At 36.8% G+C, this 72,089-nt stretch overlaps 1 protein-coding gene and 1 pseudogene across 3 annotated transcripts in view; both read left to right on the top strand.

Moving 5' to 3' along the window:
* The window catches only part of LOC128105739 (pancreatic alpha-amylase-like), a 7,751-nt gene extending 7,610 nt beyond the window's left edge, over window positions 1–141 (top strand). For all 3 annotated transcript variants that reach the window (XM_052731039.1, XM_052731038.1, XM_052731037.1), the window contains one exon: window positions 1–141. This exon is cut by the window's left edge and continues 49 nt beyond it. In XM_052731039.1, the coding sequence (XP_052586999.1) occupies window positions 1–141 (141 nt within the window).
* A 25,935-nt stretch (window positions 142–26,076) lies between these two features.
* Window positions 26,077–60,727, top strand: LOC128106674 (nuclear pore complex protein Nup54-like; annotated as a pseudogene).
* Window positions 60,728–72,089: the final 11,362 nt, after the last annotated feature.

The raw sequence follows: 72,089 nt of genomic DNA, 5'->3' as shown, positions 1-72,089 counted from the left end.
GATGTCATTTCTGGAGACAAAATTGATGGCAACTGCACCGGAATTAAAGTCACTGTTGGCAGTGATGGCAATGCTCACTTTTCTATTAGTAACTCTGCTGAAGACCCATTTATTGCAATCCATGCTGAATCAAAACTGTAAGAATCAAATTAAATAATATAGCAAAAGCATCAATTGAGTGTGTTTCTTCTTCATATGTGCCTTATGATTTTTCATTTTTTCTCTTCTTTATAATTAGGTGTGCTATGTGTGAGGTGTGGGTATGTGTATTGTGAGCTATGGTATGTATTTGGGATGTTCAAGGACAGACTTTTGTTATGGCTTTTCCTCTCTCTGTTATTCCATATTGTGTGGGAATCATACCTAAGTCATCAGGCTTACCTGGTAAGCCCCTTTCCCTTCTGTGCGATATTGTCAGCACAAATGTACTTTAATTATTAGGGCTTCTTTCCTCTTATTGAAAGCTAGGAACAATAAAGTTGAATAACTGGAAAAAACATAAAACCCATGTGAAGTTATTAGATTAACTACATCCAATTATTACAATGCTTTAGGAGAAAACCTTTAAATTATTTACCAAGAAAATTCACAGAACTCTAAATGGCATCCTGAAAAATATTTTTTAACTCAACATCATTTCCTTCATTCACTCCTATGTTTTAGAGTTAATGATTTGATTAAAAACAATTTTTCATAATTTCATAAAACATGCATATGTATATGTATACTTATAAGTAATGCACATTGACTATACATTATAACCCCATCATCTTTTATCTTCTTCCTTTCATCTTGTCCATTCTCTTTCTTTTTCTCTTTATCCATGCCCCCACACCCATATTTAAGTATTTTAATGAAACATGGTACTTAAGCAGATTGCTTGTATGAATGTGAGTGGGAGGTTATTTGTTAGATGAAGAGCAAGTTACCAGTGGTTAGATCACTTAGGAATATTACCAGTGGAATATTCTTTGTTACCAACTTGAGAATATCTAGAATTAACTTAAACCCAAGAATCTAAGTACTGTAAGGGACTTTTCTTCTTTATTAAGAAATTTTCTATTCATTTTACATATTTACATACCAATCACAGATCCCCTCCCCTGTCTCTTCTGACTCTCTACAAGAGAGCTTGCCTTAGAGGAGGAGGGAGGGTATTTTTCTTAATTCAAATCATTTGAAGTAGGAAGACTCATCTTTAATCTGAATCTTTTGAGGTGGGAAGATTCACTTTAATCTAGGAAGTCTATAAAAAGGTCATGGAAGAGAGAAGCTTTTGCTCTTTACCTGCTTGCCCTTGTTCTTGCTGGCAAGTTAATTTCTTCACTAGAATAAGAGCCTGCAGGATTCTAGCATATACTGAAGACCAGCTGAGACAACCAGTCTCATGGACTGAACAACTATTGCATTCATAAACGTTCCCTTGATAGACAGCCATTATTAGATTAGCTAGATCACAGCCTATAAATCACTCTGATAAATACCTATCCTATATAGATAGACTCATTCTTTCATTTTGGTGCCTGGTGCGAACCCTGAATAATATATACCCAGTAAAAATTAACAGCTAATGGCCCTTCAGGAAGACACAGGGCTTCAGAAGCTCCTTCCTGATCCAGAGTGGAATATTGATGTTCTCAGGGTTTTGCATGACTTTTGGAGGCAACAATAGTGCTGTGAGTGTATGGGTGCAACAACTATATCCTGCCCAGATGACTGGGTTTTAAAAACTCCTTCCCATTCTATGGATTTTTCATTCTTTTCATCACCGCTTCCTTGATCTTCTATAAGACTTGGAAGGGATTATAGAGAAGTTCCTTTCAGGATGAGTACTGAGCAGTCAATCATTTTAGCAGTTGGATCAGTTAATGACTCTGAATTAGCTGTCAACAATGGCCGACACAAGCTTCACTGACCAAGGCTAAGAGTAAAAGAAACTAGGCCTTTTATTTCCCACTTATCAAGTCCACTTGGTACTTCCCATATATTTTTGGCTAGGTGGTCTTGAATAGTACATGAAGAAACTTCCAAAAGGCAATTAAACACTATGTGCATTTGCCAAAACAATAGTAATGCCTCTTTAGCAATAATGCTGACCCATTGGTGAAGTTATTCTTATGCTCTTAACATTCCTTAATTGCCTGAGTTTATTTGTTGAGCTGTGTGTCCCCCTTTATTTTCCTCTTTCATGTTAGAATGTTTATTGCTGTTGTATTTGTTCAAGTCTTATTCAAGAATCCATAATTTTGAATTATCACGAGTCAAGCTTCTCCATAATTTCTATGATACAATCTCACAGCAGATTCTTCAGTTATCTGAATCTAACAAACTTTCCATCCACTCTTCCACAATGTTCTTTGCATCAAGGGCAGAGTTGTGGTATAGAAACATCAGTTAGTGCAGGGCACACCATACATCATTATTCCCTGAATTTTGACCAGTGTGGTTTTTGTAATGGTCTCTTCTGCTGCAAAGATTAATTTCTTTCATGAGGGTTGAAAGCTATATTTATCTGTGGTCATGAGGAGAAATAGTTAGAATGTAGTCAGGAATTGTGCAGCTATAGCAAACTGATGATTGTAGTTCTCCTCTCAGACCCTTGGCCTCATGACACTTGCATAATTGGATAGGATTCCTATACCAGGTGTGATTTTCCTCCTGTTGAGCATCTCTCTCTCTTTTTTTTTTTTTTTTTTTTTTTTTTTTTTTTTTTTTGGTTTTTCGAGACAGGGTTTCTCTGTGTAGCTTTGCGCCTCTCTGGAACTCACTTGGTAGCCCAGGCTGGCCTCGAACTCACAGAGATCCGCCTGGCTCTGCCTCCCAAGTGCTGGGATTAAAGGCGTGTGCCACCACCACCCGGCTCTGTTGAGCATCTCTTAATTTCAACTAGAGAGCTGTTGTGCACCAGGTCAGCTTGCCTTCCATTTTGGTATTGCAGCTTACAGAATTTAAAGCAATGTTAAGATACCTGATTGTTGTTCAGAATCTAATGGCTCCCTCGGGGGAGCGGGCGAGAAGGTGTGGCTTCAACAGCACAGACACTGGGAGTTAGTTGAAGACAAATAACGAATTCCTTTATTCAATAACAGCGAAGGCCTCCTCACAGCAACCAGTCTGCATGGTCATCCCTCATTGGCTGGGCATGATCATGAACTCTGACAACGACTGTTGCTAGGCCCTCAGGCTGACTCTGCATGATCAGGACCTCTGACAGCAACTGTTATTAGGTCTTCAGGCAGACTCTAGGTTGGCTCATAAGGAGGTACATTAATTGCATTTGTCTGAGCCAATTTCCTTGACCCTATAGGCCTGTCCTACTATACCTGATGATATTTTCCCTCTCTCAACCTTCAGGCTGACAAGCACAGTCCAGTACTGCAGATGCTGGTCAACAGTGTGTAGCTAGAGTTTTCCTGCCTTGCCCACAGTCAGGATAAATCTTTGTCACCTGCCAGTCCCACAGCCACTCAGACCCAACCAAGTAAACACAGAGACTTATATTGCTTACAAACTGTATGGCTGTGGCAGGCTTATTGCTAACTGTTCTTATAGCTTAAATTAATCCATTTCCATAAAACTTTACCTTGCCACGTGGCTTGTGGCTTACGGGCATCTTCACATGCTGCTAGTCATGGCAGCAGCTGGCAGTGTCTCTCACTCAGCCTTCCACTTCCCAGAATTCTCTTCTCTGCTTGTCCCGCCTATCCTTCCTTCCTGGCTACTGGACAATCAGTGTTTTATTTACTAACCAATCAGAGCAACATATTTGACATACAGAACATCCCACAGCAGCAGTGAGGAAATTTCAAGCTCTTTTTCAGTTTGATATCTTTGTGTATTATATCTAAACCTTACTGTCTTCGGCAATATTCTGTGGACATCGCTCTGTATGCTGTGAATGTGTTGCTCTGATTGGTTAATAAATAAAGTGCTGATTGGCCAGTAGCCAAGAAGGAAGTATAGGTGGAACAAGCAGAGAAGATAATTCTGGGAAGAGTCAGGAGTCGCCAGTCAGACACAGAGGAAGCAAGATGTGAAGGCAGAACTGAGAAAAGGTACCAAGCCACATGGCTAAACATAAATAAGAATTATGGGTTAATTTAAGTGTAAGAGCTAGTAAATAGATAGCCTGAGCTAATGGCTGAGCAATTTTAATTAATATAAGCCTCTGTGTGTTTAATTGGGTCCAAGTGGCCGCAGGATAACTTCATCTTCAAAAAATGAATTGGGCAATGTTTCTGATATATCTATTTTTGTGGAATTATTTGGGGACTATTGGTATTAACTGTTCTTTGAAAGTCAGGTAGAATTCTGTGATGAAACTTGTGTGGCCCTGGGGTTTTGGGGAGAGATTTTAATGACTGCTTCTAGTTCAATAGGGGTTATAGATCTCTTTAAATTGTTTATATGATTTTGAATTAACTTTGGTAAGTGGTACCTATTGAGAAAATTATCCATTTATTTGTTAGATAACATGTTTTTAAAGTAAGTCATGATAATTCTCTGTATTTTGGCAGTGTCTATTATGTCCCTCTTTTCATTTCTGATTTTGTTAAATTGGATATTCTCTCTGTGTGTTTTAGTTAGTTTGGATAAAATTTGTCTATCTTGTTGATTTTCTCAAAAAACCAACTATTTGTTTCATTGATTCTTTATTTCTTTCTCTCTTTGTTTCTATTTAATTGATTTCAGCTCTCAATTCTTTATTTCTTGCCATCTACTCCTCTTGGTTGTGTTGACTTCTTTTTGTCTAGAACTTTCCAGGTGTGTTGTTTAGCTGCTAGTATGAGATCTCTCTGATTTTTTTTTTTTGTAAACAGTGCTATGAACTTTTGTCTTACACTGCTGCTTTCATTGTGTCCCATATGTCCTGGAATGCTGTATATTCATTTTTGTTGACATCTAGGAAGTCTTGAATTTCTTTCTTTATTTCTGTCCTGACCCATTTTAAATTCAGTAGAGAGTTGTTGCACTTCCATGAGTTTGTAAGCCCTCTGCTGTTTCTGTTGTTGTTGATATCCAGGTTTAATCTGTCATGGTCTGATAGGATACTGGGAGTTATTTCAATTTTCTTGTATCAGTTGAGACTTGCTTTGTATCTGAGTATGTGGTAAACTTTGGAGAACGTTCCTTGAGGTGCTGAGAAGAAGGTATAGTCTTTTGTGTTTGGGTGAAATGTTCTGTAACTATCTGTTAGGTCTATTTGGTTTGTAATGTCTGTTAGCTCCATTATTTCTCTGTTTGAGTTTTGTCTGGATGACCTGTCCATTTGTAAGAGTGCAGCATTCAAGTCTCTCACTATGGATGTGTCAGGTTCAATGTATGATTTAAGCTTTTGTAATGTTTCTTTTACAAATGTGAATGCTCTTTCATTTGGAATATAAATGTTAGGAACTGAAATGTCATCTTGGTGGATTCTTCATTTGATGAGTATGAATTTTCCTTCCTCATCTTTTTTGATTCATTTTCATTTGAAGTCTATTCTGTTAGATATTAGAAGAGCTACACCAGCTTGTTTCTTGGTTCTACTTGCTTTGAAATCTTTTTCCCACTCTTTATTCTGAGGTAATGTCTATCTTTGATGTTGGGGCTTGTTTCTTGTATGCAGCAGATAGAAGTATCCTGCTTTTGCATACATTCTGTTATCCTTTATTTTTTATTGGGAACTACAATCCATTGACATTAAGAGAAAGCTCTTGATGTAGATCTGGGGTATTCCTAGGAAAGACAAGGGAAGAAAAAGGATACTTTAAAAGGAAGAAAGGGTATGGAGTTGCATAAAGAAATGAGAAATTGTCTAGCAATAACTGCACCAACTGATCTCTGAAGCTGGAGTGACACATTTGTGGAAAACTTGTGGAAATATAAATATAAATAAAATAAAAGATAAGATACCAACAGAAAAGTAACCCCCTGTCAAGAACTGGTTATTAGGCTTGTTATGCTCAATGCTATTTCTGCATTTCCAGGATATCTGTAGCCATGCCATCAAACAAACAAACAAACAAACAATCCATCCTTCACCACAGAGACATTCTAGGATTTACCTACTTACTATGGTCTTTGTATTAAAATTATTACAGGATTGATTTATCAATTTTTAGTATATAAGGGTTTTGTAGTTTGCGTCCACCCTCTCTCAACTCATACTTTCCAATTTAAATGAGACTGAATTCTGTTGCTAATGTTTTCCTGCCTGGCCCACAGTCAGGACAAATCTCTCTCACCCGCCAGTCCCATAGCCTCTCAGACCCAACCAAGTAAACACAGAGACTTATATTGGTTTCAAACTGTATGGCTGTGGCAGGCTTCTTGCTAACTGTTCTTACAGCTTAAATTAATCCATTTCTATTAATCTATACCTTGCCACATGGCTCGTGGCTTACTGGCATCTTCACATGCTCTTTCTCATCATGGCAGTGTCTCTCTCACCCAGCTTCCTGTTCTCTCAATTCTCCTCTCTGTTAGTCCCTCCTATACTTCCTGCCTGGCCACTGACCAATCAGTGATTTATTCATTGACCAATCAGCAACACATTTGACATACAGACCATCCCACAGCACTTCCCCTTTTCTTTTCTTAAAAAGGAAGGTTTTAACCTTTACACATCTCCAAAGTCAGCTTGGTATATTTGGGAATTTGGGCGTAGCTTCTCTTACTACTTCCTGCTGGAGGGGGACGCTGTATCTTCTGGGGAAACAAAGAAAATTTTAGGATCATGGAGTAGTCCGTGAGGCTGTATCGCCTGATCCAGTTGCCTTGAAACCATTCTGGATGTTGGATCATCTGAGCCTTGGTGTCACCTTTCAGGGGGTCTTGGCTGGTCAAACCTAATGTATCTTAATCTGGAACAAATCCATAGCCTCTGGCTTTCTGTGGAAACAAAAGCAGAGCCTCCTTTCCAAAGCAAAATATCCTTACATCCAAATTTTGAAGTCAAGGTACCTTTAAAATATACATTTTGGCATAACTCAACAGCTTTTGTAATCAAATGTTTTTCTTTAGTTACGAATATCAAAGAGAACATAATCCAGATTCTCTGTGTGGTAGCCATCTTTATGTGGCTTATTTTTTATATTAGCTTGAGCCTATTGCTTTAAACTGCAGCCTTCTAAGCCTGAAACGGTGCTGGCACTGTGGCTGCTGGCTCCGCCCACTTCAGCTTCCCAACATGGCGGTGGTACGTTTACCACCAGCTCTGGGAGCCATCAACTCTCAGAAATAGTGGGTCTATGCTTTTAGCCAAGCAGCGTGTAGCCCAGAAACCTCTTTTTTGTTTTGTACTAGCAAAGGCTAAATCCACCACTCAGCTTAATGTGCTACTTGCAGAGGCCTCATTCCTGCCATATGGCAGGTCGAGCACACATGCCAGGAACCCGCCATAGTAGATCAAACCGGCAGCTGCCGCTCATTTGAGAGAGACAATTAGGAAGCTGTTTTTAGCTCCGTTTTAGAATCTTTTTTTTCAGTTTTTAGGTGGAAACTCTTGCCACCATGTTGGACACCATTTGTAGCTAGAGTTTTCCTGCCTGGCCCACAGTCAGGACAAATCTCTCTCACCTGCCAGTCCCACAGCCTCTCAGACCCAACCAAGTAAACACAGAGACTTACATTGGTTACAAATTGTATGGTCGTGGCAGGCTTCTTGCTAACTGTTCTTATAGCTTAAATTAATCCATTTCTATAAATCTATACCTTGCCATGTGACTTGTGGCTTACCGGCATCTTCACATGCTGCTTGTCATGGAGGTGGCTGGCAGTGACTCCCTCCACCTTCCTGTTATCTCAGTTCTCCTCTCTGTTAGTCCTGCCTATACTTCCTGCCTGGCCACTGGCCAATCAGTGTTTTATTTATTGACTAATTAGCAACACATTTGTCATACAGAAAATCCCACAGCAAACTAGTTCTTTATTTAACTGTCAGTTGATCGACAATTCGTGTGTATTACAAAATGAAATAAAGACTCTGAAACCTGAAAAAAAAAATTGATGATTCTAGTAATGATGCTCTCTCTAAAGAAAAAAAGTTAAGATATGAAATGTTGTTCTATATCTATATTAAAATTAAAATACAGGATCGAACATCTCAGGATACCCTAATGAGGACCAGGTTATGCCTCTCCAAATTGTGCCATGTTGGGGTAAGGGCCTTTTGAGCGGAAAATGATTAGCTCTCTGAACTTAGTTTCTGAGATTAAGACATACATTTCCATTGCTTAAAAATATTCTCCTTGTCATAAATTCTGAAGAAAATTACTTGAGACAACTACAGAAACTTAATGACTTTGTCCACATAATAAGCCAATATTTACAATAAATTCCCTCTGCTTGTAATACAACTCCTTTGAAATTGGGTGTTTAAAGAATATCTCCCCTCTCCCCCATCTCAGCTTTCTATAGACTGCTCCCATGTCGGTGAACTCATGTCCTGGAACCCTATCAGCTTGAAGTTTAAACAGGACTTGCATTCTGCTACAGTTTAGCCAGCGTCACATATTCTGTAAAGTTCCCCTAGTTTGGATGTTCTATGGCAATTCTCTTAAGAATAATGGAAATTTAGTTTCTAGAATTAAAGTAATATTTCTTTCCTGCCCAAGGAACTGCCTGTCCCTGTCAGCCAGGAAAAAAATGGGTGTTAATCTCCAATCACCTGCCATTTTTTAACTGACTACTTACTGGTTAGCGCTAGGAATGGCCCGCTGTGGGCCAAGAAGGGAAGCTTTCCCACCTCCTCCTATCCCTTCACGCTTCTTCCTTTTTCTGCCCTAAAACTATCCCAGTTTGTGAGCAAACAGTGAGGTCTGTGATTCTTACAGAGACCACCCCTCTGTTGTAAAGGCCCGCACAGTGGACCCATTCATTCCCTTGTCTGTATTCATTTCTTGTTGACTTTTCACTAAGAACATTTTGGAGGTCTTTTGTTCTCCCATAACAGCATAAAATGCATCTTAGAATTCTGGGAGACCAGTTATTGGCAAAGTGATCATCATAGCTTTAGTCAGTTTGTCATTAAGTTAGTTCCTCACTTTATCACCATTTTGTCACCAGTTTGACATTCCGAATCTCCTCAGCTCCCTGCTCCTTGTGGGGCACATAAAGTATAGTGTAGAAGATACGTGGCTTATTGTAAAGTGAAACACACCCTTAACGGGTGAGAGCGGACAGTGATGAAAGAAAACATTATCATCGAGCACTCTCTCAAGGGGTGAGAGTAGAGAATGGCAAAACAACCAATGTTCTCATCTGTATTTTATTCGGGTTGTAGATAATTCCTAAGGACTCAAGAATGCTGAGTTTTTTCATGAGAGGCTTTTAGCTGCCCACATGATAGACAGTCCCATTTGACTCTTGGGGTAGGGGATATGATATATCTTGGTTCTTTATCAGAGTGCCTCCTGTTGGGTAACACTCTTATAAGGATTAAGATTCCAGTGCACGGTTTTAGAAAGTTAGCAATGGCCTTCTGGGCAGTTCAGGATGTTATGTCTTCATCTAGGTCTAGAGATATGGCTCAGGTCCCATATCTATGACTAGTAATTACAGTTGGCAGTTCTTGTCCTTGGAATATAAACTCTTGGCTTATGATAAACTGGGGGTCCTGCCCCACTGTCCTCCCAAGCTTGATAATATCTAAATACCTTACAATTTCTCTCTTTTGTTAGCTGGGCTTTACATAGGCAGCTGACTGAATTCAGTCAGCTGAAGCCCCCCCCCCCCCCCCCCCCCCCCCCGCAGTTAAACATCTGACTAAGGGTCCTCAGGTCCATGATCACTTTCTGATAATTTTTCTCTTTCTGTACAGAAGCCCTATTTAAACATTTTTTTTAAATTTATTTTATGGTGATGTATAGTGTTAACATCTAACTGCATCTCTTAAGTGCAATTCTTTTGAACTTATGCCAAACAACTCAGGCTGTTGCTAAGACAATAAGTTGCTCATTGAAAAATGATGGCAGGGACCCATTGGAAAACAACCACACAATTCATTGAACATGGAGACATCAGGCTGGTGCCTACATGGAGACTTCACCATTATTTCTGGTGTCTTTGGTGCAGGAAGGTACTCTGCAGGCTACCTAAGGAGAGAGGTAAACATCAAACCAGCCACAAAGCTTTTGACCTTCAATCTACCCTGCCTGCAGAACATGCTAAGGCAATGGTGGCACAGAACTTGTAGAAGTAGGCAATCAATGTCTGATTTAACTTAAGGCCCACTCCACAAGACTCAACCTATAATCAACACAGAGTAAGTGACCAAGAACCAGAGACTAGATAACCCAGAGACCTAGGGTAAAACTAAACACTACTGTGCTATGGGATGTTCTGTATGGCAAATGTGTTGCTGATTAGTCATTAAATAAAACACTGATTGGCCATTGGCTAGGCAGGAAGTGTAGGCGGGACAAGGAGGAGAATAAAGCTGGGAAGTGGAAGGCTGAGTCAGAGAGACACTGCCAGCCGCCACGATGACAAACAGCATGTGAAGATATCAGTAAGCCACGAGCCATGTGGCAAGGTATAGATTAATGGAAATGGATTAATTGAAGCTGTAAGAACAGTTAGCAAGAAGCCTGCCACGGCCATACAGTTTGTAAGCAATATAAGTCTCTGTGTTTACTTGGTCGGGTTTGAGCGGCTGTGGGACTGGCGGGTGAGAGAGATTTGTCCTGACTGTGGACCAGGCAGGAAAACTCTGGCTACACTACTGGTCTAAAGAAAACCAATAAAGTGATTCCTAAGGATACTCTGCTATACTCAGATCAATGTCTTATCCAGTCATCATCAGAGTTGATTTCTCTGGCAGCACATGGGAACAGATGCAGAGACACACAGCCAGACATGCAGAGACAGAGTCTAAATGGGGGGAGGGAGAGTTTCCCATCAAGTCAAATCCCTCTCCTCAGAGCTCTGGGAGCCCTGTGAAAGAGAAGGAAGAAAGATTATAAGAATTAAAGGGGACATGCTGTTAATCTTTTTTTTTACTCTTTACTCTTTACTCTTTACTCTTTTGGGGGCCCTCTACCCAGCTCCCAAATTAATACACAGAGACTTAGTTCTTTTTTATGAATGCCTGGCCTTAGTTTGCCTTGTTTCTTGCCAGCTTTTCTTAAATTATCCTGTCTACCTTTTGCCTCTGGGCTTTTTCCTTTTCTTCTGTATATCTTACTTTCATTCTTACTCCATGGCTGGCTGTGTCAGTGAGTGGCTGGCCCCTAGCATCATCCTTTCCTTGTTCTTTTACTCCTTCCTTCTTCTCCTTCCAGATTTCTCCTTCTATTATTCTCTCTGACTGCCAGTCCCACTTATCCTTTCTCCTGCCTTGCTATCAGCCACTCAGCTCTTTATTAGACCATTGGGTGTTTTAGACAGGCAAAGTAACACAGTTTCATAGAGTAAAACAAATGCAACATGAAATAATGCAATACAGTTTGTATCATTAAAACAAATGTTCCACATCATAGACAAATGTAACACATCTTAACCTAATATTCTACAACAAGGATGCAGGACACAGGAGGACAAGGCTCTCTGAATCAACTGAGCAAAGTACATATGAATTCACAGAACCTGAAGCAGCAAGCACAGGGCTGACATGGGTCTGCACATCAGGTCCTCTGCACACATATTACAGCTTTCTGCTTAGTACATTTATGGGACTTCTGAGTGTGTGAACAAGTGGGTCTCTGATTCTTATGCCTGCTATTGGGGCTGCTTTTGTGGCTTCTCTTCGGTTGCCTTGTCCAGTCTTACTATGATGGTTTTTATTTTATCTTACTATATTTTATTTTGTCTTGTTTGGCTACCTCTTAAAAGCCTGTTTGTTTCTAATGAGAGATAGAAAGGGAGTGGATCTGAAGGGGAGGGGATGTGGGAGGAACTGGGAGGAGTAGAGGGAGGGGATATATTGTATGAGAAAAGAACCTGTTTTCAAAAAAATTTAAAAAAATGTTGAAAATAAAAGACAAAACAAAAAATGAATATAATTAAATCTTAAAAAATTGTTAATCTGTTATGTGCCAGCTTACTTTATAGGAGGCTAACTGCATAAATTGAAGACTAGAGAAGTATTTTGCTTCCCTATGCTTTTGGCAATTACAAAGAATTTTCTAGGTACCCTGCTCTCTTCACACACCACAGGTAAGTAATTAGAATATCCAACAAAGCTGATAAATCCAAGAAAATTTACCAAGTCAGCATCCATGAGTTCTACCTACAATAGTTCCCAATAAAATCAACTGTAAAAATGTGGTAGTTTTTTTTCTAATTTAAATTTGCAAGAACAGAATCTGTAGTGATGGTTCAGCAGTTAAAAGAGCTGGCTGCTCTTCCAGAGAACCTGAGATTGAGTTCCAATGCCCAAGTGGTAGGTCACAACTGTCTGTAACTCTGGCCCCATTGGATCTGAAGCTCTCTTCTGGCCTCTGTAGATATTGTATGCATGTGGTGCCCACACATATGCACAAAACAAAAATAAATTCTAAAAGTTTTTGCAAGCATAAATTAGAAGAAAACATCTTAAGACATAGTTCTTTGGATTTCTTAAATGAAATCCTTAAAAATTTCAATGTTTTTGATTGTGATCTAGTCTTTAATGGTTGAGCCATCTCTCTAGCCCTACCTGAGGCCTTGGTGTCTGAGGACCATGCTACTACCCAGGGCCATGCTGTCTTCCAGGCTCAAGATACTGCTAAGGGCTATGTCTGGGTCCATAGTCCAGCTGCTGGGGCCTGTGTTGATGTCTGTGGTCCATGTTACCACAGGAGGCCATAGGAACCAAGCACAATGAAATCCAAGGGCCAGGCTGAGTCAGCCCTGCCCTTTGATGGTCCTGCCATTTGCTGGCCCTGGGAAAACTAGCCTTGCCTCTTCTTGGACACAGCAGCAAGAGAGCTGGACCCAATGACCTGGCTACAGGAAAGCTCACCTCTCCACTTGGGAGAAATGGCCCCACTCCTCACCAAGTGAGTGGGAGAGCTTGCCCTAATGGCATGGGCATAGGAGAGCTAACTCTACCTTATGCATGAGGCAGGCAACCCCAATGACTAGATCTGACTAGCTCAACTACCACTCAGGCCCACATCCAGGGCATTGGGTTGGCCTACTCTAACATCTACCCCATCTATGACCTATAGGAGCATGTGAAGGGACTGCTCCTTATGGAATAATACCCATGGGATATCTGAGAGGAGTTTTGGAGAGGGTCCAGTGATGATAGTATACCAGAAACCAGAGGCCTTGAACCAGATCAATGACTCATTGCAATGAACTTTTGAAAGTAAAGTGAATAAGACAAAAGGGTCTACTGTGTGACACACTATGGCTCTCAACACCACTAAGATGAATGAAGAGGTGTTGGAGAGGCAGAAAAGATGAAGAAATGAAGTGGTTTTTGTTGTTGTTTGTTTTGTTTTTATTTTATTTTATTTTTGTGTGTGTGTGTGGGGGGGTGCTGCAAGGGTGAAGGACAGACATGGAGGGACTGGGAAATGAACGGAATTGGGATGCATGATGTGAAATTCCCAAGGAATCAATGAAGAAATGATGTTTTATGAAAAAGAATTGCAGTTTGTCTTGGTGTGTATTAGTTATAGATCTTTTCTCTCTCAAAGGCAGCCTTTCTTTCCTATTTGTCTAGTTTTTCCTTCTGAGTATTTGGTTTGGAATTCTGCCTGGTAGGTGAAGATACCCTTTGTGCCAGTTGTGTTGGCAGCCAAGTGTTTTCCTCCAGGTCATGAGAATGTGAAGATGGTCAGATGGAAGCATTTGTTGTGCCCCATTATTACTAAAAATCCTTAAAACAGTTGCCTGCTGAGCATTTATCCATGCCTGTCTTCCTATTTCTAGCTATTTTGAAGGGGCTGGCAGAGCGGCAGTTCTGTACCCTTTTTACCTTTGGGGATATATTTCCCATTCCCAGAAACTTACAAAATCAAATCTGTGTGATTTGCTGGTCTTGTTTCTTTGACTTGCATTACTTTGAATCACAGTCCCTAACAACTAAGTGTAGAAAAGTAGAGCACCATTCTGTGCTTTCTACAATGACCAAAGACTCTCTGCCTCCCATCTTGCCACAGAGTGCTGGGATTACATATTTGTAGCCCATTTTTCTTTTATGTGGTTTCTAGATATGTGGTTTCCAGTCCTCACCATTATGGGCCCAGAAATTTGCTTACTGAGCGATTGCCCAGCACAATGCATCCCTTCGTATGCATTTGTCTCTTCTTTAGGCAACCAGGACTAAGAAATTTGCCCCATTAGAAGAAGTAGGTTTTTGGATTCCACTACCTCAAAGTTATAAAAGAAACAAATAAATAGTTATAGTTTTGATTGACCCAGAAAATTTTTAGTTTTTCCAAAAAAAAAAAAATAGTCTATGGAGATGGTATTGGCATCAAGCTGAGAAAGTTACTTTAAAGAGCTGTTGTTAAAAGTAAAATGTCAATCATGATGTACAGTGCCATCTTCCACTTATTTCAATAGACGTTCTAAATGGTAAAAGTTGTCACAGTAATTTTAGCCTTTCTAATATGAAAAGTTTCACGAAGAAATTTTGACTCTTTTACTTCCCAGTAAATACGACCTAGAGGGATAGGCCTTTATGAGAATATGAGCAATATATTTTTTTCTTTCCTCTCTAGATAATGATATTCTTCCCAGTAATGGGAACAGTTTATAATGTCAATTTTTGATACAGGGCACTTTATAGCAAAGTCACAGTCAAAGGGGTAATAGGAGAAAAATCACATAACATTATATCTATAACAAGGTTTATTGTATTTTCTTTACTATATATAACTTAATATAATTGTGTATTTATTAATTGATTATTTATATTTGAGTTTAATGATGATGTCCAAAGAAATTATTAGAGTGAGAATTTCTGTTTGTTTGTTTGTTTTTTGTAGCATTGTGAATCAACTCAAGAATCTCATTGAGCAAGATAGCTGAGTTGCACACAAGCCCCAGTGGAGGAGATGGTAAATTTAAATATAACATAATTTTGTAGTGAAGTAGGTTACAAACATACTGTTTCACTAATGTTTAAGTTAGGATACAAAGAAATAGGCCTCCTTGTAACATTTTTATACTTGCGTGTGTCCTATTCTGTTCTAATTTATTCCTGTCTTCCACACTGTGTCTCCTCTTTCTGTTCCACTCCTTACCCACACCATTCTTTCCTCTGCTTTCATGGCCTACTTATTCTAAGTATCTCTTTCCTCCCACCCTCCTACTTTAAGCTCTCTTCAATTTATTTGTTCCATAGGTAAAGAACTCACTGTCCCCTTGAAAATGAAAATGCTTCATGGAACCCCAATATCAGTGAGATTTCTTTCTTGAAAACTACAGTAAAGGTAGATTGGGGAGTTGAGTTGCAGCCTTACTCTCTCCTTCATCCCTGGTGAAATTGAAAGCATTTACACAACATCCTATTTCACTTTTCTATTTGGGCATAGAAATAAAGAGTGTAAAAGAAGTTATTTTATATTTTTCTTTTCATGTGTTATGTTATATGTTTTTGATAACTTGATAGTTAATTTTTTAGGATTATCCTTTATTTAGAATATAAAGAAATTGATTTCTCTGTGACATATTGAGTCACATAGATCATCATGTTTTGTTTTTGTGGATCCCTTTCCCCTATTGCCCTTAATTATCCCTACTATCCCAATCATGGTGACCTCCTAGCTACCCCTAAGGAGTTCTTTCTTCTGCTTCCATGACACACATTTAATTACTCTTTCATGCTCCTCCTATCCCTTTATCTTCCATTTGGATTTATTCCTCTATTCTCACAGTGCAATTTTAAATTCAGTACAAACAAAACAAAGATGTGTTATTTGTAGTTCAAAGTCTGTCTTATTTCGTTTAACACAATAATATCCAGTACCATTCATTTCATGTTATTATCATCATTTCACGTACTTTTTTAAACAAGTGTACCAAATTCCATTATGCATATCTGCTCCTGTTTGTTTATCCATTCATCTACTGATGAACATCTAGCCTAGTTCTATGTCTTACATATTGTGAATAACACTCACAGAAAGGTGGCTATGCAAGTATCAGTGTGGTGTGCTGACTTAGATTCATTTGAGTATACAACTGTGAGTGTAATGGCCTGGATCACATAGTAGTTCCATTTTCAGCATTTTGAAGTACCTACCTCCAGATTTCCCATGTGTGCACCATTTTATATTCCAGGCAGCAGTGTGTAAATATTCACCTTTTCCCCATCACTGCTAATATATGCTGTTATTTATTTTCTTAATGATGGACATTCTAATGGAGGAATGGAATTTCAAAGAAGATTTAACTTGTTTCAACCTGATGGCTAAGGATGCCAGGCACTTTAAAATATTGTCCATCATGTGCCTTGTTTGAGAACTGCCTGTTCAATTCATTGAACTGTTTCTTGATTGGGATATTTGTATTTTGGAATTTCTTTACAGATTCAGTCTAGATACTTTTTTTCCCATTCTGTCAGTCATATGCAATCTTTTGTCATTTTGACATCATGCTGCTGTCTTATACTTGAGAACTCCCTATAAAGTTTAAAAAAACCCTCATGTTTTAAGTAAGTTCATAATTATGTGTGGGGCCACATTTACAGTCATGTTTGGCCACAAGCATCTCTTGAGCTGCAGGTTGGACACATTTACTCAGCTTTTTATTCATTTTGATTTTCTTCTCTGTTATTAAACCTTTTACATTCATGAAACTTTGAGGTTGGTGGTATTTCCCAAGCTATGGGAGCATCTTTCAGAAAATATCCACCTACACATATATTGTCAAACCTTTAAAAAGTTATTTATTTATGCATAGGAGTGCTTTATTTGTATGTATGCCTGCATGACAGAAGAGGGCATCAGATCCCATTATTAATGGTTGGGCGTTATGATTTCTTTTAGCAGTTTCAAAGCTTTGGGTTTTACATCAAAGTCTCTCAACCATTTTGAACTGAGTTCTGGAATTGGAAGCTTTCCTGTGTCCCACACCCACTCTCAGATAGTAACTCAGAAGCTTCATATAAGTTATAAATTCTCTGCCAATAGCTCAGGATTATTATTAACAAGCTCTTATATTTTAAGTTAACCCATATTTCTTATTTATGCTCTGCCACATGGCGGTACCTTTATTAGCATGGCATGTTCATCTCCTGATCCCTCTGCATTTGGCTGGCAACTTCTGACTCTGCCCTTCTCCTTCCCATGATTCTTAGTTTGGTCACCCCGCCTAGACTTCCTGCCTGGCTACTGGCCAATCAGTGTTTCATTAAACCAATTCATGTGACAAATCTTTACAGTGTACAAGAGGATTACTCCACAGCAGAGTTCTGCACAAGTTCAGTGATATGGATCAAATTTCACTCTTTGTTGGTTCTTGTTTTGTTATGTTTGGCTGTCATCTCTTAGAGGCCTGCTCTTTTCTGAAGAGGAAACAGAGAGGAAGTGGATCTGAGGGTTAGGGGTGGTAGGATGGGGAGCTGTGAGGAGTAGAGGGAGGGGAAACTGTTGTTGGGCTGTACTATATGAGAGGAGAATCTATTTTTAATTAAATATATGTAGGTATTGAATTTTCTCATCACCACATATGGAAAAGACTCATTTTATTCAGTCTGTGTTTTGGACACCTTTGTTAAAGATTACGTGGATTTTTCTATGTGGGTATATTTCCAGGTCCTCTCTCCTGTTTACCTGGTTGTATATATTAATAGCGGTTAACCCCAATATATAAAGTTTTCTTAAAATTGAACAGGGATGTTGGGACTGTGCTAAGGATGATTACTTTTTCTGATACAGTGAGATGTAAAATACAACTTATGTTCCTGGTAGTACATTTAATAAGCATTGGATTGATTCTACTGTAGGAACTATCCATAATTCTATTTTAGGCATTTGTATTCTATGGATGTCAGTTTTCACTGTAATTTAATTTGTTCAAGATATTATAATTCATTTCTTTTCTTTTTGATTTGACACATGAATTTTCTGAAGATTTGTCATTTTTATTTTAAGAGAACGTACATATTTCCTAAAAAGTATATTTATGTCCTTAGAGATAAATTGTATGGTGCAAATAAAAAACAAAGGCCAGTATTTGATTGACACAATGATGAGGAGACAGTAAATAAAAATACATTGCTTAAATATATCTACAACTTTATTGACAAAATAATACATGTACTCAGAAGGTTATATTATAAGATGAGAAGAGAAGTTAGATGTTACCTTCTAGATTGAGAATATATCATTTAATAGAACTTTCCTCACATATATTTGCATCTATTTCTTTATTTAATAAAATAATTCAAAGGATATATCTGAAATACAAACACACACACACACACACACACACACACACACACACACACACACACAGGCATCAATGCACGCACACACACAAATTGGGTTGAATAGTTCTCTTGCATCATTGAATTAAATTCCCAATTATGTTAGTTAAGGTTTGAGACTATCATTGTTTATGTAAAACAAGTAAAGATGGATCTAATGACTAGTTGTTTGTTTTTATTCACCCTAAAACTTGTCTATGTTAATATACTTTCAGAATCCAAATTGGAGTACAAACACTTAATCAACTGATTTTCATGAAAGCTTTTTGCATCTTTTTCAAGTTTATTTAGGGACCTAGTCAAAATTTGCTAGAAAAACAAAGAAATTTCATCTCTAAAATATCTTTTGCAATATGTCTTCTTAGTCAGTACTATTAAATAGTTAATAATATGGAAACTCTTTAAGATATAGCAAATGTCTTATAAATTGCATGATATTCCAAGGTATAAAATGAATGTTTTCAAATCTGAATGATCTCATTGTATGAAGAAATCCTACAAGCCCAATTTAGGTATCAAACAATAGTTACTATCCAGATACACTTATCTAACATAGGAAGGTGCAGGGAGCCTTGCTCCAAATCGGTCCGATGACCTGGGATGGATGTGTGAAGTTGACACAATGAAGGAACTATGACCACCTGTTTCGAACAAGTGGCCCCAGATAGCCTGGACCATTTTTATTTATACAGTTTCAATGCTTTGCATGAACAGTTTTACAATGAAGTTTGTTTCCTTAAGTTCCTAATAATGGTTACAGTAATTGCCAGTTTGTTCCTTTATCTTGTTCCCCTTCTGTCCCCCACCTTTCCTATCAGTAACCATTACCTACTTGATTCATAGGTCTAATGGTAGAAGCATAAGCAGAGTTGCGAGCAACAAAGGAAGTTCTCTAACTAGGCATTCCTACAGGTAGAACAGTGTGCCCAGCTGGCAGCATTTTCTGTTACAGTGTCATGCAAAATGAAAGGTAATTTTGACTCTAGAGGTTAACATTCACTTCTGGTAAGGTCTAAGTTCTCATAATCAACTCAGTAGCCAAAGCTGGATCAATTCATTCTTTATTCTGTACTACTCTATCTCCTATGGGGATATACCTGTTTTTTTCCTGTCATCCTATAAACAATGTAACTTAGAAACCTACTCTTACTAGTTGGCATTGCGTATCCCTTGTTCTTTTGTCTCCTTCCTCTCAACTTCCTACAGTATTGATGCAGCTATTAGAAATGAGGGCATGTGGGTTTATATGATTCTGCTTTATTCCCTATTCTGAGACTGCTCCCATTAACACTTGATATCATTTATTTATTTGTATTTCTCCTGGAATCTTATGGTTAAAATCATTCTCTCCAGAACAGTTATGTAAATTTGTAATGTCATGAACTAGACTTTCAGGCTAGTCACAATGTGTGTTGGAAAGGCAACATCCTGTTCTTAAGAAGCCTGAATTTATGGTCACACATGAAACATCAAAGGCTTTAGGGGCTGAATCAGATCCACTGCATATTTTTAACAACATCACCTTTGGTTCACCCAGTGGAGGGTTATTATGGGCAAGTTTTCCTTTTGTAATAGCTATTTTATCTGTAACTCTGAGAAAGTGAAGCTAGAGGCAGCCAGCAATATGGCTTGTGTATCAAGTGCAAGGAGAGCATACAGCACTCTGACTCTTGTGATCATGCCCAGAATTATGCAGTGAACTGCCCATAGGCCTTGCCCTAATGAGTCAGGTTCTCCATGGCCTTGCCACATGGAAAATTTGTCCGTTCTATTCTCAGGTCTTGTGCTCCAAAGAAGTCACATGGCTCCTGCCAGGATGTCAGAGTCTAGGTCATTGATGTTTAAATCTGTGGCCTGTGTTTGCTTTATCTGAGTCTCTTGATTGGTGTCTTTGAGATTATTAGTAAATACAAAAGTTGCATTCAGATCTCTGGTTTATACATATCTGATGTGAGAACATATTCTGTGAATTACATAATGAAGAAACGTAGTGCAGTCATACAACACAAAAGCAACCCATGACAAAGAAAACTTCATAATAAACTATTCAGACTTTCTATTCATCCAAGAGAAGGATACTAAGGTTGTATATGCAGAGTCCTGAGGAGATAGCTCAGCATGTAAATTACTTGCAATACAAGTGTGAAGACCTAAGTTCAGATAATTATAACACACTCTAAAATGGGAGAGCAAATGTGCATCTGCAACTCCAGTGCTCCTATCCTGAGATGAGAGGTGGTAAAAGGAGAATCCCCAGAAGATGGTGGGCCAGGTAGCCTGGTGTACGAAGTAGAAAATCAGATACCCTGTCTCAAACAAGGTGGAAAGAGAAGACTGACACCCAAGACTGTCCTCACATTCACATATAAACCTGGGCACACATACATGCATATACCACACTCATCCACACACATTCAAAATATTATATATATATATATATATATATATATATATATATATATATATATATATATATCTGCACCCTCACACATAATATTCCCTCAACATATATACTTCCATACTCAAGTGATTATGTCATATAATATATAGAAAATAAATTAATACATATGTTTTATACACACACACACACACACACACACACACACACACACACATATATATGTGTATATATATATTCCCAAATTTGTTCCAACTCACTCTAACTTAATGTTTGTAGCCGAAGTTTTCTCTGGTCCTGCCCAGCCCCATGGACCCCACAGCCACTTATAAAATAATCACTCAGAAGCTTATATTAATTAAAACTGCTCTGCCATTAGCTCAGGCCTACCAATGACTAGCTCTTACATTTAAACTCAGCCCATTTCTGTTAATCTATATGTTGCTACAAGTTCTGTGGCTTTACTTGTGTGCTGTCACACACTGCTCCCTGAACAGTGGGCTGGTGTCTCCTGATTCTGCTCTTCCTCTTCCCAAAATTCTCTTTGTCTGCTGGCCCCACCTATACTACCTGCTTGGCTACTGGCCAATCAGCATTTTATTAAATTAGTGTACAAAAGCATTATCCCATAGTAAATGTTTTAATGTATATACACATAATTTTAGATAGATAAAAGAGATCTACTCATAATAAGAATGATTAGTAATATGAAAGGAAATTATATATCATCTAGGTAAAATAATCATCAAAGAAGGAAAGGAAGATGAATTAACTTCCCAATAGTACAGCATCAACATAATCTAAAGTATAGAAGTAGTTTGAAAGAAGAATTTAACAATTGTGATTTATACCAACAGTGCAGTGACATGGTATAAAACATAAACAAAGTTATAAGTTGATAAGAAAATTCTATAAGTTTTTTAATACATGAAATAAAAATAGTTGGAAATATACTTCATGACTGAGAAACTTGAAATTGAAAATGTTGTAATTGAAGTCAAATTTCAATAGAATGATTGGACTCTAAAATTGAGGGGAAATCTCCAAGATAATTTGCCAAGAAAATAGACTGAAAAAATGAAATAGGTTAATGCAAAATATTGATGCAAGAATTTTAATATTTAACTAAAAAAGATGATAGACTATGAAATATTAATATCATATCTTCTCCCACACCCAACAAAATCAACAATTAAATAACTGTTCATGAGCTCAAGGTGGCTCACAGGACTAATTAAGTACTCACAGGTATATAATAAAGAAAAATAAAGAAATAAAAATAAAGAAACTAAGCATCAAATAGTTTCTGAGAGAATGGCATAGCTGTATCAGATAGATTTATAGAGATGATTAGATGAAAGATAAGGCTAAAATTGATGACTGACACCACGGTCTCTAATTGCCTATTTTTCACATGACACCAACATCTTTGGCCAATGAAACAATGAAGAATGACTGCTTCCCACTAGACAAAGAGGCAATAGCCATTCACTCATCCCCGCTATAGGAAAAGCAAACAAACAAACAAACAAACAAAACACTATTGTTGTTATGTGTTATGGTTTGAAAACATTTTGTTCCTGACAAACTCACATTATAATGTTGGAACTTTGGGAGAGGGTACTGCTTTTCTCAGAAGTGAATTTTTACTCTCATGAGACTGGATAGGTTATTCTGAGAGTAGGTTGATAAAAGAAACTTGATATCCCTACTGTGTCTTTGCATTCACACACTTTGCCATGCCGAGATGCACCTCGAAGCTCTACCAGTTACTAGTGCTGTGTTGTTTGGTCGTTTACAAGAATCATGAACCAAATGAACATCTGTTCATTCTAACATACCCAACTTCAGATATTCTCCAACAAAAAGTAAAAATGGACTAAGGCAAACTACAAAGGAAATCAAACCTCTGTCTCTCAGGTTTATCGTGTGTCCTTCCAAAGATGAGTGAGAAGTAACCTGACACTACTAAAGTACTATTTAGCTTAATCAAGAAGAAATCCCTCCCATTTACAGCAACACATGAAGGTAAACATGAAGACTATAATGCTATGGGGAAAAAGCCAAACATGGAATTAAATATACTATGAGTGTGTTCCTGAAAATTATAGTGATAAGAGAAATAATATCTGGAGACTTAATCCTATACATAATGACTATAGTTAATAAAGGTACATTTGACTTTGTAATAGCTATGACTGATTTTAAATACTTCCATCAAACACAAACAGCCTCCACACTGTATATAGTGCTTCACAGTTGATGGGTGAAATAATGTATATAATATAAAATATATATAATATATACATATATTTCAAAAATGTATTTCATTTACATTGTCCATTCCTAGAATCAAGGATTTTATCAGAACTCTCCTAGAGATTTTGCACAATCTGGTAAATCAGAGAGGTAAATATTGGTTTTCACCTTTTAAACGTCTTCAAATTAGGTGACACTGGTTTAAAACCTGTGCATATCATTTAGATCCTCCTTAATTGAATATTAGAGTCATTGATATTTTAATGAATGGATTTTGAATTTTGAAAATATGGCAGGTTTGGTTTGAGAAAAATGATTTCTTCTGTGAATTATTGCAAGCTCACACAATTAATCATCTGCCTTGTGTGAACGGTATGCATGTGACGAGGTCAGTTGTGCCCGTGTTCTTATTGCTGCCAAGTCCGTCATTACATGTCAACCCCAAAACTGCTGACATATTGCCAATTAGGTTGAGGCGTCCTGTCATCCTGTCCTAGATTTTATTGCTCTGGGATGAATGCTGTGTAAGTACAAGTCAATATGTTAGGGACAGTGAAAAAAAGTTAAGAAAATCTGTTGCATATAATTGGAACAGTAAGTTCATGTACAGTTTCAGCATTCTCACAGTCCAGAGATTTTGTAGATAAATCATTAAATGAGGAACTGGCAACATTTTCAAATGGGGCACACACCTCAAACAGCTGTTTAGAAAAAATTTTTCAAAAATTTACTACTGTACTCCTAATTATATATCATCCTTTAAAAATATGTTAACCTGAAAAAAATATAGTAACTTGGAAGAACATAACTGCTAATAAGAAAGACAAATCTATACACGGCATTAGTGGCACATGTCTTTTAAGCCCAGCACTCCGGAGATGGAGCCAAACAGATCTGAGTTCGAGGACAGCCTGTTCCAGGATGGCCAGAGCCACACAGAGAAACCCTGTCTGGAAAAAAACAAGCAAAACAAAAATGACAAATCTTTGTAATTTTTAAAATATCTATTAAATACCTATTTTATCTGAGAACACATTATAAGACATGGCTATTACACTTTGCAACTCAGTAACTGTGATTACCTGAACATTAAATATGTGAACAACCTGTTATGGATGGGGAAAAGTCTTATGTGACCCCACAACTTGGGGATTTATATACAGTTAATGGTTGATGGGGGAGGGAGACATTTTGTTCAGTAGTGTAATCACTGGCCTGGTGCCTGTACAAACCTTTATCAAACTCAGTGGGTCATGGAACAAAGAATGCAAGACATGAACATGGAAGAGGGAATAATAAGAAAGGGGCAGTGTCAGTAGGAGTCGGGAGAGGGTACGGAAGTAATGGAGGTGAATATGATTGAAATACATCATATAACAAGTTGGTCAAAGGTAAGACAGTTTGTTCATTGCTAAAATTTGCCATTTGATATTGAAATACATTCTTAATAAATATCATTATATTATTTTTGACATGCAGCTTTCTGCTTTTTTACTAATGACTTATTTCATTTTCTATGGAGCACTGAGATAATTTATGGATATTGAAATAATATGAAAAAAAACAAATTTTAATAATTCCTTGAAAAAAATAGTACTGAAGCATCAGAAAATGGTTCTTCTACTTTGAAAATAAATTCTTCTCTCAAATAATATATCCAGACCACACTTTTCCTTCCCTCCACTCCTCCCAGCTCCCTGCATCTCTCCCTCCTCCAGATCGACTCCTCCTCCATTTCCTCTTCAGAAAAGAGCAGGCGACCAAGAGACTATCGTCAAACAAGATAATACAAGATATAACACAAGACAACAGCCCTCATACCGAGACTGAACAAAGCAACCTAATAGGAGAAAAATAGTCCCAAGAGCAGGCAAAGAGTCAGAGACACACCCACTCCCACTGTGAGGAGTCCCACAAAATCGCCAAGCTAACAGCCATGTCATATCTGCAGAAGACCTGGTGCAGACCGCTGTAGGCCCCTTTCTTGCTGCTTCAGTCTCTGTGAGCCCACATGAGTGGGCCATGTTCTTCTGGTGTCCTCCACCCCTCTGACTCCTACAATCTTTCCTCCCCCTCTTCAGTGGGACTCCCTGAGTTCCAAGGGGAGGGACCCAAAGGAGATCTCCAATTTAGCCTCCCTTCATAATGTCTGACTGTGAGTCTCTGCACCCACTCCTATCTGCTTCTTGAGGAGTCCTCTATGATAATGACTGGACAAGGGACCAATCAATGAGTATAGCAGAATATCACTAGGATTTTTTTTTTTGTTAATCATGTTGGATTCCACCTTAGGTCTGTGGACTATTCACTCCTGTTCCTGGCTATTCAAGCAGTACAGGGCATTGGCTCCCTCTTGTGTGTGGTCTTCAAGTTAAACCTAATATTTGTTGTCCATTCCCACAAGTTCTGTGCTATCATTGCTCCAGTTCACCTTGGCAGGAAGTACAGATTTTAGGTCAAATTTTTTTGTGGCTGGGTTTATGTCCAGATTTCTCTTTCCAGTAACCGTCCCACAACAAAGAAATTAGAACGTAGAGGTGAAGACTCCCTGCAGGCATGAGCTTGACCCTATACACTCAATGAGCTGTGTAGATGTTTTCCTCTGCGATGTGGCCTTGCTGTTAGTTTTCAGAGGGTGACCCTCTGTTGTAGCATCAGCCTGGCTTGTTTAGGGATCAGTACTGAACCCCCTTGGCGAGCAATCAACTAAATGTAACCCAGGCCTACCACTGAAGTCTTGCCAGTTCAGTCCCTGTATTCTGTTACCAGCATCACCCTTACAGACTCCAGGAAGTTTCCACCGTACTAGGTATCCACAACACCCCACAAACGTCCCCCAGTTCCAGTTGTCTCTCCTTGCACTCTCCCTCCCCACACCTGATCTGTCCTGCGCCAGTTCCACCTGCCAAATTTTATCAACAGCGCATTTGGCTGTGAGAGTCGATGGTTCAAAAAATTTCATAGAGGAGATGAGAGCTTTGACGATGAGGAGCATAGTGGGGGGAACACTGAAAGTTGACAGTGACCATCTGAGAACAATTGTGGAAGCTGACACTACTATAACTACATGAGATGTGGCCAGGAACTCAACACTATTCAACAGTACTTGATATTTGGAGCAAACTGGTAAGTTGATAAAGCTTGGCAAACGAGTACCTCATTGGCTGACCAAACATGAAAACCAATAGTTATTTTGAATAGCCCTTTTCTCTTACTCTGTGCACAAACGGCCCATTCTCAATATTCCTGGGAAGTGCAAGAAGAGTGGCTTCAATATGCCCAATGGCAATGGCCAGCTCAGTATTTGGGCCAGAGAGAAGCTCCAGAGTACTTTCCAAAGCTAAACAGACTAGAAGAAAGGTTCTGGTCTCTGCTTGGTGGTCTGCTGGCAGTTTGATCCACAAACTGCTTTCTGAATTCTACCAAAGCCATCGCATGTGAAGCCTTTGCTTTTGCTCAGCAGAGCAATGGGATGCTCTGAACACTGCAGCATCTGCAGCTTGTGTTACTAAGAGAAAGAGTCAAACTCTGAATAGCAATCCTGACACATGCCACACACCCATCACTTCCAAAAATGATGAAAGAATTGTTGTGTGAAGTTTTGCCTGACCTCTTGGTGACTGGTTACCTCTTCTCAATCATCTCAGGAACTTTTTCTGGAGAAAATGCTCCCACAGACAGCAAGATGTAGAAATGTTTGCTAAGAACTCCTTGTGTTTCAAGCATGGATTTTTAAAGCACAAGGTTAAACAAACTTAATTCTCATTGGCAAAAACTTGTTCATTATAGTGTTTACAATTTTGATTAATAAAGATGTATTTGTGATTATTTATGAATTAAAATTCAGCCTGGACTGAAATTCTCATTGGAAAAATCAAATATATGTATGAAAATGACATAAGAAAGCCCATTATTAAATAGAATGAATATTTTTAATAAAATAGTAAGAATAATTTAGTAGTAATAAGAATTGGCAAAATATGAAGAAGCATAAAGATGTCATTTATTTGCGTTTGAACACAAACTTGAAATTCTTGTTTATATATAATGAAATGTTCAATTTTTAGATAGCAGGTAAGGCCTTAAGTAGAGTTTCATTTCTAAAGTGAAAAGAGAGGGTGGGCTATGGATGTGGCTTGGTGCTAGAGTTTTTGTCCAACATTCCTGAGACCATTTGAACCCCAGCACTGTTAAACTACCATGAACTAAAGTAAAAATAGGAAAACAAAAGAGATAAGAGGGGGAAAAGTATAAAAAGGTAGATAAAGAGCTAGTAAAGGGAACAGGAAATGATTTCAAAGGCTAGAACTAGAATTTGTCAGACCAATGAGTTAAAATAAAGGTAAAGAATAGGGGCATAGATGCAAAAGTTTGTAAGGACAAATAGTTACCTTGTCATCAGTGACCATGATGATTTATATAGAATATTGAAGCTGGAAATCTGAGATGCAGATTCAAGTAAATAAATAATCCCAGATAACTATATTTTGATACCTGAATCTTTAAATGAGAAAATGATAGTAATCTAAAAATAACCAGACAATATGGGTTTTGTAGAACTTAAATTATCTTGCAAAAAGTGTATATTTATAAAAAGGTTAATAGTTGAAAACAATGTTTTTAATACTTTTAGTATATCTCTGCACAGTTGTGGTTTTGTAGCATTGGGAATTTTGTATTTTAAACCTTCTAGAAATTGTTAGTTGAATTGAAGTAGACAGCTTAAGTTCTCTGACTTCCTTTAAAATGCTCAGTGAACAGTCACAAAGAAATACTTTTTCATGGCTCCCAACACATTTAAGGGATTGGCAACTGTACTGAGAATATGTCTGATAACACTTAATTTGTAATCAATTTTTGCCATTATTTGGAAAACTCATTGTAAGAGAATGTGCTTTATACACATATAGGATAGATACTAACATAGATTTAAACATGTGATATATTCAAATTGCTTTTTATACCAAACAGGGAAAATTATAGCAAACATTTGTTAAAGATAAAAACCTAATCTAACATCAGTATGGTACAATGGAAAACTCACTACCACTACCACCTTCCTAACCTTGAATGAAGAAATTGTACTTGGAAAAGGTTACAGGGAAACAGAAAGCCTTGAACCATAGAGCTAAAGGAAGTGATGTAGACTCAATGAATAGTGGTTGTTTGTTAGCCATGGTGGCTGTAGAATGTGAGAGATGGAATAGAAAACAGAAGCAAAGACAAAGCACGATACTAAAGAACAGAAAGTCGAAACATAGGTATCCACAAGGAACCTTGGGACATTTTCATTACTGGGTTCAATAGGATTTTTAGGTGTCTCAGATGGTAGAAATAAAAAAAAATGGTTATTATTGCTGGTGTTATCCCTTACCAATAATGTGTCCAGAATTGTACTCTATATACAAGTGCACAATTATCCTTAATTCTATTGACAAATCTTGAAAATGGAGATACGGAGGGATAATTATCAGCGATAAAAATTCTCATAAATTATCTTTTAAAAGTTACTTACTATATAAATAGTAAGTCATTGGTGGTCAACCAAATTTCAAAGTTCAGAAAGAAAACAGTGAATCACTGGATAGTCACGAATTTAGTCTTGTTTCTAAGAGTTCTGTACATGAAGAGTCAGACTTTGTTCAAGTCTCACCTCACTGTTCATTCGCTTCTGTTAATTTTCTGATACGACACTTTGATCAAAAGCAAGTTGGGAGGAAACAGCCCGTTTGGATTGCATTTCCAGGTCAAAATCAATCACTGTGGTAAGTTAGAGAAAGAACGTAAAGCAGAAATTATGGAGGAATACACTCACTTTCTGTCTCTGATAGCTTCTTATGCAGCCCAAGCTCACCAGCCTGGTGTAGACGACAGCCACTATGACCTGGGCCATCCCACAACAAGCATTAGTCAAGATATTCAATATGTAAGCAATAACTGCTGGTTAACTCACTGAACTTTCAAGTTCATGTTCCCTAAATAATTTCTGAATTTGATCAAGTAGAAAGGCACAAAAAGTTTTTTCTTACAGTAAAGAGGCTCAGTTTATTCATCTCCCAGGGTTTGTCACACTTTCCACATCTCATCATATCTACCTTTTTAGAAAATATTTTCTCCTCATTAATTTGCTCTCATTATTTGTCCTAGCAATTTAAAAATAGTTCTTGTACATATCATACATATTATTTATGCAAATAATATATAAAAACATAATTTCACAAAGAATCCTTATTGTTATTACTTATTAATCATTATTAAATATCATTCCTGTATTACTTAAAAAGTGGCTTCAACTGCCCAGGAAATAGATGGATTGGACATAATTATTTTAAGTTAAATAAACTTTTTAGTATGCTGCCATGAAACAAAAGTATAGTCTATGAATGCATCTTAGTATATTATTAGAGCAGATAGGTGATTGCCATATTTCATTTCATTTAGTTAAGATTATTTTGTGCTAAGAAAGAAGTGAGCCGAGGTGAAGAGGTAGCTTTTGATTGTTTTAGTCCAGACATTCTCAACCTTCCTAAGGCTGTGGCCCTTTAATACAGTTGTTCATGTTGTGGTGGCCCCCAAGAATAAAATTATTTTTGTTGTTAATTTATAAGTGTAATTTTGCTACTGTTAGGAGATAGAGGTTTCCAAAGGCATCACAGCCCACAGGTTGAGAACCACTGCTTTACATGATGGGTAAACAGCAACGTTGGTGGGGTGCTTCAGAGCATATGTACAAACCAGATATGTGTTGGCTTCCTTCTGTCCCTCAACTCTGCCACACCACTTGATAGGTGCTCATCCACTGTACGGAATGATTGTCACAGAAAACCATCTAGCTTCTGTAGTCAACATTTTATTTATTCTATTATTATTAATGTATATTATTTTTCAATTGATATAATCAGTTTTACATTGCCATTGTAAATGTGCCCAGAATTACTTTTTCTTTCCTTTCTTCCTTTACCTCTCATCTATTCTTTCTCTTTTTCTTCCTTCCCTCATCTCTCTTTCCTTTTTTTTTTTTTTTTTTTGGTTTTTCGAGACAGGGTTTCTCTGTGTAGCTTTGCGCCTGTCCTGGAACTCACTTGGTAGCCCAGGCTGGCCTCGAACTCACAGAGATCTGCCTGGCTCTGCCTCCCGAGTGCTGGGATTAAAGGCGTGCTCCACCACCGCCCGGCTTCTCTTTCCTTTTTTTTTGTTCTGTGTTTAGGATAAAATCTAGGTCCTTATGAAAGTCAGGTAAGTAGTTTGCCAGTGAGTCACACGTCCAGCCCTAGAATTATTCATTTAATTTGTATTGTATTAGATAGAGTTATTCAATTCAAAAGTAGGTAATAATAGCTGGCAGTATAATCTTTCAACATTGCAAGTAGTCACACATGGAAAGGAAGGAAAGTTATTGGGTTGTTTTTAATCTCTCTTTGTCTCTGACTTTCTGTTTCCACATACACTTTTTGCTGCTGTAAGGTAGATCTAGAATTTCCAAGTGCCACAGTCGACTGCTTGTGACCACACTTTGGAATAGAAACTAAAAATCTTGACTGATTTCGGACTTCCAAGTGTTTGTATACTTATCACTCCTCCCACATGAGCAACTATTTTACTGAACTTAAATTCTGAAGATTCTGAATGTTTATATTTGATTTGTATCTTGGGATCAATAGAGCTAGATAACAAACAATCCAGACTGCGCTGGTTACAACCAGCCCCAATTCTTGTCCTCTTGGTTCATTCTGATTGCCTTGCTGGTTTATAGATATTTTCCCTCCTGCTACTATCTTCTAATAGTCTTTTATCATCAAGAGAAAAAATGTTTCTTCAATGCACAAACTTCTAGAGGAAAATGTTCTTTCTCCTTCCAACCTACATAATGAATTTCTTCTTTAATCTCTTTCATTTCTGCTTAATCTAGCCTAGGGGAAAAACATAATTCTCTTTAATTTTCTTTCATAAAATAACATGGAATACGGGAAAGAAATTCATATCTAGCCATCTTCAGGGGATAAATGTCCTAATAGATTATTTTAAAATTATGATTAAGGATGAAATATATGACAACCAATATAGGAAAAACAGTCACTTTCCATAGAAGATACATTTAAAGAATGAAATTATTGTCAAGGCTAATGGCAGCTGAACTTCCTTTTTCCATTGTAATAAAAGGTCTTCAATATTTTTGAAACATCCTGAGATTAGGAACATTAATGAAAGAATTAAAATGTTTAATTCAATGAATCATTATTACTGTACAGCATACACTGATCAGTGAGAATAAAGTTCTCTCTTTTCCAGATGCTTAAAATTTGAAGAAATATTTTTTATTGTTTTGCTGATCAATTTATGACATGATTGGTGCCAAATGAAATATTACAGAAGAAAACTACCTTAGAATATTGATAAATGGGAAGAAGAAAAAATAATTAGCTATAATTTTGATTGTGTTACTTGTCTCTCCTGTATTTTTAACACTAAGAAGTTAGAGTTGTGTGGTCCTGTTGGCAGTGTAGACATAACCTCATAGAAAGGAAAGTGTCAGAACTGGAGTCCCAGGCAAAAGAACTTCAATTTCTCTTTCTATTAGCAAGAACTTTGTTAAAATAACTTGCATTCAGGAAAAAAGGATCTTCTATTAGTTTTTATTATTATCAATAGATACTTTTTTTCATCAGTATTACACACACTTCAGAGAAATAATTTAAGGAAGTTAGTATTTTGACTTTCTAGTTCAGATATTTCTGATGATAATTTTCTCACTCTGTGGCTTCTGCACTCTGATGTGGGATAATGGAGTGCCAGGAATTCTGTTAGAGAAGAGCTGGTCACACCATGACAACCTCAATAAGGGACAAGTTTATCTTTCCAGGCACAATCTTAGTGATCTACTTCTTCTAGCTAGGACCTGCTCTTCCTCATCACCACCTCTCAACAATACCATCATATTATGGATCCATCAAGGAATTAATATAATGACAAAGCAGTAACTTTCAAGATGTAATCATTTACCCACAGCTCAGCTATGTCCCAATTTATGAACCTGTGATTGACATATCATCTGTATGTCCATATGTTGGACTCAGTTTGATGCACCAAACCTTATTATATTTTTATGCCACCATAGCCCAATTATACAATGATATAATTATTTAATGTGTGTTGACATTACTCTAAATATATCAGCTACATGCTGGGAAATGTCTTCTAAAAATTATTACTGAATAAGCATTTTAAAATATTTATAGATGTCTTTTTTTCTTTTATTGAAAGCTTTATTTTTCATAGAGTGTGTTCTGCTTAGGGTTTCCCTCCCCCTATTCCTCCCAGTTGCTTCCATCTCCTCCTCCATCCTGATCCACACCCTCTCTATCTCTGCTTAGAAAACAAACAGGTATCTAAGGAATAATAATAAAATATAATACAATAATATAAATAAAAACAGGGAAAAGGAATATAACAAACAATCAAATAAGAAAAAGCACAAAAAATATGTGTAGATGCTGGAACACACATGTTTGCTCACTCAGGAATCCTATAGAAATCCAAAATCTAAAGCCATAATATATTTGCAAAGGACCTGTAAGAATGGAACAAACAAAACAACAACAACAACAACCCTCCCTGACCTGACATTATAAAGAACCACCACAGATGCCACTGGATTCCTTTTGGGCTGACTATTACCAGGCAGCCTGGCGTGGGGCTTATGCTTAAGAGTGGTTTGTTTTCCAGTGAGACTCCTTTGGAGAAAACTAGTTTTTCACCTGCAAATGCATATCAATTGGAGAGAGCTTCTGGGTTAGGGATGAGGGTGTAGATCCCCGTCTTTCATCTCTGGGATCCCACCTGGTGTAGATTTGTGCTGTCCCTGTGCAGGCTTCCATAATCTTTGTGAATATGTATGTGTGCCAGGCCCACTGTAGTTAAAGGGGCTTGATTCCTTGGTATCCTCCATCCTCTCTGGCTTTTACACCCTTATAGCCTCCTCTTCACCAGGATTTCCTGAGCCCTGAGGTAAGGGATTTGGTCCCTTTAGAGTTACGAGTTCTACGGTTTCTCACTCTCTGCATGTCTACCTGTGTATTTCTGTATTTGTTCCCATCTGCTGCAGCAGGAAGCTTCTCTGATGGTGGCTGAACAAATTTCTTTGAATATTTCTTAATAGTAAGATAGCAACTGAATACAGACATTTTCCTTATGGTATCAAAAAGGAAAGAAAACCCATCCACAACAGACCCAGAATCTTCATCATCTGTCCTTTTTTCCTTATGGAGGCAAAACAAAATTGTCAAACATTGAGTGAGGGAAACAGAAAAAATACAGGAACATTGTGCCTTCTCAATAATTAAACTGGCTTTTTCTTCGTTGCAATATTTAGTAGCTTCTCTCATTTTTATAATAGTTTGAGCTGATAACATAATCATATCACTATCCCATTCCATTTCCTCTCTTCAAAACCTCCCATGTACTCTTTCAAATTCATGGTTTCTTTTTTTCTGTTTATGTTGAGTGTGTGTGTGTGTGTGTGTGTGTGTGTGTGTGTGTGTGTGTGTGTGTGTGTATCCTTAAATATATAAATACAGCCTGAACAGGACATGCTATATTTATATTTTCAGGCTGACCATTTTGTTACTGGAGAGTCAATTGGTGTGCTCTACCCTAGTTAAGACTAGTTCTTTTGCTCTTCCAATTACTTAGCTGCCTATAGTTTTTTTTTTTTTTTTTTTTTTTTTGCCTTCCATGTTAACATGTCTCCTGGTGTTGTCCTTGTCCTAGTCTTTTCAGGCAGACATGTGGGTGATACTTTATGGGTTCAGCTTCTAAGAAATTTCTAGGCGATCCAATCTCAGAGCAAATTTTCTGTTCTGGTGGCCTTTATGATAGATATTTGTGCCTTGCAATGATCTCTGAACCTCAGGTGCAGGTGTGTTGTGTCTTAGGCCATTTCTATTACCGTTGGTTGTTCCCAGAGGTAGAAGATAAGTCCTTATTGTTGAAAACACCATGTGCTTTAGACATACCAGGAGGTGCCATGTAGTCTTCCAAAAGATGGAAACAACCAATGGTTCTACCAAGCTCTGGTGCCTAGGAACCACAGCAATGACTAGCATGTCATGATAACCCTACGGATGTACTAGTGGCACACATACCTTGCTGGTAATCCATAACTCACTAATTTGACATAAGACCAACTTAACAAGAGAGAAACCATGCCTGGCACGGGAGATCTTTTCAACTTCCCAGGGCCAGTAATGTCGTGGACCTTGGAGGGGAGCCTATAACCACTGTTTTACTAAAGCAGCGCAATCCCTAACCTCATTGTAAATATTTGTCCTTCTATCCACAGAGAAGTATAGTCCCCACCACTCATCAAGGAAACTTCTTTTTGCAACAGAGACCATTGCAGAAAAAACAGAGCCAATCAATATGCAGAGTTTTGGAACCCAGTCCTAAGCGATACATTAACAACACAATTCCTGGGCCAAAGTTTTAAAGGGTGCAGAATGTTTGAAAGGTTTTTAAATTGGCCATTAATTTTAATTAATGTAAGTGCTGTCTCCATTGTGTCTATTCTTTCCACCTTTTTAGTAGTAATTTGTTTACTCCAAAGAAAGAATCTGTAGTTTCTGAAATAATGGATTAGAAACATACAGTAAAAACAAATACTTTAGGTAATAGAAAGGTATATGTTCCCTACCCAATTTTTGCTAAAATATTCATTATATTCTTTTTTTTATTTTGCAATACAATTCAATTCTACATATCAGCCACGGATTCCCTTGTTCTCCCCCCTCCCGCCCCCCTCACCTTCCCCCCACTCCACCCCCCATTTCCACCTCCTCCAGGGCAAAGCCTCCCCTGCGGACTGAGATCAACCTGGTAGACTCAGTCCAGGCAGGTCCATTCCCCTCCTCCCAGGCAGAGCCAAGCGACCCTGTATAGGCCCCAGGTTTCAAACAGCCAACTCATGCAATGAGCACAGGACCCTTATATATTCTTATTAAAAAACTCTGAGAGAAGAAACATATTTTTCTTTTCTCTGATTTGTTCCTAGTTTGAGAATTGATAAAAGTATCAATCTGCCATTTGCTTTCTTCTTTGCTTAGTGTTTATATCTCTAACTTGGTTTATCTTTCTGTTTGAATAAAAGATTCTCAAGAGCAGTTGACTAAACTCAGAATCATATTGTTCATGAATTATATAAAGCTTTAGATAACATATTAAATTAAGTAGCTGCTCCAAAACATTGATAAGCATTGCTTAGGTTAGGAAGGTAATCTGCATTATCGTTTTATTTTTAACAAATAATTATAAAATACAAAGATCAACTATTATTTTCAGATCATAGTTTTCTAACACACATCAACAGTTTGGTATGGAGGAAAAGGAATGGAGTAATGCCAAAATTCTGCCATTAGGTGGCAGTGCTGCTTCGGATATGAGACCTGTAGCCAACTTTCCCCTTTCGGGGATGATCTTCTAAAGCGTTTGGAATATTTTGTGAATATATCGTATTACCTGAAGGATTTCGAGTTTCAGGTAAACATGAAAAGAAGACCGTCCACAATTAGCATTGCCTTCTGGCGGCCATCTCTGCACTTTGTCTTCTACCCTCTCAAGGTCTATGAAGTTCCCTGTCTCAACCCAGCTTTGATTGAATTTAGATATCTTAATCCAATCTAAAGCCCTTAGGAGAAAAATAATCAGACAGACCTCTCTCAGTTCATAATACTTCCATTATTAGGTTGCCATTTTTTGTGTGTGTGTGATTTGAGGCAGGGAAAAATTGATTCCATATCACAAAATGTTAGTATTAGGATGCGACAATCAACTTCTATCTGTTACCGGTTGGGTGACTGATCATGATTAGTTTTATAAAATAGGAACAAATGAAAGAATATAAATTGGCAGTTTTGAGTTTTGAAAAGAAGTCAAGAACACAGCTCTATTACCAAAGTATATCTCATGTGTATAAAGTAGAAATGGAAAATGAGTGAATTAATATTGCATGCCCACATTCTTTGAAATAAATACTTATTAAGCTTAGTCTATCTGTATGCATAATCCATTGTTTTGCAAGTATAATTGGTGCTAGAGAGCATTATTTTCTTTACATGATGACAGGACTCTTAAAATAAAGTGTCTGAGCTACAGAAGCCAAAGGTGAGGGGTGATGCTCACTAAATATGCTGAAAAGATTAATAAGGACGAAGTTTGCCAAAGGCAGGCAGTCACCTTCACAACTATGAAAAAAAAAAGGGGAAAAAACCCACAAACAATCTTCTGGCCTGGGCTCAGCAACAGACAAATAATTAACATTAAAGGGGAGAACAGAACGGCAGCTTAAAGCTTATCAAATTGTATCTTCATAAGGAATAATTGAGTTAGACCCCAAAAGGATACACAGAAAGAGTGTCAAAGTCATGCCAGTCTTTATTCTGTAGCCAACTGTAATGAACTAGTTATTTGAGCATACTTTTCACAGGTCCCATGGAAATGAGAAAAGGAAAGAAGACTCTGAGATTGTATATATGTAAATGAAAAAGAGAAAGAAAGAATATAACTCAAATTCTCCAGATGACTTGCTGCCATAAGAATAATCAGAGGAGTTCTTCATAAATGTTACACCCCACACACATTCTTGAACCCCATGTTTTCTCTCCTCCAGCTGCTGTAAATCTGTGGCGTTCTTTAGTTCACCACTACATGCTTAGTGTTTGAAACTTGAAATGTGTCTAAATAGTTTTGATTACATCAATGAATTTCACACATCAGGCATTTACAGATGTAATTCCTTTTCTCTGTAATAATAGAAACACTGAAGTAAATAAAAATTTTAAATGTTATTATTAGATAATTTCTAAAACTTGGGTTTATCTGCCTGAGTACAACGTTTGGATGACCAGAGTTACTTTTCTCGAATTATTCTATATAACATGTTGTATATGAAAAGTATGAGTAATTTTGAAGAGGCAGAATATTTGGTCTTGGATATGCAAGAGGCTTTATCAGGTGATATTCTTTCATTAGTGTTAGTGGATTTTGGTTCTACTTACAGAGTTTAATTCACATGATATATAATTGTTAATTTTATTTTCAAGTTCAAGGGTGCAGGAGACTTCCTTCTAGCTTTCAAGACCCACATTTAAATCTGCCATTGCTATTATGTACTAACCAGATTTTCTTCCCTGATGTAGCTGCTTTTCTGTGGAATAGGTGAAGGAAAATGATTAAAGGGAGAGAAGGAAATGTATATTCCGATTTTGAAATTTGGTGTCTAACTATTAATCTTGGTATTTGAGGACCATACCCCTCCACTCTAATTATGGACAGTTATATAATTCGATAGTTAACCTCTAGATTTAAGCTTCAGGGGAAGTCATTAACTCATTCTTATCCACATTTTCAACACATGATAAAGTCAGTAGAATGGAAGATATTCCCAAAATAATATTACCTTAATAAATGTCAAGTAAAGTCATAGGAAGTAGTACAATTTCTCACCAGAATTACTGGAATTGAAAACCTGAATACATGACAACCTAAAGATTGTTTAAAATAGTATAAGGTAGCATAACTATGCTATGACAAATTCTAAGATGTCCCTAAGTCTGGCCTTCTCAAATGGGACTTCAGATATGGTAGGATAGTGATTTCCAGGATTATCTTACATTATATAGCAGAGCAATCTGTAAAGATGTGTGTTATCTGTATTGGACAGGTTCTATCAAAAACAAAACAAAACAAACCTTTAAAGGGAGGAAAGTTCTTGCTCAAGAGAGATTTCAATATAAGAGAAGAAATCGATCTGCTGACTTTGGGCATGAGGGGTGTGACTTTTATGTAAGGGCATTGAGAAACTTTGTGAATAAACAGCCTTACCTAACTCCTACACACCAGCCAGATCACGGGCTTTGACCTTAGCCCCAGTTCTGCACGACACCAGATCTCAGTACAACCACATAACTTCAGAAGGGAATAGCAAGCTCCCACAAGCATGAATCCTTATATAATGCTTGACTTTAGCTTTGATTTGAGAAGGTGAGTAGAGACTCCAAATATGTGGATATTTGACCTACAGTGAGATAAGAAATGAATTTAATTTTGAGTCACCAAATTTGTGATAATTTGTTGTGTAGAAACTCAAGATCAAGACTCATGATAAAGACCATGTGAGTAATCAACCTTTACATTCTCTCTGACAGGTTCTAGCCTTGTAAAGCATGTGGTCATCTCTGTAGGGATTTTTGAAATAAAAACTGTTCTTTCCTAACTTATGATGATAACATTTAGTGATTATTTTCACTGCAGTTGTGATACATTGATATTTCGTTCAGCTGTCTCACTGATGCCATGACGAGTCCTAGAGTACACAGTGAAGGCACCATGATCAGAATTTTATTTACACAATTGCCTTGGCAGCAGAACAGGAAAACATTAACTGAGTGAAATATAAACCAGTTTATGTTAGAGATATAGGTAGGAGATAGTAGATTAGAAAAATAATAGTAGGTGATGGGAAAGGACAAGATGACTGAAACAGATATTAAGGAAAATTAGAGTTTGATGGCACTTTGATATAGGAAAGAGTCCAGCACAATTCTGTGTGAAACTATATGGACATTGCTTCTGTTGGTTGCATTGAGCCATTTCATTTCTATTTTTCCCAAGCTTACAAAGACAAAGAAAGAAAAGATTCTAAGTTGATTGCGATCTTCAGGTGTTAACGATGGCAGCACAGATGCTGTTCCACAATGAAGCCTGTCACCTGCTGTAACTCAGCATTTGAGGTGCTCACATTCACTCATTTCCACCTGTCTCATCTTTGAGGGAAGGCATAGTTTTCTGTGATCTATGGACCGGTTCACGTCATATCTAAGCTCCATTACAGTGTTTTCTTCATCTCAATCAAAATGACCTTATAACCCAGACTGGGATAATGATTTTTGTTTTAAAAATATGTTGCAGTAGAGTTGTCCTCTTCATAGATGTGACCAACTATTCACTTTATTTTAATGAAATTTTTTATTTATTTTACATACCAACCACAGTTTCCCCTCCCTCCTTCCTTCTGGTTCTCATTCATTCCTCAGAAAGAGTAAAGCCTCCCATGGGAGTCAACAAAGTATGGCATACTAAATTGAGGCAGGACCAAGCTTCTCCTCCCTGCCTCAAGGCTCAGCGAGGCTCCCCACCATAGGGAATAGGTTCCAAAAAGCCAGCTCATGCACCAGGGACAGATCTTGGTTCCACTACTAGAGTCCACAAACAAACAAAGTTTCACAACTATCACCCACATGCAGAGGGCGTAAGTTGGTCCCATTCAGGCTTCCCAGCTGTCAATCTAGAGTCCACAAGCTCCCTAGATCTTAGGTCAGCTGTCTCTGTGGGTTTCCCCATCATGATCTTGACCCACCTTGCTCATACAATCCCTCCTACCTCTCTTTAACTTTACTCTAAGAGCTTGGACCAGTGCTTGGCTGTGGATCTCTGCATCTGCTTCCATCAGTTACTGGATGAAAGTTTTATGATGACAAACTTTTTAATGATGAAGGGGAGTTCTGGTTGCACAAAGGCAAGTTTCTGTGATGCCCTAACTGTGGAAACCATTGCAAGCTCGTACTTCACCAACTGGCCCACTGAGCCCTTGTATTAACTTTCCAGAATGTGATGGAAATTTTCCTCTCTCTCATAAAGACTAGTCATTGCATTGGCTCTTCCAATAGAAAGGAAATATATTGCAACTTTGTTGAAGTTTCCACTTCTGACAATAAATAATTCAATGCCTAATTATTAAGAGCATCTATGTATACACTAAAGAATACAGAAGTAAGCAAAACCTATCAGCATTCTATTCTTCAGTCTAAGTGATAAAACTGATGACCCTTGAATTTTAGATAGTTGAGTATAATGGGTCAGTTTCAAAGCTAGCATTGAAATTTGGGTGCTTTATCCCTCTTTGAGATAAAGTAGAATTTTGAAGAAAAAAATCTCATTGATAATCAAATGTCATTTCTTTCTTGTGAATAGCACTTGATCATTTCTCCAGTTTCCTGGTGAGAAAACAAGCAAACAATAGACACAAAACTACATCAAAATAAACGTGAACATGCTTTTCATAAATAAAATATTTCTATTTCCTTTGCTTATAGACATGGGCCAAACATGAAATTAATAAAAATGTATCATAGAAGTTGCTATATGGTGAAATGAACAAATGGTGAACATGAAAGAAAACCTAGATAAAATGTGGAACTCTGTGTAAAGTCTCGGTCTTCTTCTAACACAAACGATTGAACAAGGGATTGTCCTCAGGGTTATTAAATAGTCCTCACCGCAGCTGTGTGCACTTGATACCCTCTGTTTACTTTAATCACCACTCCACAGCAGAAATGCATAATTGTATACCCAGTATTTTTTTCTCTGCCCAGAATAGTGTTGATATGATGATGGATTATTTTTGGCAAATTTTTATGATGAAAAAAAAAATCCAACATGCATAATACGGTGCCCAGTCGACTGCCCATCCCTCTGCGTTAGCATTCAGCATTTCTAAATTTAGTTTCACATATTGCCATCATTCATCTCGTCTGTGCTGTTGTAATTTGAAGTAAATGTGACAGAATGTCATTTTCCCTGCAAGAACCATTGAGTGGTGCAAACAGTCACAAATACAATGTCTTATTTCATTAGCTGAAACTTCTAGTGAGCCCATCACATTGTAGTAATGCACACATATGAAATGTATAAAATCTTTCCAGAAAACATGCTATCATACAGTTCATTTGGTTACAGTAACTGTTTATCAGTAGTAGTTACTGGGTTGGAAAAATGCCTGGATTTAAAGTAACTCTCTTCCTTGATCAGAGGTCTGTCTAACACATGAACTGTTCATCAGTTAGGTTATTGTAAGAGCCTATAACAAACTTAGATTATACTAAGCCAATAGGAAGTCTCTCTGGAGGCTAGAATAAACAAACAGCGAGCACTGGGATGAGAATTCAGCGGCCACAGACTGAAGTCTCATGGACTTTGTATCTCTACTTTATTCAGTGGCTTTCAGCTTTTCCTTTCATTGCCAACCACTTTATTTCTAAATGATAGAAAACACAGCTGTTAACGGCTTTATAATTTAAAATTTATCAACACCTAATAATCATTGGAGAGGTACCAATTCCTGTAACCATCAGCTGTGGCCAAAAGTGAAATGAAATAATTTAAGCATGGAGCTGTAGAAATCATGTGACCAGGCTAGAAAAATGTAGTTGCCAGAAAGGCTCAAGGAGGAGATGTGGTAGAAACAATTGCACACCGATTCTCTATGGCAAGTCTGAGTCTTACATGTCTAAGTTCCATAGCTTCTGAAATAAATGCTCTTCCACATACATGCTGCTTTCTAAGTTCCTATATGTGTACTGCAGGTAGCTTGTTACTTTGGAAGGTCAGGAGCAAAATATAAATAAGTAATAGGATGTCCTGCAATAGGCATCTATCCAAAGTTCAAGACTGTAATGTGACATTTTTGAGCATACATTTTAAATTGACAGGCCATTAATATGAAATTTTAATAAGGGTAGAAATAAAAAGCAGATGGTTTCAGTTCGCATTAAATGTGTCTCAGCTGTGTTGTCACACTGACGTTATGGCAAAGTGAATTGAACTAAAGAACAAGACAGGTTTTGGGTGAAATTGGACAGAGTGTCTGAATGATGTTATTTCACATTTTTAAAGTCCCTGGTTTATTGCATTTTAAAACTCATATTTGGAGGTTTAATGCTTTTAATGGACCCTAGAAATTTGTAATTTTTAGAGTTTTCACCTTGCCATCCCCAATTGAATTAACTCTTAATGGAAGAAATTTTATTTAGTTATTGTTTGCTGACAAGTGTTTACATCATGCTGTGATCAACAAACCATTCCTTTGATTTTTGGACCCTTATTTATTTCTTCACTTTTTAACATATTAGTGCAGAAATTTCAGTTATACTGTAGGTAGAGAATATGCCATAATGAACTCTTTTGTATCATTGCTCAGCTTGAATAATGCCCCTATGCAGGTTACTTCTGGGAAAAGACTCTATATATCTTTACTATAAAGATTCATTTCTTTTAAATGTTACTATATCATATCCAATGCTAAATTATTTTTGTTGTTAATATTTTAATTCCTTTGAGATTCAGTCTTGCTATGGGTAGCTCAAGTTGACTTGGAATGCATTATGTAAACTAGCCTGGGTTCTAATTTTCAGAAGTCTTTTTCCTTCAGACTTCAGAGTACTTGGATAAAAGGTGTAAGTCACCATCTTTGTTTTTAAGAATGTTTTTATTTTTTCTGTTTTTAATTGAAAATATTCTTTTTGTATAATATGATTATGGTTCCATCTCTCCTAACTCCTTCATTTTTTCAATAGTATGAAACATTTGATTTTCAGCAATTCATCAATTTAAAGGATTTTGGTTTTCTCAGCATTTGTAGGTTAAAGCCCCAATTCCCTTTTTGATGGCATTTGGAGATTAGTGATAGGGAGATGTGTTGCTCAAATCTTAGATGGTCTTTTAATTAAAAAAAAAAATCTGGAACCAGATATTTGGGTGAAAGCTGAAAGATCAGAGAAACAGAGCAAGCCACAGCCAACCTCACTTCCCAAACTCCACGAATCCTCTGACTGAAGGCATTTGAGTCTTCACCCAGAATGGTCTCAGCTGAACTGCTTTAGTTCCTGTTTCCTCATGCCTTATATACCTTTCTCCACCCAGCTATGCCAATTCTTGGGATTAAAGGCATGTGTGCTTCCCAGTACTTGGATTCAAAGTGTGTGCCACCATCTGGACTCTATGTCTAAACTAGTGGCTGACTCTGTCCTCTGATCCCCAGGCAAGTTTGTTAGAGTGTACAATATAATACTACAAGATGAATGGGTCATGATAGTGAAGCTCTTATGTTGGTCCTAGTGTCCTTATAAGGCAAAATCTCAGAGAGATAGCTTCCTGTTTCTACTGTCCATTATGTGAAATGGAGCCTTCCGCAAACCAGCTACAGCTCTTATCAGGCAAGCTTCTCTGGAATCTTTTAGCATTCTCAAGTCAGAATTGTGAAAAAAAACAATTTTTCCTTGTTTATTAAGCTGTCTTTTCCATTTTTGTCATAGCAACCTGGACTGAAAAAAGGAATATTTTCTACAGTTGAATGAAGGAAAAATAAGTCTCATGATTTGGGTATAGAAGTCCCCAAAAATAGCTCATGTGATGAGGACTTCATCCCCAGATATTATTAAAAAGTAACTGAATTACAAAGACAATGAAGTCATTGATGAATTACTCAACTGATGAGTTCTTATAAAATACGCTATTAGTAGGTGGTCCTGTCCAGAGAAAGTAGGTCATTAGGAGCATGTCTTTGAATGTAGTACTCCTTACCCTTTCTGTTTTATAGTTTCTGTTTTTTTCCCCCAACTAGATTTTTCTATGAAGTCCTGGCTTTCCTGGTACCCACTATGAAGAACATGTTTTGCCGGGCAGTGGTGGCTCACGCCTTTAATCCCAGCACTTGGGAGGCAGAGCCAGGCGGATCTCTGTGAGTTCGAGGCCAGCCTGGGCTACCAAGTGAGTTCCAGGAGAGGCGCAAAGCTACACAGAGAAACCCTGTCTCGAAAAACCAAAAAAAAAAAAAAAAAAAAGAACATGTTGTTAGTAAATTCTTGACAGTCTTCATTCCTCAGGCTATTGGGTGCTTGCAGTGTTGGTGTGACTTCACATAATATTTAAAACTTCCAATACTATTTCCAGTATTTTATTCATAATTTTTGTATAGTTTAATATTAGTTTGAGAATGCCTTCTACTCCTTGATAGGATTTTCATTCTGATGACATTTGTTACTCAGATTAATTGTAGGAGAATTCACAATCTTATTTCACTTCTGTCAATCATAAAGCAACTCTGTCACTTCTATGCCTTCTTTAATTTTTCTTCATGATTTTTTGACAACTGGACATAGGAATTTCACATACTTCCAGTACATTTACTTCTGGATACTTGATGCTAGTTGGTGCTACATTAAATGGACTCACAGTTTGAAAATGGATTTAAATAGCTTCCTTATCCATTTTCTCACCACAGAATGAAATTATTTTAGCATAATTTCACCACACCTTTTCAAATTTAAAACTGTTCTTAAAGGTCATAAGCCTGTTTATAATGAACACTGAAACAGGCGTTATGGGGTCTGCATATGTCTGTACCAGCTCCTCTGTGTATATGTTACAACTGTTAGCTTGGTGTTTTTATATAACACCTAACAGTGGGAGCAGGTGTTTCTCTGATTCTTTTGACTGCTCTTGGGACTCTTTTCTTCTTATTGGGTTGCCTTGTCCAACCTCGATAGGAGGGCTTTTACCTTATTGTATGTTGTCTTGTTTGTTGTCTCTTGGAAGTCTGTTCTCTCCTAAAGAGGAAACAGAAGCAGAGTGGATCTAGGAAAGAGGGAAAGTATGCTGTGTTTGGGGGAGCTGGAAGGAATGGAATGTGGGGGTGGAACTGTAGTTGGAAGGTATGCGCGAAGGATCAGTTAAAAAAAACATTTTAGCATACTAGTTTTTCTTTCCACTTTATTGAGATATAGTTGAGAGATTATATATTTTTATGATGTAATGAATTGATACACATATATCATGAAATGATTATAATAAATTAAAGGAATTGATATACCAATCACCCCAATTAGTTAATATTTTAAGAAGTATCTTCATGCCGGGCGGTGGTGGCGCACGCCTTTAATCCCAGCACTCGGGAGGCAGAGCCAGGCGGATCTCTGTGAGTTCGAGGCCAGGCTGGGCTACCAAGTGAGTTCCAGGAAAGGCACAAAGCTACACAGAGAAACCCTGTCTCGAAAAACCAAAAAAAAAAAAGGAAAAAAAAAAGAAGTATCTTCATTTCTTTAAAATATGAAAACATACTGACATCTAAAACATCAACAGATCAAAATATGGCTTGAATTTGAAAGAAGTTTGTATGATCAATGACAAAAATCTCTGTTCAGTTTGCCAGTTTCCTTAAATTCAAATCCTGAAGAAAACCTTCATCATAAACTTAAGCTAGACATATGTACATAGCAGAAGGGTATGTCCTGAAAATCAGTCCCTGGAGTCATTCAAGAAGAGTGTTGAACATTCTTTAAATTGAGGCACACAGCCCATGTGACAATCTGATCCACTTTGAGCAGATCACAGGCAAATTGTGCAGAAATAATAGACTGATATAGGCATCTACTTGCTGCTAAGTGTCACACACTGATTGATTTTTTATGAGATGTGTTTTTATAAGGTTGTGTATTCTTAACTCACTTTTCCTTCTTCTCCCTTCTTTGAGTGTATAATATGCCTGTGTGTGTCCCTGTGTGTGTTTGTGAATATGGATGCTCAAGGTTGATGCTGCAGATCTTCCTAGATCACTCTTCTGTCATGTTCTTTGAGGCAGAGTTTCTCAATCAAAGGCAGATCTTTATGATATGGCTAGTATCACAAAGTATTTATGTGAGTTCTGGATTTGAAGTCTGGTCCTCTTGCTTATATAGCAAGTGCTTCAACTACTGACCATTTCTTCAGCTACTGTACTTCAAAAATTTATAAAATTTTGCTTATTGTCTCAAAGCACTGTCTGGCTGATCCTTGAGTTTAATGATGCAAAGAAATAGAGTTAAAAATTGTAATTTAATTCCAGATTTTGTAATAGAAAAATCTCTCAAGATTATTTATAAAAAGTCTTTTTACTTTCACTCTGTAAGGTTAAGATTTTTTTTGAAAAACATAGGCATGCATATATTGTAAGAAACATAACATACATAAGCTGTAGTATTATCTATGGTTTTGGAAATCCTCTGGAGGTCTTAGAATATGTCTTCAGCAGATGAAGCATTGGTGTGTATCTAGACAAAAGCTGGATTCATACACATAAATATGAATGGCATGTTTGGATCTACAGCAGGTGTCACTGTTTCTCTTATTAATCATTTCTTGATTATTTTTGAGAAAATGTATGTATCTACAAATTAAAATTTGTATATAAAATACAAATTTTCAGTCACTCTCACTAGGCTCTTTAATTTTTAAAAATAGTAATTTATAATGTTGAAATTACTGTTTTTGGAATGAACCAAGTTGCTTATAGGAAATATTCTTGATTGAAATAATACAACCTATACATAACACAGCTGAAATATATACCAGGACAAATCTTATCCCCGTATATCTAACTGATAGTTATTCTGGAGTTTGTTTTGAACATAAGTGACAGATTTTGGATATTTCCTATGGAGAATGTCAGCCCAAGTTTTAATTAATTTTTAGAATGACAAAGAAATCAGAAAAATATAATTGTAGTCTAACCATACAAATTTCATTCCATTTTCTGTTAAGTCATAAGCAAATACCTCTTAAAACATTAAATATATTCAACTATTAAAACTTTGAAGAGATGGACATCTTAGTCAGTATTTTATTGCTATAAGGAAACACCACACTAAGACAACTCACAAAATGAAGCATTTAATTGGAGGCTTGTTTATAGTTTTAGAGGATTAGTCCATTATCATCATGGAGGAGATTGTGGTGGCCTGTAGGCAGCATGGTGCTGGAGATGTACCTTAGAGATTTATATCCTGCTCCCCAGGCAGGAAAGAGGGGAGGGAGAGAGAGAGAGAGAGAGAGAGAGAGAGAGACAGACAGACAGACAGACAGACAGAGATGAGAGAGAGACAGAGACAGAGACAGACAGGGAGAGACAGAGACAGAGAGACAGAGTTAGACACAGAAAAAGAGACAGAGACAGACAGACAGAGGATAGAAATTAGGTCAGGTGTGAACTTTTTACATTTTAAAACACACACCTAATGACACATTTCTTCCAACAATGCCATACCCACTCCAGCAAGGCTATATCTAATCCTTCCCAATTACACTGACTGGGGACCAAACATTCAAACATATGAGCTTAGGGGAGACATTCTCATTCAAACCACCACAATGGAATAGATAAATTTTCCTATTTCCCACTATATACATTGTAATATATGATGATGAAAATATAAGAAGATTCTGAAAGATGGTTAAAAGTAGTTAAATCACTTGTGCTTACAGGATCCTTGGTGTGTATGTGTGTGTGTCTGTGTGTGTGTGTGTGTAGGAGTACACACTGCGTGTTTCTTAGGCTTTGATTTATTTTTTCTCAAGCATGAAAGTAAGGGAGGCTGATAAGTGCCAATGAACAAAAGCAAAAATGGCCCAACAAAGGCTGCTCCTTGGGAACAAAGATACCTAAAGAGGCAGCTCAAAAGATAGGAAGTTAGGGCTGGAGAGATGGCTCAGAGGTTAAGAGCACTCACTGGCTGCTCTTCCAAAGGTCCTGAGTTCAATTCCCAGCAACCACATGGTGGCTTACAACCTTCTGTAATGAGATCTGGTGCCCTCTTCTGGCCTGCAGGGATGTGTACAGGCCGAACACTGTATACATAATAAATAAATAAATCTTAAAAAAAAATAAGATAGGAGGTTTGCTGAGGGTTAGTGAAGAATAATCAATCCTTTACACAACCACACTAGCATGGTGGAAAAGGTGTCTTTACATCAGCTACTCACTGGAATATCATCTGAGAAATCCAATAGAGGTTTTGTTTTGTTTTCCCAAGAACTGATAATAAAGTCACTTTCCTCTTTCTTATGTTCCTGGATGACATAGAAACTCCTTTTGTAGCTTGGACTTTCTTCTCCATCTCTACAACAGTAGTACGTTTCCCTCTACTGCCCCACAGAAGAGGTGTGAGAAAAGACTCAGTGAGAGGCAGAACTAACACTCATCATTTCTCAGCAGTAAGAAGGCCTTATTATTTATTATGTATATATGTATGTGTGTATGTATGTGTGAATTTATTTATTTATTTATTTATTTATTTATTTATTTATTTATTTACTTACTTACTTACTTCTTTCATATAATGCATCCTGACTGCAGTTTCCCCTTCCTCCACACCTTCCAGTTTCCCTTGCACCTTGCTTCTCCCCCAGATCTACTCCTCCTCCATTTCCCTTCAGAAAGAATAGGCCTCCCAGTGATATGAACCGAACACAGAATAACAAGGTACAATAAGAATAAGCACATATTCTCATATCAAGACTGGGCAAGGCAACCCAATAGGAGGAAAAAGTTCTCAATAAAAGAGCCAGAGAACCCCACTCTCACTGTTAGGAGTCCCACAGAAATACCAAGCTGAAAACCATAACATATATGCAGAGGACGTAGCACAGACCCATACAGGCTCCGTGATTGCTGCTTCATGGATGCCATGTGCACAGTCAGACTTCCCACATTCATTCTATCATATAGCAAGATTCAGAAAGCACCAAGTCTGACTTGAAAAGGTCACTACTGTATTGATGTAAGAGAGTTAACTGAATCACCTTACAAATAGCAATGAACAAAGAGGCTGTGAATTTGAAAGAGAGTGAGAAGGGGTATACATGGTGCTTTGAAGAAAGGGAAGTGAGCAATGTAACTATATTATAATGTAAAAAATAATAAAAGAAGAAATAAAATGAATTTACAAATGTACACACACACAAAAGATGATTGAAGTTTTAAATAAAGAGCTAAAAAATTAAAACAAATGAAAGGGAAGCAGTCCCACTAGGAATTAGTAGTTATATAGAACATTTTAGAAATATAAAATGCAAGGCATTATAAAATGAAAAGCAAAGTGTACAAACTCAAAAAAAAAAAGAAATTGAAAAGAAAAAGGAAAGCCAGAGAAAATACGGAGCCAGAGAAATAGGACAGTAGAGTAGAAATGATCAAAATCAGTAATATTCAGTCGTGACCGCCTCAGAAGAGCTTATATCCCAAGAAAAGAATCAACCTGTGTGAACAGCATGCAGTATATACATGCAAACCTGGATGATAGTTTAACACACAGCTAAGCTACATGTTATGTTGCCTATTGCTATACATTATTGAATACTGTCATGCCGTATAATGCAATCTATAAAAGATACAGTAAAATATAATATAAAACAAGAACAAATTCTGTACTCTCTCAGAAGGTACATGCTAGAAATGGAACCTTGAGGACTTGAAGCTTCACTGGGTGATTCAATTAATGTCAGTGAATGTGAAGGCTCAGGACACTGACATACACTAAAGCAGTCTTTATAAATACCTTGTGATTAGGCTATATTAAAGTTATAACAAACTATTTTTTCAGTAATAAACATAGATTACTGAAATAGCTTTTTTTAAAATTTTAGAACCTTTTATAAAACTTTATCCTCTCCTCCAAAAGGGTAAGTTCTCTGATGGAGGAACAGCAAAGCCTGGTAGGTTCAGTTAAAGCAGGACCAAGCCTCTGCCCTCTGCCTCAAAGGTGTCAGACCAGAGGTAATGGAATCCAGAAAGCCAACTCATGCACCAGGGATAGATCCTGATCACACTGCCAGGAGCCCTTCAAAGAGACCAAGCTACACAACTGTCTCCTGTATGCAGAGGGTCTATTCTGGTCTCATGCACGTTCCACCGTTGTCAGTCTAAAGTTTCTGAGTTCCTGTGAGATTGGTTCAGTTGTCTCTGTAGATTTCTCCATCATGGTCTTGACCCACCCTCCTCTTGCTCATATAACACCTCTTCCCTCTATTTGACTGGACTCATGGAGCTCGGCCTGGTACTTGGTTGTGGATCTCCCCATCTGCTTCCAAAAGTTACTGGATGAAGGCTCTATGATGACAGCCAGGGTATTCAGCAATCTGATTACCAGGGTAGGCCAGTTCAGGCACCCTCACCACTATTGCTAGTAGTCTAATCTGGGGTCATCCTTGTGGATTCCTGGGAATTTCCCTAGCACCAGGTTTCTCCCTTACCCCATAATGTCTCCCTCTATATAATAATAAAATGGGAAGTAACACAGCTTGATAAAGAGCAGCTCCATATGTAACAGGAAAATGGGAAAGAAAGAAAACTTCCTGCATTCTGATAAAATGCTTTTCTGCAATGAAAATCACAAGAAATAAACAAAAATATGCCACAACTAATACATATATTCACAATGCCACAGGGTACAAAATACAAACACACACACACACACACACACACACACAATACAAAAATCAGTTGTATATTGTATTTCTAAGTCTTAGCAATAAAAATTAGTAACCAAAATTTAAAATATAATATGATTCATAATCACTTTGAAAGGAAGGAAACAAAACAGGTCAGATTCTTCAATGTTAAACTTTAAGTGGTGCTAATAAAAATGTTTTAATAAACTGAAATAAAAAGGTACATCCTGCATTCATATTGTGAGACTCAAATTAATAAATTATTTTCTCTTGTCAAATTGATAAATAAATGAAATGTAATTCCAGTAAAACATTGTGGAAATATATGAAATTATTGTCAAATTTGTATAAGGTAAATTAACTAAAATTGTTAAGCTTATCTTAGTAATAAAGAATACACTAGGATAATAATCTATTTGATCTCAAATCTTTTAAAATGTAGTACATTAATCAATATGCTATTTTGTATTAAAAGAATTGACACAGTATCTATTCAATGAAATGCAATAAAGAAGACAGAAATATACCAGGCAAATATGCTTGATTAATTTTCAAAAGAATTGTAAGGGCAAAAGAATAGAGAGTGTCTGGACTTTTCAACAAATGGTGATGAAGCAATTTGATATTTATCTGTTTAAAATTTACCAAAAGATGTATCTAATATTTGCATTTGAGGTATAAATCTGTGGAGCTATGAGAAGTCCATTAAGACAAAAGTCTTCAGAATCTAGGGCTTGGTATGTAGTTCCAAGACATAACATCCAATGCACCATCTACTAAAACATAAACTGATAAACTGGGCTTCCTCAGAGTCAAAAGCATATATATGTTACATAATACCTTGGGTGTTAAATATCTCTGAAGGCCTATAGATTAAAGAGATGGTCCCCAGAAGGTAGCTATACAGGGCTGGTGGATGTCTTGAGAAATTCAGAGGAGTGGAATACAATAGCTCACTTTGGATGTACACCCATGGGATTATACAACTTTAGACTTTTCCCTTTCTTTCCTGCTTCCTTATGTGATTAGTGTGTTCCCATCGTAACATGCTACCTTACCACACACACAGAACAGTGGGTGACAACTGACTGCAGACTGTGTACTCAAGCACTGTGAGACAAACTACATATTTTCTTTCTCTGTTAATTATCTCAGGTATGTTATTATCATGAGAGAACACTAGTACAACAAGAGTTCCTGTTAAGACAATTAAGATGGGCTGAACAGTAGGAGCAAATACCTATGAACCAGTCATCAGTGGGTTTCTGTTATCTAAAATAAAATAATACTCTGGATTCAAGACTATTAAGAGAGCAAAGACATGTAGAGAAATTTTCCCATGTGGCAAGTAAGTACAGGCAAAGAAGAATAAAGCATTGATCATCAAGGAGATGCATATTGAAATCACAATTATATACCATTACTCCTCTATAAAATACACTGAAAAATTGTAAAAAAAAAAAAAAGAAAAAACGCACATGTATTTGGAATATATTATTCCTTATTATAAGTTAAAAATATATAACAGGTATAATTATTGTCTATAATATATATTTATATTATATTATAAATAGTATAGTATATGTATTCCTTATAAAACTAATCATGCTATATTACTCTACCATCTAGTAATAAGAAGTCTGGCAGTTCATTTCCCCCAGAGAAAGGAAGATGGTCAAACAAACTCCTGTACATAGATGTTTATATTATCCTTATTAATAGTGTTCCAAAACTACCCACACCATATTGTGTTTCTATAAGAAAATAGTTAAGTAAACTTCTACATACATGGCACAGAATGTTACTTAGGAGGAAAAGTAGTTAACTATTAATCAAGGAAACACCCTAATTAAACCTTCAGTACTCTTCTAGTGAGAAACTACATTTATATAACACTCTTGAGAGATACAAATGCATGATTCATAGAATAAAAATGGCCACTAATTTCCAGATGACTTGAGAAAAGAGAAACAATGTGGCTGCAAAGGTCACCATGAGTGTTATGATTTGAAGAGGCTCATGTTTTTAACACTTAATCCACAGCTGAACACACTAAAGCAGGTTCTGAAGGCTTTAATGTCTTCTTTGGGGACAAGAATTGCCAAGGGTTGGTCCTTGGGTGTTTATTATTCCTGTGTTTATTCTCCCCCTCTTCCGCATCCTCTGCAGCAGTTCATCAACTGCTATGCTCTGCTCTCCCAAGCTCTCCAAGCCACAGTTTGCTGAACCTAAATAAACTCTTGTCTCTTTAGATGTTCACAGTGACACAAGTGTCCCACATACAAGTGACCATGATAAGGGTGTCAATAAACATACTCTGCATTTTCACTGTATTAATGTCAAAATTCTGGCTACACTATTGTAGTATACTTTGAAGAGAATGGGTACATAGTATATATGTACTATTTCTGCAGCAGTGTGTGAATCTACAATCATTGCAAAAGTAAACATTTAGATGAAAACACTAACCATCTGGTAATTAGTAGCCTCTTTATTATTCTATATTTTTATCTTTCAAGAATGTTATATGACTATAATTTCTCACTCAGAATAGTTCTGGGGTTTGTTTAGGGTATTTCCTTGGTTAATAGGTATTTTTTTCCAGTTAAACTTCTCTTTACAAATTAAACCTTATTCCATTGTTGTTTAACTTGTAGAAAGAAACTACACGGTGTGGGAAATGCTGTCACTCTATAACTTCCAGTTGTTCTTGTCCTTGATGAGATAAATGTGAAAACTATTTTTGGATCAGCAGAGGAATATCATTACTGAAGAGGATTGGATTTTTGTTTTCCCCATTGAATAAAGGTGAAAAAATGTGACTGCAATGAATTAGAAATGAAGGACATATTATGTATAATACACAGACAGCATGGCAGCCACATTTATTTAGTAAACATGCCAATGGGAACGTAATAATTTAAATAATAAAATAAATTTTTCTGTATTTTGCTATTAAACTTGGGAATAAAATATATTATAAAATTTTATTTGCATCATAAAATAAATCAGTTTGATAATCTTTTCTTGAATAACAAAGATAAACAGGTCTTGTAAGAGATATTTGGAATTCATCACTTTAAGTATTTGGATCCCTAAATCTACAACTCAGAATTAGAACAAAGTATTTACATTTTTAAGGTGTTTGGAATCTCATTCAAAGCAACAAATATATGAATTACGTCTATTTGTACCATTTCCTTTGTGATCTCTTAAATCATTGATTTTCTCTAGTCTCATTGACTTCCCTAGGTGATGTCAAAAGCAGTCTTTAGACACAGTAATTTATTAAATATTTTATAATTACTTCCATATTCAAAATTAGCTTTTTTTTTTCAGAGCTGAGGACCAAACCCAGGGCCTTGCGCTTGCTAGGCAAGCACTCCACCACTGAGCTAAATCCCCAACCCCTTAAAATTAGCCTTTAGAAACTGTGAAATAGTGATTACATTTGCTACTTAAATCAAGCAATTTGTTTTATTAAAATTCTTTCAATAAAGTTAATTTTGTTTTTATGTTGTGTATATATATGTTTGCATGTGTATGTATGTCCATCACATGTTCACAGTGCTTGTGGAGGACAGAAGAGAGCGTTAGACCCAAATCCTTTGAAGCTGGAATTGCAAGAATTTCTGATCCTCATGATGTTGGTCCTAGCAAAAGCAACACTTGCTGTCAACCACAGAGCTTTCTCTTCAACGCTTTTCTATGTCTCTTGTAGCTGGTAGGGGATCATTTTCTCTAGATTTGAAAAAAAAATTCTTCTATGATTTCGTTGAAAGTCTTTTCTACTACTTTGACTGGGACTTTCTACCCAATGCTCATAATTTGTATAGGCTGGTATTTTAATAATTTCCCACAGATCTCATATGTGCCATTCATGCTTTTAAAAATATGTCATGGATTTTAACTGGATGACATAATTCCATTACCTTATCCTGGAGCTGTGATATTCTGTCCTCCATATGACTAATTCTACTGGTGAAGCTTTCCACTGGGGATTTTATTTTGTTATTGAAATTTTCATTTTTAGTGTCATTGCATTTTGGTTCTGTTTTTTTTTTTCAATTTCTTTGCTGCATTCTATTCTCACATTGTTTATTGACCTTCATTCATATATATATATATATATATATATATATATATATATATATATATATATATTTGGAATTCATTAAAAATTATTGATATACTCTTTGAATTAATTCAAGAGCCTCTGTCTTCTTTGTGATTTTCAACACACAATCATTGTATGAATTCTTTGTCTGGAGTTTTATCTACATAACTGCCATTGGTGGCCATTCCTTTGTGAATGTTTACTTTTAGAGAAGACCCTTGTGTCTTGTCATGTTACCATTGCTTTTCAATTGGGTGCTCTACATCTGGAGTTAGCTTGTTGAGGCATCCCTACTGCTCCCTCCCTCAAGTACATCTGCTCTTTCCTAACATGAAGTTTAGGTTAAATAAAGGGTAAGAGGTATGCACAGCTAAGCAGTTCAGGTCAAGGCATATCCCATTCATCATTATTGTCTCAGCTCCAGTAACTCCTGCATGGTAGTAGGACAAGCTGTTAGATCTGTATGAATTTTTTTTTCTGAGAGATAAGCTCTGACTTTTGTTTGTAAGAAAGCCTCAAGTTTTTATTTCCTCCAGCAAGAAACTCCAGGAGGAATTCCAGTTTTGTAGGGTCCATAGTCTTTACAGTCTGATAAGAAAAGGGAAGAGATACAAATGTCTTTAGATTCTCTTCATTCTTGCCAGGACAGTTACATGGCTAGTTGTTTGCTTCTTCTTTATTCTGAGGTTACCACTGTCTCTCCATGCTGGTTAGCTGTATTATCACTATTTTGTCATTTCCAGGGCTTACACTCCCCTTTTCTCTTTAAAGTAGATTCTATTCTTTGCTATTTGGATGCTTCTACTCACAGTACCCCCCAATGACAGCTTCTAAGCCACCATTTTCATGGCCCCAAATTTCCCACTACATACCATAGAATCATTTCTATGCTTCCTATAGTGTTGTTTTGGTAGAAGTTAATATATATCCAAGGATATTTTGCAAGTTTTTTATTTGTATAGTGTAAAGTCACTGATATTTTGAACATATCAGTTAATAAAAAGAATAAATTATTACTTCAATGGGACACAAAGATGATTGCTATTAGTTTGACATAGGAGTTTTGCAAAAGACCAAGTGGGGCTATGCTGATAACATTTTTTTTCTGTTTTTAGATATATTTTTTGGTGGTGATGTCATGACAAAGAGAGGGTGTTTTGAAGATAAGATTTTAAAAAAATTTCTTCCTTAGTTTAGAGCTGAATAAATTCAGCATGAAATTATATTTGAGGAAAAGAGAAGTAGTTCCGGAGATGATGAATCTAAAATAAGTGAAAGACCATCTTGAAGGAACACTGACTGACACAGATTTCCACCCTCTACAAACCTTTTTAGAAGGTGAAGAGAAACATAAGTGGAGAGAACTCTGTAACCCCAGGTGGTACAGAGAGGATGTGATACTGAGGGCTGTCTTGGTCAGGGTTCTGTAAGAACAGAACTTAAAGAATGAATATAAATATTAAAAGAGGATTTATTAGAGTGTTTTATGGGCAATGGTCTGGTCAGTCTAACAGTGACTGTCTGTCATGACAGAAAGGCTGAAAATCCATGAGTTGTTCAGTCCACAAGTCTCAACTATTCCAATCCAATGCCAGAATCATGTAGTATTCCTGAAGAGCCTTTGATCCTCAGTCCACACTGGATTCCCAAAGAATTTTGTTTCAATAGCTACAAAGGAGCACCTCAGCACCAGGATAGATGAGTTTGTCAGTTTGGAGGAAGGGCATGCAGGCCAAAAGCACTTTCCTTCTTCTTTTCATGAGGGCTGCCATAGAGGTGTGGCCCAGATTTAGAGTAGGTCTTCTAGCTTCAAGAAATCTTAGTGAGACAATTCCTCCTGGGGCTGGAGAGATGGCTCAGCACTTAAGATCACTTGCTGCTCTTCCAGAGGATTATAAGATTTTCTGAACCCACATGGCAGTAAAAAACCTCTCTGTTATTCCAGTCCCAAGGGGATACATTGCTCCCTTGTGGCCTTTGTGGTCACCAGGCACTCATATGGTATAAAATCACATGTAAGCAACATACACATAAACGTAAAACTTAATTTTTTTAAAAGAGGAAATCCCTCACAGGAGTACTTAGCAATGTTGAATGGCTATGCTACAGGAAGATGTATGTGTTTATATTTATATTATCTTGATATTCATTAAAATGAAAAAAATATGATGAACTCTAAAAGGTTAGAAAACATCCTCATTATTCAAATGCCTTTATTTTCCTGTTTACTATAGTAATCTCCCAGGAAATTCTACACCACATATATAACAGTATAGTATGAAGTGATTTATTGACTGTTCTAAAGTATTCCAGAGGCTCTTAATGTTTCAAACCATGAACATTTATGAAAGAGATATCAATTTTTTTCATTCATAATGGTATAGCACTTTGCATTGAAGCACATTTTTCTGTTGTTGTATAAGAAACTCTTTTATTTCTATCTCATTTGCCAGCGTAGATAATTACAGAGTTAGTAATGTTATTATTTATTTACAGAATGCAAATAAATAAACATATCACAAAATTTAAGGAATTCAGATACATGACAGACACCCAGAATATGTTGATTCATATTATTTGGCTAACCTGGTTTTGCTTATTCTCATGGTATTTATTATTAAATAATTAACTCTGATTCCAAGATGAATAAAACTCTCTAACTTATTTTACGGCAGCAACAGATAAGCAAAGGGTTTATTTCCATAGCAAGTAAAATCATTTTTATGAAGGGTCCATCAGTTTGTAGTATGTTTACTCACCATGCTGGAAGCCCCAGGTTCCATGCTCAGCACCTCATAAAACTGAGTGTTGTGGCATATTCCTAAGACCTTAGGAAGTAAAGGCAGGAGGATTGGAAGTTCAGAAGCTCAAGGTCATTTTATGTTATATCATTTTTCAGGCCAGCTGGGCATACAGAGATCTTGTTTAAAAAAAAAGAAAAGAAAAGACAATCTTAGTACATGTAACTTCTTAACAGTTTGCCTGTATATATACATGTATGATTTTTCACTCACACAGACATGAAATAAAGTCTTAAAAAAATTGAAAATGATTGCTTTTATGTTGACTAGCCTAAAACACTGAAACTTGAGAAGGATTTTATTCAAACAATGCTTTGCTAGACACACTAGGCACATATATTGAAATGTGTATCAAACATTAGTTAAATATTATAATGTAGATTGTCACATTATTTTGTAGATTTATGTAGAAAAACATAGAGATTTTTACTAAAAGAATGCATGTTTCTAAGATTTTCTTTTGCTTAAGAGGCATCACTAGACTATATGAATATAAAATAAAATGGCACAAATCACATTGCTATTAAACCAAATTCACTTGAACTTGAATGTCAATTTGGTAACAGATTACAGTGATAAAATGTCCTTGAATGTTTGCCATTTTTTAGAGTAAAATTAGTGCATGTTTAAGAATGCCATTTCTTTGACTTTATGATATTATTTTGAACACTGATTTATTTTATAGTCATAATTTTCAACAACACATATGCTAAAAACAAAACATATTATATATGTCTAATAAGGTCTCAGAAGGTAATGACATTATTTAAGCTGAACATGATTAAAATTATCAGTCAGGCATATATTTTTAGCAGAATGCCTGGTCTTTTTTGTGAGTTAATTAGCATTGTTTCACAATGGTAATTACCGTGATGATGACCTCTATTAGGTATATAGGTCGACAATTCATTTGTGGGCTTAACAGAAATTGGCCTACATGGTATTTTATTAAAGTACACTTTTTTTCTAAGTATCGGGCACTAGAAAACCCTATTAAATAATCAGAAATTACATTTGTGCTATCCTCACTCCTTAACCTTAAAACAAAAGGTATTATACTGTTCATATTCAGGACAATATACTGTCGATTATATTTTTCACTTAATGAATCATTTTACAAATAAATCAAGTTATTCATTGCCATGCAATAACTCATTCTGAACTTTAACACCAATTAATTATTCTGATGGTTCTGTGTGTTGGTGGGGTTCAGCTGGATGATTTTTCTGCTTTAGTCACACTAAATGGATGGATGTGGGAGTAGATTACACAAGGGCTAGAACACTGAAGTTAAGACATCACACTCCTCTATAATCAACCCTTTTTATGTCTTCAAATATACTGTATTTTCCAAATAGTTATGCAGAACCTGTAGTACAATTGCTCGCTAAATGGGGAAGAGAAAAAAATCAGTGCTTTATATTGTAATGTTCTTTTCGAACCTTTGCGTCATTGATTTTATTTATTTTTCCATAGTCTTTTATGCTTTCTTTCTGATAATTTGAAGCTTATTTTTTTCTTTTCCTTTAAAATATTTTTTAATTTTAATTTTGTGTCTCAGTGTGTGTGCCTGAGTGCATGTAACCCACAGAGGTCAGAAGGGGAATCAGATCCTCTGGAGCTGGAGTTATAAAGGGTTATGAACTGCCCTGTGGGAAGTGGGAACTGAACCCAGGTCCTCTACAAGAGCAGTAAGGTATATTAACTATGGAGCCATCTCTCCATCCATGAGTTATTTATTTGAAGTATTCTTTTCTTACTATATTTATCCATTACTCTAAAAATTCTCTTAGTTCTGCTATTGTTATAGCTGATAGACTGTTTTCACATTAATTTAGTTAAAGCATTTCCTCATTTTCACCTATATTTCTTTGATCCATTGGGGAACAACAGTGCTTTGCTTAATTTCCACAATATTTACAAATTTCCCCTTTTTTCTCTATTAGCAATTATAATTTTATACTATTGTGATGAGAGGAAATATACTATATAATGAGTATTTTTCAGTTTCTGAAGGTATGTCTCTCTGTGTTGCTGAGTCCATTTAGTAAAGTTAACATTTGTTTAGGGCTAAGAAGCACTTGTGATTGGATAACCTACAAGAGGGCTTGTCCATGGAGAAAACTGCTCTCTGTCTCTCAGCAGCCACTGACTTTCTGTAGCTCTTCATCTAGCAGTGAGACCCTGTGAAACCTCCTTCATCCAACCTGGCATGTTAACTTGGACCTCTCTATGCAGGTCTTGTTCAGGTAACCATATTGTTGAGGTTTTATGTCTTGCTTAATTAAAATTAAGGAACTAGAGAGACAGTTCAGAGGTTAAGAGCACTTGTTGCATACTCAGTGAGGACTCATATTTCTACCCCAGCATGCATGTAACAAGCCAGACATCCTGCACTCACCTGTAATCACAGGTCCAATGTAGGTGGATGTAAGAGAACAAATGGGGCTTGCTGTCTTTCAGCATAGCAGAGAACATAGGAAGCCCAGGTTCAGAGAAAGACCCTGCTTCAGAATAGGCAGAAAGGGATAGAAGGGAACACCAAGACACTCTCTTCTAGTCTCTACACACATCTACACATGTGCACCCACTCACACAATGCACACATATTCACAAAAATAAATAGATCATTCTTAAAATAAAAAATTGAAAGAATGTTGTGAATATAGATGACTTTTATGATTAACAGAGATTAGATTTCCCATAATTATGAAAACCCCTTACTATTGAAACATAGAAAATGATTGTAAAATATTAGTCTGGTGGGAAAAAAACATACTAGGAGCTTGGAAATTCCTGTAGGTTTATAATAGAGGTAAATGTCATTCATCATTTTCATTGTATAAGATGATATTAGTTTCTTACTGTCAATGTACAAAACATTAAGACACTGAAAGATGATCACACAGAAGTTGTCATTTACGTTGTTGAGCAGTCTCAAAATGGCACCTCAAGAAAAGTCCCAGTGACAACACTGTGTGTCCACTTTGAGCAAACCAACATCAAAACACAGCTGCAGTAGCTCTGGGTGACTCTTTCTATAAGCAGAACAGAACTGTCTCCTGCTCATATCAAAGAGCTAGTGCAGAACCCTCCAGCTGCTGTTGATTTTATTATTTGGGAACAGGCCAAAGTGGATGACCCCTATTGTGAAAAATTAAATCCTGTCTCAATAGTGGGTTTCAAAGAACTGCTTTGAAGACTGAAGCTTCCAGATCAGATTACTAAGCAACCTCAGACTGGATTAGAAATCATATCTGAAGATATTAGTGAACTACAAACGAATACAACTACAACTATGGCCAAAATAGCACAATACAAGGAAACTAATAGATCTCTCCCACAGAAACCTACAGGTTCCAATCAAACAGGAAATTCAAAAAAAATGTGGCTATGTTATCCAGACTGATGAAGAACAATTGCAGGTTCAACTGATACCATACAGGATGAACTAAATATACTGACTCAGGTCAAAGGTAAACTAACGGAACTGATGTTCGGATCAGGATGCAGAATGATTTTGGAGCCGTAAAGTCTGAAGAAAGGTATTACATAGATATAGACCATTATGAGAAATCAAGCGGCATTTGAAACAATAACAGGAAGGCCTTAGCCATTAGATAAGCATCGTAAAAGATGACCTAAAAGACACGAAACTGGTAGAACATGGATTGAATGAAACCATCCATAATAGAGGCAGTATCCTTAGCTGACTGTTTACAAACTTGTTCCAGCAGTTTATAAAATGCGTCTTCTTGCTACATCAGGCCTTTCTTACAATGACCACACGGACAGGAAGAAGGATACTTTTTCTGGTTGGGATATTTGAGGTTCCTGAGGAATTACTATATAGAAAATCTGAAATGATCACCACAAAGCACTTCAAAGAGAATCTTTGAAAAAATCTATATCCAGAAGTGATATTTACTTAAGAAAAAGCACACAATCAACAAAAGTACATGCACTGTTGTACATTTTACAACATCAGTCAGCATAGTGACAATGTTTAATGATTATTTGCCATTCTCTTTTCTATAGCACAAAGTGAAACATAGCTACTTCCCAAATAACAAAATAAACTGTAATTATGTGGCTGTTGGAGACTATGCTTAAGAGTGTAAAAGCACCAAAACAAAACAAACAAACAAACAACAACAACAAAAACAAAAACAAAAGCCAGGCAGTGGTGGTGCACACCTTTAATCGCAGCACTCGGGAGGCAGAGGCATGCAGATCTCTGTGAGTTTGAGGCCAGCCTGGTCTACAAAGCGAGTTCCAGGACAGACTCCAAAGCTACACAGAGAAACCCTGTCCCAAAAAACAAAACAAAAGAAAACAAAGCAAAAAAAAGAGTGTGAATGCATTTCAGCTTTTATATCTGTGAAATTATCTGTGGGGAGTAAAGAAAATTCCAAAGTATTTAATGATGTATGTGATTTTTTTATTCTTTGAAGACTTGAAAATAATTTTTTATATTATTTTACATATTTGAAAATTACAGAGCATTCCTAACAATTAGAATATAACAAAATCAAAAATTGCAAACATTTTTTTAAAAAAATTTAATTATAGAAATGAAATCTTTAAAATAAATTTTTAATTTGTGATTTAAACCAACCAAACAAAAAGATAATACTCCTTTGGTAATTTTACCTTTGCTTAAAAATTAATTTAAGTACTTCCTTCTCTTTCTCTCTGGACTGTGAATATATGGACTGTGAATAATTTTAGGTAAATATGAAATGATATGATTCACTAAGGCTTTATCAAAGAACCTTGATGTCATTTGTCCTTTCTTCTTCTGTATAGCTTTCCTTCAGCCTTCCAAACTGGGGCCTCTTGTGATTTCATTTCCCACTTCATATCATTTGTACCCAGCTATTACCCTTCCAAATCTCCCCACCTATGCTCCATTTATACCTTTATGATTACTGTGGTTATTCCATGTTTTGTACCCACATCTGAGGATTTGGAGCTAGGAATTACAGATGAGAGAAAACATGTGGAGTTCATATTTATGGATCTGGGTTATCTAACTCAGTATATATTTTTTCCAGTTCTATTCACTTAACTGCAAATTTTATGATTTCACTTTTCTTTACAGCTGAATAATATTCCATTGTATGTAGATGTCACATTTTCATTATTCATTTGTCTGTTGAAGGACAGTATGTTATTTCCATTTCCTGGTATTGTGACTATGGTGGCAATGAAAATTGCTGAGCAAGCCACTGTGGGGTAGGATATCAATTCCTGTAGGCATAAAAAAAGTAGTAGTTCATATGGAAGATTTATTTTTAGAATTTTGAGGATCCACTGTACTGCTTACAGAATGATGTAACAATTTGCATTCACAACAATTGTACCTCTTTCTCCACAACTTTGTCACCATTTGCTGCCAATTGTTTTGTTGATCTTGAACATTCAGACTGAGGAGAGATTAAATCTCAAAGTTATTTTAATTAACCCTTCTCTGATTGCTAAGGATAATGAACACCTTTTGAGTTACTACTCAGCCATTTTTGTGTCTTCTACTCCAAGCCCATTCTTTATTGGATCATTTGTTTCTTTGATACTTTGCTTCTTCAGCTATTTGCATATTATGGGTATTTATCCTTTGTCTGATGCAGAGCTGCAAATATTCTCCCTCATTCTCTGAGCTTTTTCACTCAACTGCTTATTTCCTTATCTGTACAAAAGTTTTTTTCTTTAGTTTATGAGGTCTCAGTTGTCAGTTACTGGTCTTAATTCTGAAGGAACTTAAGCCTTATGGGTTAAGAATGCTTCCCACAAGAATCACACACTCACAATAATTCTAGTAAAAGACAGAAGGATCTTTTTTATAAGGATTGGGCAGAGTAGTCCAAGTGACTCCTAAAACAATATAAATTATCAATGTACCTTTGCAGAAGACACCACACACTTAGGATACATGACTCAGATGACTAGAATGGGAAAGGACATGAAAGTCTCTTTCCTGTGGTCTAGCTTTTATCTTCCTAGAAAATATTACACAAGCTGCCAAGTGAGGGAAGCAGTTAAGTATTCCTAGTGAGCTGCAACACTTATGAACCACAGCAATCCCCAATGTGGCAAAATAGTCACAAAAAATGAAAGATGTGGCAATTATATGTTGGTGGTAACTAGCACTTGTATAATTAATTAGACTTGTGTTCCATTCAACTGGTGAGAAATCATTCCTGGTACTAGAAATCTAGCTGGTTTCCCAGGACAAGAGATGTCATGGTCTTTAGAAATGAATCTACTGCCACCACTTTGCTAGAACAGCACAGTTCCTTACTACACACTAAATCTTATCTTTAAAGCCACAGATACTTGCAGCTGCCACCTCTCACCAAATAAGCCTATCATTACAGAAGTGGAGACAATCACATACAACCATAACTGGACACTATGTGAAGATCATTGAATGATGGCTTGCCCAGACCCAAATGATACATCTATATTACAACTTCCACATCTGTGCCTCAGGGAACATCACAGAAAAGGAGGCAGCGATATTGTGAGACAGCATACAGGGAAGCCTGCTGTGAAACAATCTCTCCTAGAAATGGTTGCATAAACCAGACTTGAGAAATAGCAATATCAGCTAATGTAATGATGCTGTTAATATATATTAAAATGTTAATGTACAAGAGGGAACGTTTCACTGTGTCCTGTCGGAAGCCATGCAGTCTAGTCTTGGATCAGCATAGGACTACCTGTCCAACCAGTTTCCTTGGGGCAAGGCATCTGTGGAAGCAGACTCTCACTTGGCAAGGACAAGTAGCACATGGGATAGCATAGGAATTTGCAAAATTTGTACAGCTTGCAGGTTCTTTTCTCTCTCATTATATTGGTGATTCTTTGGGCAGTTTTTAGTTTTACTTTGTCAGTCACACATGCAACAGCTATAATATTCCATGAAAACTCTGTTCTTTTTCAAATATTTTCCCCTAAGATTCAGCAGGGGATTACTGTTTCTTAAATCTCTTGTTTGGAATTGCTAACTATAAGTCCCAACCACGCAAAATTTTCTGACTCAATGGAGATAGGTACATATGAGAAAACAATCCTTAGAACATTAACAATGTTTCACAGTTCGGGAAAGGAGAGAAGGACATGCATATACAGACAAGGAAGAAAGCCTCAGGAATACATATGGTGCCAACTGTTGAGAGTAAGTTCTCTGGACACCAAACACAGAATCATTGGTAGGATCTGGTATGCTCCAAGAGGAAAAAATACAATGCAAAATGTGGGACAGATAGATCCATCTTTACCATGCATAGGAGCTTATATTGGTGGAAGAAGTATGGTATAGTGAGATGGAAAAAGAGTGCTTTATCAAGGTCTGCCTTTTACACAGAGATTGAGACATGGGACTCTCCTGTAGAAAAGGGAACTGTGTAAAAATGTATCTTGCAGACATGAAAGAATGGTCTGTATTTGAATATTGTTGTACTTAAAGCATTGTGCCCATGTCTATTACTTTTTAACTTTGTAACCATGAGTAGCTGCTGGCTGACATAAGTGTTGCAAGAACAGGGTGTGTCTGGCTCTGTGCTCGATATTTAGTTAAGTCTGAAAAAAATGCTGAACTCTATGTCTAGAATAAGGTTACACAGGAGTGGGAAAGTATATCTGGGGAAGCATAAAGGAGAAAAATGGGGGCTTTCATAATGATCATGATGTATTCCTTAAATTGCGATGTACTTCTTAAAGTCAAAAAATAGAAGCCGATAACAGTTCATGTAACCATGGTAAGAAAAACTCAGTTTAAGGACAAAAAAAGATGGCCTGAGCTATTTAGGGACACTTGAGTGCAACACACTTGGTGGTCAGAAGTTTTCTTTGCACCGATGCCCCTTCCCTGTCTCAGGACCTGAAGCCTAGCCAGGGCTGGACCCAGACAATGTCCTACTCCTAGACAAAGAACTACAGGCAACTAATGACTTCTGGGAAGAGAAGCATCCTCTTCTTTATGGATGAACCCCATTATGGGTTGCCAAATGCAGAGTGGTGAGTCTTGAAACCATATACACACCAATAAAAACAGACTCAGGAGACTTTAGATTATATATTTAGATTATATATTTTTATATATTTGTGCACACACATGTGACAAATATAATTAAAGGAAAACAGGCTATCTTGAGAGCAGAGGGCATTGGATAGGTTCAAGGGAGGGACTGGAGAGAGGAAAGTTTGGAGAAGTGATATAAATCCATTTCAGTTAAAAGCATTAATGTAAAGACAGCAGAATACTATATAAATTATGTAAACATGTGGAAGGGAAATATTCATGTTAGAAATTAACAACAGCTATGTAAGTTAAAAACTTTTTTCTAATCTGTTAGTCTATCATAAACTTATAAACTGAAAGAAACCTTAATTCAAAGATTTTGCAAAATCAGAGAATTTAAATACCAAATTTTAAATGCAAATATTTTAAAAAGTCCACTCAATTTGGTTAAGAAATATTATCATGTAGAACAATTAGAGTTTAAGAGGCAATTTCTAGCAATTTTCATCTTTCAGCATGATTAATGAGGCAATAAAATTCAGGAGCTGAGTGGGGTCGAGTTCACTTAGGAGATGAACCAGATGATACATAAAACTAGGCAATGGCTTAGAGAAGTCATATGCTGCCCTCTATAGCAAACTGGCTTGTAATGAATTATCTATTTGTATGACCTATATAATCTACACCTTTGCTAATGTAGTCTACAGTTAGAACAGAACAGGATTTCTTAGCTTTTTGTACTTAGTGGAATGTCAACATAGAATATTTTTCTGTTAAGAACAAGTGAAAAAATTTAAATGGATCTCCAACAAAAAGCAATATATATATATATATATATATATATATATATATATATATATGAATTTAATCCATTTCAAAGTTGCCTATTATATCTTCAATAAAAGTAGTCATTATCCATGGTGAAAATCTGCCTGAGTTCTCAAGTAAGAAATGAAAACACTGCAGTAGAATTACCAGGTTAGAATTTTCACAGATATCTTAATTTTTAAAATGCAGCACTAATTAAACTCAAAACCACTGCTTAAAGTATAAATTGTGACGGGGATATACACACATATTAGCAAGTGGTTTGCACAAACATAACTTCAATAAGTATAAATCCAATGAATACTTTAAAGTATTTGTCGGTAGACTAAATCACACTCACGGATTGCATCAATTTTTGTGATTTAAGAATTTCAAAAATACATTGGTCCAATTTCATATCTATTGCTATGAAAAAAGACCTTGACAAAAGTTAGCTTAGGGAATGAACACACATCTTCTCACATGCTGGCTTTGTGCTCGGCCTTGATTTTTCTACTCTTACATAGCTCATGACACCCTGCCTACTGAATAGTACCAGCCATACTTAATTATGATAATAATTACATCACAAAATACCTAGCGCTGAATTGTTTTAAAGAAAAAGCTCATAGCTTTTTTTTTAAAGAAAAAGCTCATAGCTTGCATGTCTGGTGTCTGGAGTTTCCAAATAGCATGGCTCGCTGAGTTCTTGTAAAGATTCCCTGTCTACATCACAACACAGCAATGAAATGGAAAGAAACTTGCTGCATCCAGAGGAGGAACAGAAAGGTTCTATGGCAAGATAGAAAGCAAGATACTGGGGAGAGACTAAACTTACTCTTTTTGTGATAATCACATTGCATTCAAATGTAAGAAACCCAGTTCTATTGAGAGACATTAATCCACTCATGACGTAGAGGCTCCATGGCCTCATTTACTTCCCAAACAGAGTAATTTCCTATACCTCAATTCTGCTATACTGGAGAACTAGCTTCCATCACATAATCCACAGAGAACATATCATACCTGGCCTAGTGTGATTATTCTTTCAGAAAGTCTTCTAGGAGCTATGCCATCTAATCTCATGAATATCTATGTCCTTATACTATTCTTCCTGAACTCCTGAGTCTGTAAATCTGAACATTTAAATCCATCTAGAAACATGACTTGCTATATTTGCCTGTGAAGGGACCAATGCTGAATTTGGAAGAGCATATTTTTATGAGAATCTGTGAAATAGATTTTAGAAATGTTAAAAGTGAAATATTTGGACCATCGGGATATCTCAGCAGGTAAAGGCACTGACTGTCAAGTCTGATGACCTGAGTTCAATCTCTCAGAATCAAATAGTGAAAGAAGAAAATGGACTATCTACACGCTGTCCTCTAACCTTCAAATATGTACCCTGGAATGTGCTTTCTTTTCTTTCCAAACACACAATAATTAAATAAATGTAATATAAGGAACGTACAAAGAAAACTGTTTTCTACACAATTTATGTTGACTTTGTAATTGGAAAGACTGGAGAGTGGAAGGTTTCTGACATGCTTTTTTGTGTGATTTGCACATTAAATGCAAAGTTACTCTCTTCTCTGTTTTGCTCCTAGCAATATAAGTTTTGGAGTTTAGAATATACCAAGATAGTTAAAAATCCCCATACAAGATGCCAAGCCTGTAGCCACCAACATCTTGTGGATGAGGTACAATTTTGGCAGGGAGGATAGAATGACAGTCCACGGACCACAACATCAGCAAAACACCTTAGGCATTGGACAACAGTGATCGCTGCTGAATTCCTGTCCTAGCCATTTCAGGATTTTTCTATGCTATAAATCCTTTGATTTACTTTTTAAAAAAATTCTGGTTGACAGCCTGAAAGGATTTACATTCTGCACTGAACTCAAATTGATATCCACTTTTTGTGATAGTTTTTATTACATGTAGTTTCTCAAATGAGATAATAGTCTTATGAAGGACCTTTATTTAGTCACCTTTCATTCACATTTTCAGGTCTAATAACATTCTTTTGATTTGTATGTCCTAAAATGGCCTGATGTTCAATACAGGGGCTCCAATAAATATTCATTTAATTAATAAATAGTAAATATATAATGTCTTAGGTCATGTACATAACATTTTTATTCACTATTTTTTTCTTACTTTATTTTACATTTTTTATTGAAAATAATTTTTGTCATGCAATATTTTCTGATTATCGTCTCTCCTCCCTCAACTCCTCTCCACTTCTCCACCCATCCAAATCCACACCCTTTCTCTCTCACATTATAATATAAACAGACATCTAAAAATAATAATAAAGTAAAAAAAACCCATAAATTAAAAACAAGCAATCTAGAATAGAACAACAACAACAAGAAGATGGAAGAGAAAGAGACAAAGAATAAGCATGAGAATCACATACAGAGGCAGAGAGACACATATTTGGATACACACAAATCCCATAAAACCATGAAAGTTAAAAACCATAATATTTACAAAGAAATTATAAGGTTTTATTGACAAAGCATAAGACAAAGAACCTCAAAAGTGCAATTGAATTCATTTTGTGTAAGCCATATACTGCTTGGCATAGTTTCTGCCCTTAGGAGTGGTTTGTTTTTGGTTTTTGTTTTTGTTTGTTTGTTATTTAAAATTTTTCTTTCCTTTTATATACCAACCTCTGTTCTGTCTCCCTCCCCTTCTCCTTCTCCCACCTTCCTACTCCCTTTCCACCCCTATCCCCTCTTTATAGAGGGTAAGGCCTTCCTTGGGTAGTCAACACAGGCTGGCATACCAATTTAGGGCCTGGCCTAGTCCTTCCTCCTTGCATCAAAACTGAGTAAGGCATCACACCATAGGGAATGGGCTGTCCTGTATACAAATGATAAATAGGCTGAGAAAGAAATTAGAGAAATATCACCCTTTACAATAGTCACAATAATATAAAATACCTTGGGGTAACTCTAACTAAGCAAGTGAAAGACCTGTAAGACAAGGACTTTAAGACTTTGAAAGAAGAAATTGAAGAAGATATCAGAAAATGGAAAGATCTCCCATGTTCTTGGATAGGTAGAATCAACATAGTAAAAACAGCAATCTTACTCAAAGCAATCTATAGATTCAGTGCAATCCCCATCAAAATCCCAATGCATTTCTTCACAGACCTTAAAAAAAACCCAAAACAATACTCAACTTCATATGGAAAAACAAAAACTCAGGATAGCCAAAACAATCCTATACAATAAAGAAACTTCTGCAGCTATCACCATCCCTGACTTCAAGCTCTACTATAGAGCTATAATAATAAACATAGTTTGGTAAAGGCATAAAAACAGACACGCTGATCAATGGAATCAAATTGAAGACCCTGACATTAATCCACACACCAACGAACACCTGGTTTTTGACAAAGAAGCCAAAATTATACAATGGAAAAAAGAAAGCATCTTCAACAAATGATGCTGGCATAACTGGATATCTACATGTAGAAGAATGCAAAACATCCATATCTATTGCCATGCACAAAACTCAAGTCTAAATGGATCAAAGACCTCAATATATATCCACTTATACTGAACCTCATAGAAGAGAAAATGGGAAGTAGCCTTGAACACATTGGCATAGGAGGCCACTTCTTATATATATTACCAGTAGCACAGATACTGAGAGCAACAATTAATAAATGGGACCTCTTGAAACTGAGAAGCTCTTTAAAGCAAAGGAAACTGTCAATAAGACAAAAAAGGCAGCCTATAGAATGGGAAAAAATTTTTTTCCAACCCCACATCTGATAGATGGCTGATCTCCAAAGCAAATAAAGAACTCAAGAAACTAGACACCAAAATATTAAATAATCCAAATAAATAATGGGCTACAGAACAAGAGAATTCTCAACAGAAGAATCTCAAATGGTTGAAAGGCATTTAAGGAAATGTTCAACATCCTTTGCCATCAGGGAAATGCAAATCAAATCAACTCTGGGATACCATCTTATCCCAGAATGGCTAAGATAAAAAAAAATAAGACAGCTTATGTTGGAGAGGATGTGGAGCAAGGGGAACACTCCTCCACTGTTGGTAGGAGTGCAAACTTGTACAGCCACTCTGGAAATCAGTATGGCGTTATCTCAGAAAATTGGGAATCAACCTACCTCAAGATCCAGCAATACCACTCTTGGGCATATCTTGGGACCCAAAAGATGCTCAACCACATCACAAGGACATTTGCTCAACTATGTTCATAGCAACATTATTCGTAATAGCCAGAACCTGGAAACAACCTAGATGCCTTTCAGCTGAAGAATGGATAAAGAAAAGGTGATACATTTACACAATGGAGTATTATGCAGCAGTGAAAAACAATGTCATCATGAAATTTGTAGGCAAATGAATGGAACTAGAAAAAAATCATCCTGAGTGAAGTAACCCAGACCCAGAAAGACAAACATGGTATGTATTCACTCATAAGTGAATATTAGATGCAAAATAAAGGATAACCAGGCTACAATCCGTAACCCCAGAGAAACTAGGTAAAGAGGAGGACACTAAGGGGGATACACATGGGTTACCCCAGGAAGGGGAAAGGGTTAATATCTCCTGGGTAAACTGGGAGGAAGTAGTAGAGGAGAGGGGATAGGAGGTAGGAACATGAGGGCTTTATATGGCCAAGTTGGGGGAGAGATGGGGAGGTAAGAGCAATGAAAGAGATGTCTTGGCAGAGTGTACCATTAAGGGGATGTGGAGAAATCTGCAGATAGGGAAAACCCCAGGAACTCACAAGATTGTCCCCAGCTAAGACTCATAGCAATGGTGGAAGGGTGCTTGAACTAGCCTTCCCCCATACTCAGATTGATGATGACCCTAATTGTCATCATAGAACCTGCATCCAGTGACTGCAGTGGCCAAGCTCCTGGAGTTCAATTGAAGAGAGGGAGGAAGGATTATAAGAGCAAGGCGGTGTGTGTGTGTGGGGGTGGGGGGGTCCGAATCATGATGGAAAAAAAACCACAGAGATAGCTGACCTAAGCTCGTGGGAACTCATAGACTAAGAGTGGTTTATAACCCTCATGAGACTGTTGGAGGAAACTAGTTTCTCATTTGTGAGCAGTTATTAATTAGGGATAGCTTCTGGTTTGGGATTAGGGGCTTGTGTTCAATTCTCCTTCAGCCTGGGACTCTGTCTGCCCTGTACCTGTGCAGAACCTATGCATGCTGCTACCGTCTCTGAGAGTTCATAAGTTCATATTTCTGTTGTCTCTCTCTAGAAAGCCTTGTCTGCTTGGTGTTCTCCATCCCCATTGGCCCTTACAGTTGTTCTGCCTCCTATTCTGTATAGTCTTCTGGACTCTGAGTGGAAGGGTTTGATGAAGACATCCCATTTAGGACTTAGTGTTCCAAGGTCTCTCATTGTCCAATCACATTGCCCAATGTGGATTTCTGTGTTTGTTCCCATCTGCTGCAGGATCTCTTATTGCATTCCATCCATGCAAATACTATGTATTACTTTCCATTTCACATACAAAGAACTGCATAATGTTTAGTTTCAGTAACTGGTCTAAGGTTGTGCAGTATTAATTATGAAGGTAAATTGAGGCAAGTTGATTGAATAACTTCTACTATTTATCAGTCCTCAGGAATCTGTAATATGGTTAGTGAATATATCATAAAGAGACCTCAGGTAGTACTTGGTTAGGTTCTACAATGTATCTACAGGGTCAGAAGTGACATGTCTGAGGAAGATATAAAAGGATTATCGGAGTTGGGGGTGATGAAAATGACAAATAATGATGCTATGGGCAGAAATAAATGTATACACTAGCCAGAAACCAAAAGAGATTTCAGACAGAAATCCCAATGACCAAATGGGAACTATTATCAGCCTGAAGCAGTGAGGTGAAAAACTAATCAAGGGGCCATAAAAGATCTGCCATGAAGGTCCAGGTATATGATAAGGGAGTTAGCATGTTTCCTGAGGAGTACGAGACACATTTGCAGCATCTGAGAACTGGCAAGAAGACCATTTTTAAGCAGTTAGAAGTTATTGATGGGAGTGGGTAGAATCTAGAGATAAAACAGGAGGCATCCAACAATTCAGTGTGCTTTTTTCCTATTTGATATCCTAGAATCTACTGCACGTGCCTTATAAGATAACATTTTTTCTTTCATTTATTTATTTATTTTTGACCAACTAGAACTGAGCCTAATTAATATGTGTGTCAGAGAGATATAATCACTTACTAAGAA

Source organism: Peromyscus californicus, unplaced genomic scaffold (genome assembly GCF_007827085.1).
Source record: "Peromyscus californicus insignis strain IS unplaced genomic scaffold, ASM782708v3 Scaffold_9__1_contigs__length_137607984, whole genome shotgun sequence".
NCBI classification, from domain to species: Eukaryota; Metazoa; Chordata; class Mammalia; order Rodentia; family Cricetidae; genus Peromyscus; species Peromyscus californicus.
This window is presented reverse-complemented; position numbering and strand designations above follow the sequence as displayed.